General features: G+C 41.3%; 1 long non-coding RNA gene across 1 annotated transcript; it reads left to right on the forward strand.

Annotated features, from left to right (window-relative positions):
* The first annotated feature begins 17,448 nt into the window (after nucleotides 1-17,448).
* LOC306642458 lies at nucleotides 17,449-22,216 on the forward strand. Its single transcript, XR_013758537.1, has 3 exons — nucleotides 17,449-17,527; nucleotides 19,956-20,105; nucleotides 22,055-22,216. It is a non-coding gene; the product is annotated as an uncharacterized lncRNA (long non-coding RNA).
* Nucleotides 22,217-72,089: the final 49,873 nt, after the last annotated feature.

A 72,089-nucleotide genomic window follows, 5' to 3' on the forward strand; every position in this document is an offset into this window, starting at 1 on the left:
AACTTGTAAGAAGATAACAAAATGTAACCTGATGCCTGATCCCTTTTTAAGGAATTTGCATTTGATGGATACAGAGCTCTCTCTCTTTTTCTCTGTACATATATATTCATATTCACATATTCATCTGAAATATAAATTTAACTATTTATGATCCATAGTTATAAGATATAATTTTTTTCTGGTCTAAATGGTATGCATTGTTTCCATGCTTCTTTTTGAAAAATAAAATTGCAATTTTCCCACAGGATTTCTCCATTGCTTACTAGTCTTCTTTGGAGGTTTATTAACTTTGGAATACCTTCAATAATTTAGTTATGTCACTTTCAGTAGTAATTGAATGAATGCAAACCAAAACAAAAATTTGAAAGCTACAAAATTGGCAAAGCTTAAAGCAATGATGTTATATTGGCAACTATGGGAGAAATCAAGAACTTCTTTGCTGGCGGGAGTAGAAATAGATACAACTTTTTGGTACAGCAGGTTAGCACTGAGATTCAAAGGTCTTAAAAAAGTTCATTATACAAATCTAGCGATTCTACTTCTAAAAATGTATCCTCAAGAGGACGAGATGGCAGAAGGATAAATATACAGAATAAGCAATTATAATTGTGAAGTCCTAGAAACAATCTCAATGTCTAATGAAAATGCCAATAAATCCATATAAAAGGCTTCTATGCAGCTAGCAAAAATAATTTTGTGGGCGAGTATTTCTGAATGGAAGTGCTATGCTACTTAGTAAATATAGCAAATTATAATACCCTGTTTACTGTATAATTATAATTTTATGCCAGAAATGTAGAGACAAATGGAAAATACTAATTGCTTATTTCTGGTTAGGCTATCACTAGTGGCTTTTCTTCTTTTTTTAGTATTTTTATAATTTCCATGATTCCTCCAATAAGGATGTATTATTTTGGAGGAAAGTACACTTTATGAAAATTAAAGTTTGTCAGAAATTAAAATTTATTAATTTTTAAATAGGCTGTTCATTACATTGATTTTGGGGAATGCAATTAACACTCCTCATAATAATAAGAAGAAGCAGGAGGAGGAAGAAGCAGCAAGCCTTACTAAAAATATAAGCAGTTATTAATATTATGTATAAATATTATATAACTATACTTAATATCTATTTGTAATCCATTTATTTATCTATTGGTTAGATATGATGCTTTAATGCTTAATAGTTTGTAAAGGGCCTTTCTAGGGATGATTTTATTGAGATAAGCAGGTGTAAAAGGTATTTTTCCATTTTATGGAAGAAAAAAGAGAGGCTAGAAAACTTAAAAAACTGGTTCAAAGTTTCCAAACTTATCAGCCCCCTGACATCTCTACCTTGGTGGCTGTCTCTATGTTGCCCAGTCTGGTTTGCTTTATGAATCTGTGTTCATGAACACGAGGAAGCAGGCAAGATATCTGAGTCTGCCATTTGTATGCTAGAACTTCAGAACACATCATTTAAAAAAAAAATTTATTTTTACAGACAGCATTTTGATCCACTGTACAGAAATGGGGTACAACTTTTCATTTCTATGGTTGTGCACGATGTAGATTCACACCACTTGTGTAATCATACATGTACACAGGGTAATACTATCTGTCTCAGTCTACTATCTTTCCTTCTCCCACCTTCTCCTGTCCCATTTTCCTCTACACCATCCAAAGTTTCTCCATTCTTCTCTTACCCACCCCCCACCACCCCCACCACGTTATTTATTATCGTCCATCAATATTCGGCCTTTGGTTTTTTGGGCTTGGTTTATTTCACTTAGTATGATATCCTCCAACTCCATCCATTTATCAGCAAAGGCCATAATTTTATTCTTCTTTATGGCTGAGTAGTATTCCATTACTAAATACCACAGTTCTTTATCCATTCTTCAATTGAAGGGCATCTAAGTTGGTTCCACAATCTAGCTATTGTGAATTGAGCAGCTATGAACACTGATGTGGCTGTATCACTGTTGTATGCTGATTTTAAGTCCTTTGGGTATAAGCCGAGGAGTGGAATAGCTGGGTCAAATAGTGGGTCCATTCCAAGTTTTTTCAGGAATCTCCATACTGCTTTCCAGAGTGGCTGCACCAATTTGCAACTCCACCAGCAATGAATGAGTGTGACTTTCTGCCCACAACCACCAACATTTATTGCTGTGTTCTTGATAATAGCCATTCTAACTGGAGTTAGATGAAATCTTAGGGTGGTTTTAATTTGCATTTCTCTAATTACTAGAGATGATGAGCACTTTTTCATATATTTGTTGATCACCTGTATATCTTAGAACTGGCTTTTTTGAGGTAGAATGTGGAGTAGGACAGTGGTTCTCTTTGGTTGCAGTTAACTAAAGCCGGGTGTGGTGGGGCACGCCTGCAATCTCCGAGGCTTGGGAGGTTGAGGCAGGAGGATTGCAAATTCAAAGCCAGCCTCAGCAACTTAGTGAGGCCCTGGAGCAACTTAGCAAGACCCTGTCTCAAAATAAAACATAAAAAAGGACTGGGGATGTTGCTCCGTGTGGTTAAGTGTCCCTGGGTTCAATCCCTGGTACACCCTTCCCCCCAAAAAAATACTAGCTAGAGGGTCACCTGCTGTTCTGCGAACTTCACTTCTGCAGTTTGTAGCCTAGACTTCCACTTTTAAGCCTTTGCTCTCCTCTGAATTGGGAGAAGGTCTCTGGACATCGCAGCTTGGGTCAGTTAATTAATGCACATGAAGAAACACAGTCTTCCTTTGCTTTGGGTCAGCGTGCTCAAGGAAGAGCAGTCAGATAGCAGTAGCAGGGTCAGACTGATGGAATTCCAAGGGCAAGTTTAAAGTCAGGGCCAGTGGGCTTAGGGTCCTCTCATCAGCGGTATTTCCCCACCGGGGGATTTTCATTTTAGAGATAAAGTCCAAATTTTGGCATGCATTAGCATCCCTGGAGGGCTCCTCTGTACTCCACCCACCGCTCCACCCCAGCAGAGTTTCTGTGAGTCAAGTAGGTCCAGGGTGGAGCCTGAAAATGTCCCTTTCTGACAAGTTTGCAGGTGAAATAGGTAGATCAGGTGATGCTGTTGGTCCTGGGACCACAGGTGGAGGGCAGTAGTTTCAGGGGGTCTTTCTCCTACAGAGGAGGAGAAACAGTGTTGGGCATGTAAGGATGAATAGGCAGTTGTAATCGCAGAACAATGCAGCAAGCAGCGTTGAAACGTGTAATCGGAGGAGCTTGTGAGTCTTGGGGGATCCACGAACACTGTACCGAAGTAATATTCAGAGGGAGGCTCCAAGCAGAGCAACCAGGACGAGCCAATACAAAGAACTTGTAAATGCGGTACGCTTAGCATTAGGTTCTAAGCAGCTACCTATGGATTGCTTAATATTACCTGTGTGTTTGCTGAATATTTTTAGCAATATATCTTTCACCCAGAACAGTTGATCTGCTTCTCTTCACACAACAGCACCATCTCTTTTCACTCTGTTTTCGTCTGAATTTGCCTTTTCTGGAAGGCAGAAGAAAAATTATGAGCATACATGGCCTTGATCTCAAACATGGAATGATTAATTACAATCTTTAATATGCATTACACATCCCTGTGAAACTAACATATGTCTACATGCTACCCAAATACCTAATTGAAAAGTTGAGCAAATTCACTCATTTACACCATGTAATTGAAAAAAAAAAGTCTTTAATTTTCAAAATTCTTTCCTTTTTTAATGCTGAGTTTAGTCAAATTGAGACAAAACAGTGCCATTTAAAAAAAAATTTTTTTTTTTTAAAATTCCAAGTCACTGATGGTTTTAGGATGAAAATTGCCAATAGGTAAAATATATTATTGTGATGTGCATTCTGAAGCAATTTCAGAAAAAATTTCCTTATATAGCCAATTTATATTGCTCCCCATGGGTATGATATTCATACTTTTTAATAATTAAATATGCAGTAACCTATCTCTTAAATGTTCCAACTTACGTATCTGATTGAAAAAACTGATTTTGGTTGGTTTCTGGTTTAGTCAACTGATTGAAAGATAGGATGGCTTTCTTAGGAACAACACCAGGTGGAAGTCAGAGATTTTGGCACTGCTGGGAAGACGGTGAATTTCCTGCCAATAAAACCCAATATGAGTAATTCAATCTGTTCTACCTGGCTAATGAGTTTATGTGCACATTTTAAAATATGGGATTCAGGGACTGTATACTTTATTCTGAATACTCTGAGGACCCCACTTGTGAAGTATTTCCATAGCTTAGTTAGAATCGATTTTATAATTGCAAAATGGGGTTTGTAAAAGGTAGGGTATTGTCATCTGTGAAAATCACGAGGTAATTACTTTTTTAAACAAAGAGTGTATGTGATATGACATTTAATGTCCATTTCAACACTAAGATTTTTTTTTTACAATATGATTAATAAAGCATTTTAAATGTACAGATTTGTTTTAAAAAACCTAGTGATGTCAGGCTTGGTGGCACCCATCTGCAATCCCAGTGACTCTGGAGGCTGAGGCAGGAGGATCGAGAATTCAAAACCAGCCTCAGCAACTTAGCAAAGCCCTAAGCAACTTAGTAGATCCTGTCAGTGGTTAGGCACCTCTGGGTTCAATCCCTGGTATTGTATCTACCATATAATACAGTATTGTACTGCAAAATTGTAATGCAGTATTCTATCTACCCTATTGTTTAATGCCATGAATGACACATGGTAGGTGTTTCATATGTTGGCGATTGATACAGGACTTGATTTTTCTTCATACTTGCTTATGATGCTGATATTGCTGATGAAAATGAAAATTTCATTGATGTTCCTTAGGAACAAAGAACTGAATCCCTCATTCAAACAATTTGGAAAGTAAACTACTTGGTCACATTGGATTCACATATTTCAGGCCCTGAAGTGATTTTCTTTCTGAACTCTTTCTACAATTGTTTCAGTTCTTTTTGTGAAAAGGTTTCAGCCAAATAAGCCTTCTCTGTCCTTTCCAGAAGTTTCCCTTTGGAAGTGAGTGGCTCTCCATGCTTGACATAGCAGGCCTGTGTGAATTTAATGAGTGAGGAGACAGCAGGCAGGTTAACTCATTGGTTTTTGTTTCCTTTAATATTTTTTTTAGTTGTAGTTTTATATATTTATTTTTATGTGGTGCTAAAGATCAAACCCAGCGCCTCACACACACTAGGTGAACGCTCTACTGCTGAGCCATAACTCCAGCCCGCCTGTTGACTTTTGACATGACTCCTCTCTTCAAATTGAATTCCATGTTTTCTCTTGTCTCCAAAGAGAAGAAGACATCTGCTGATTCTCGCCTACAAAATTGTGTCATTGAGCCAGGCACCGTGCTGCACATCTGTAATCCCAGCAACTCAGGAGGGGAGGCTTAGGCTGGAAGATCCCAAGTTTGAGGCCAGACTGGGCAACTTAGTAAGATCCTGTCTCAAAATAAAAATGAAAGGGGCTGGAATTGGTGGTGTTCTCTGTGGCCGAGCACCTCTGGGTTCAGTCTCTAGTATCACAAGGTGTGTATGTGTATGGGAGAAATCCCAGCATTCTGAGATTTGAGGGAAATCTCTCAAACAATAGAAAATCTGTGGTGTCCGGACTGACTCAGCTAGGTATCATCCTGCCATCTGTGGGGAATGTTCCAGAACTGGAAATCATCTCACCAAAGGCCTCGATAGCATCTCTCATCAAAGATGTGAAAGATCTATGATAGTTACATAGTTTCAAAGGGTCGCGAGGAATGTCATTTGACACGATAAGTGATTCCTGTTAATGGGTCAGTCTTTGGCTGACATTTACTCTACTCAAACTCCCAAGGTTATCTTCTCACTGTAAATTTGGCACAGGGGCAACTTCCAACCATATACACACATGAAATAACTTCTGGGTTTTACAACAAGACCAAGGACTTTCCATGTTTTTTATTGGTGCATTATAATCATGCGTAATAGTGGGATTTGTTGTCACATATTCGTACAACTCATAGTGTTACTTACTGACGACCCTGAGAGAAGGGAAAGGAGACAGAAAAGGAGGAGGAGGAGGAAAGAAAGAGAGAGCAAGGGAAAGAGGAAGGGTAAGAAGGGCACCCAACTGAATGTCATCTTGTATTTCAGATCAATCATTATTTCTATGGAAAACCACTTAAAATAACAAGTCATCTTGTCCGGAAGATATGAATGAGGCTTACCATCTGACTGTCATTTCCTTTCATCTTAACAGTAGTGGCATTAAAATTCAGTTAACAAAGTAGTTACCCATATATATTTACCATCAAACCAAATATTGCACCCAATTTGTTGAAAGTGTTTATCACCTAATGAATTTATTAAAGTTATATTTAATAAAAAATTTTGATGAATATTTATTAATTTTCAATTAAAAATTTTTATTAAATGTTTATTTTTGATTGGTACTTTCTATATATGCATAAAGGTAAAATTCCCTTAGGGACACTTATATAGGTATATGACATGATTTTGCTAAATTCTCTCCATATCTCTTCCCCTTTCCCTTCCTTCCTCCCTCTCTCACTTTCTCCTTCTTCCACTCCACTGATCTTCTCTATACCCTTATGGTATCCTATCCCCTCCCCCACTGCTTTCTTTCCCTTACTTTTCTCTAGCTTCTACATGTGAAAGGAAACATTGGATCCTTGATTTTCTCTGAGTCTGGCTTATTTCACTTAGCACGATGTACTCCATTTCTGTCCAGTTACTGTCAGATGCCATTATTTCATTCATTACGGCTGTTGTGTATATATACATATTTTCTTGATCCACTTACCTATTGATTGGTGTCTGGGTTGATTTCATAATTTGGCTATTGCAAACTGTGCTGCTATAAACATGCTGATTTTAGATAAGTCCTGGGGAGTGGGATAGCTGGGTCATATGGTGGTTCCATCCCTATGTTTTTGAGGAATCTCCATACTGCTTTCCAGAGTGGTTGTACTAGTCTGCAGTCCCACCAACTGTATACAAATGTACCTTTTCCTTCACAACCTTGCCAGCATGTTATTGCTTGTATTCCTGATGATTGCCGTTCTTACTGGAGTGAGATGAAATCTTAGTGTAGTTTTGATTTGCATTTCCCTGATTGCTGGAGATGTTCAACATTTTTTCATGTATTTGTTGGCTATTTGTGTTTCTTCTTTTGAGCAATTTATGTTTAGCTCTTTTGCCCATTTATTGATTGGGTTATTTGTTTTCTTGGCATTGATTTGTGTTCTTTATATATTCTGGATATGAATCCCTTGTCAGAGGAGTAGCTGGCAAAGATTTTTTTTTACCTCATTCTGTAGGTTCTCTCTTCACACTAATGATTTCCTTTGCAGAAGCTTTTTAATTCAATGGCAGTCCACTTATTGATTCTTTTTTTTTTTTTTTTTTTTTTTTTTTTGCGGTACTGGGGATTGAACTTTAGGGGTCTCATTGGAGAGGTTGCTTATACCAGTCTGACAGAGTGTTGACCTATGTTTTCTTTTAGCAGTTATAAGGTTTCTCCTCTAATTCTCAGGTCTTTGATTCATTTCGATTTGACTTTTGTGCAGGATGAGAGATAGGGATCTAGTTTCATTCTCCTACTTATGGATATAGTTTTCCCAGCATCATTTATTAAAAGGGCCAATAGATTGTTTCCTTAATAAGATGAAACACTCAAATATATAGCAAATCACAAGCAGGACTTATTGATCAAATAATGTAAAACAAAATTGTAGCTATAACCACTTAGAATTTGCTAATTGTCCACAGTCTATAAAATGATCAACCATCTCTTTTTTTTTAATGGAAGATAGACACAATGCCTTTATTTTGCTGATTTATTTTTAATGTGGTGCTGAGAATTGAACCCAGTGCCCCACACAGGCTAGGCAAGCTTTCCACCATTGAGTCACAATCCCAACCCCAATCAACATCTCTTGACATTTAAAGAGATTCAAAGGGTTTATTTGCGTGGTGCTGTGGTACAAAGGTTTTCTGAATAGGTAGTCATCTTCATGCAATATTTTTTTCTGTCTTAGAAATGAATTGGCAAAAGCAGACTGTTTTGGTGAGTCACGTGGAATTCTCCAAACTTGACTGGAGTGGGAAACTTGTTCCCACAGTGCTGTTCCTTACATTTCCTATTTGCTTCATGCTTAGTTGTTTTCTTGTCTTCCTAATACTCTTGAAGTAAGACAACTGGCTACTCCTATCTTGGGGGACAATGTGAAATCAGAGGTTATGTCACAAGCCATTTGCAGTGGTCAGGTCTGTGTAAAGTGTGTTAATGTTATTTGAAGTTAGGAACCAGTGTTTTAATTTGTTCTTTTGGGATTAAAAAGAGCATTGGTTTCCATGGTCAAGAACAAATAGCCATACAATTCACAAAGCCCTCAAAAGAAACATTTTAAATGAAGAGTCAATTGTCCTAGAAACGTTTGGCATTTCTCTTGAATGTACTGAAGAGACATATCCTTCCACCTTTATAATCTAAATCCATGAAAATATTGCATAAATTACATATTATAAATCAACTACAACCCAAATATCTCCAGGGAAGGACTTGGCAGAGAGGACATTTGTCTTGGTCTTTCTGTACTTACGTGACACTTTGAGTATATTCTGTTCTCAATCCTTGTTGTGACCTAATCTGCTGAAATAGTGAGATTCCTGTATCAATGTGAACTGATAAAACATAAAACCAAGATGAAAGAAAATAGGTTTGAAAAACAAAAATTTAATAGAGTGGATGTATCAGTAGTTCTCAGACTTTTGGATGTCAGGACCCTTGACCTTCTTAAAAATTATGAAGACTCTCAAAGTACTTTGGTTTGTGTGTGTTTTTATCTATGATATTTATTCCATTAGAAATAAAAAATGGGAAACTTTAAAAATGTTTATTTTATTTATTTATGTTTTTGGCACTGGGCATTGAACTCAGGGGTGATTGACCACTGAGTCACATCCCAGCCGTTTTTATTTTTATTTTGTTACAGAGTCTTGCTACGTTGATTAAGCTAAGAACACTAAGTTTTTGAGACTGGCCTCAAACTTGTGATCCTTCTGCCTCAGCCTCCCCAGTCACTAGGATTACAGGTGTGCACCACCACACCCTGAAGAAAATGCTTATTTTAAAATTTATTTAAATGTCACCACAATAAATCCATTACATGTTAACAGAACTAACATTTTAAAGGGAAAATTGATAGTATTTCCCCAAGTGAAACAAGTAAGTGAGAAGAGTGGTCTCCGTTTACGATTTCAACACATCTCTTTACTCTCTGGATTAAGAGAGAATGGCAGGATTCTCATGCATGAGTTCCATCTGCTCACACTTACAAGTATTTGGAAAAAAGAAGACCTCTGACCCGGCCCCCCCCAAAAAAGATTTCAGGGATCTCCCAGAACTTGTCAGACCACTCTTCTAGAATGATTGACCTATTTAATAGCAGAATTACAGCTATGGACTCTGTTAAGCAAACCCTCAAAACTTGATCTACTTGTCCACAGGTTTGTATGACCTCCACAGGAAAATAGAATTTTGTACAATTATGTGATTCTCCTGGACAGCCTCTGGGAAGTTTTATTTTGTTTTTCATTGCATTCATTTCACAGGTTAATTTTGCTAACTGCATGTTATCCAGTTAAAGGGACAGTACGATCCTTCAAAGCTGTTACCAACTGCACTTTTTAAAAAAATTGTGTTGGCACCCTGCAATCTCCAGAAATATTTGTTAGTCTGCCATTTAAAGAAATGGCAAAACTATGTTGGCTCCCCAGGGTTTTCCTCCCCTGTAAGACTGACTCCTCTGCCATGATGAAATAGTCCTGATCTGGTCCACTCTAGTGTCACCTAGATAGAGGGACAGATACCAACAAGTGGGTTGGTAAGTAGATGAATCTGGTTATGTGATTAGCATAGTGGATTCCTGGAGGTAACTATTCTGGTTAAATAGGGAGTTTTTTTTTTTTAAATGTATTTTTTTTTATTGTAAACAAATGGGATACATGTTGTTTCTCTGTACATGGCGTAAAGGCATACCATTTGTGTAATCATAAATTTACATAGAGTAATGTTGTTTGATTCATTCAAATAGGGAGTTTTATGAAGATACTTTTCAGAATTCTGTTATTGCCTCCAACCCTTTTTTATATTTTATTTAGAGATAGGGTCTCATTAAGTTGCCCAGGTTGACCTTGAACTTTCCATCCTCCTGCCTCAGCCTCCTGAGCTGCTGGAATTACAGGCACACACCCCTCTGCCCAGTCAGGCTGGAGATCTTACAGTGATTTCTTTCAACATTCACTGATACAAATTGCCTCCAATTTTAATTTGCCTATTTCTAGACTTCTTTAAAAAAGTTTTTTTTTTTTTTTTTAATTGATGGTGGACACAGAACCTTTATTATATTTTAGGTACTGAGGATTGAACCCAGGGCCCCATGCATGCTAGGTGAGCGCTCTACCATTGAGCCACAACCCCAGCCCCAATTTCTAGACTTCTGATAGAAAAATCTTAGAGAATGTACACGTTCACACTTTTCAGTGTTGGAAATGCTAAACAATTCAGAAAATGTAAAAGCATAAAAGAAAATACAAATATTGGTCTGCATATGTCACATTTTCTATATCCATTTTCCTTTACCTCTGCTATTATGAACTAAGTTCAATTTTGGATGGCTGACATAAACAGTGACAATCTAGCTTTTGAATTCATAGAGTTGAATCTTGGGTATTCAATCCATATTTGTTGAACAAATGAATGCGCTAATGAATTAATCAGATGTAAATTGAGGTTTTCTTTTTTATTGTTTATTTATTTTTTTAATTTTTAAAGACTACATTTTGATTCATTGTACACAAATGTGGTACATCATTTCGTTTCTATGGTTGTACATAATATAGATTCATACGATTGTGTAATCATACATGTAGATAGGGTAATGATGTCTGTCTCATTCCATGATTTTTAATAACCCCCCTCCCTCTCATTTCCTTCTACATAATATAAAGTTGCTCCTAAATTGAGGTTTTCTTATCCTACAGAGACTGGGATGGTGGAAATACAATGGATCCATAACTGTTATGGGGGATTTTGTGTTCGACCTATCCTTTTAAATCAGAAAATATCATTTAGTGCAGATTCTATGGACAGCTATTTCTTTTTCTGAATGTTTCATATTGGCGATTTCTTTGTCTTTCAACTGACAAAAGTTATCGCGTGGATTTCCACTGACTATGTATCAAGTGCCAGGCTTTGCTTTAGAGCTCTCAGCGTCAACAGGAGGCCAAATCCAGTCCCTGATGATACTTGGGGTCTCAACATGGCGATGGGCTATAAAGAAGATGGGCATAAAGGCACTCTGGGAAAAGAGAAGAGACCGTGCTTGTCTTTACCTGGAAGGTCAAGGAAGGCTTTCTTGAGGAGAAACTGAGAACTGAGTCTTGACTGGGTGGAGTTCTGCTGGCAGTATGGATAGATCTGCAGGTAATCCAGACTCAGAGTGAGCAATGCATGTGGACCATCAATCAGAAGAACTTCATGGTAAGTGACAGAAACTCAGCATGATCTGGTTTAAAGCAAAAAATGACACAAACTTGGGAAGTCTGGTTTCGAGAAGAATCTTTTTTTTTTTTTTTGGCAGTGGTGGACATTGAACTCAGGACCTTGTGTCTATGAGTCAAACACTCTACCAACTGAGCTATCTCACCAGCCCAGAAACAACTTTATTTTGGGTCTCCTATATGGTCATCAGCTGGTTCTTCCTCTTTTTGGCTCTGCTTGTACTTAGAGCTGCCTCATTCCTACTGAAGATAGGTTTTGGGTTTATAATAGGGAAGAAAGCCATCAATAGTCCCTGTTCATCTCTCTCCACCTCTGAGCCCTGGAGACTTCAGTTTAAACAATCTCAGGAAGAGACTCCTGCTGTCATGGTCCATTTTTGTGGAGGGGGCGTGGGGTATCTGGGAAGTCACTTGACCAAAGTTAAATTGGAGTGGAGAAGGAGGAGTTCCCTAGGAAATAACCAGATAGTGGGTTGTTAAAAACACAAAAAGAATAGTTGTCCACAAGAGTAGGTGAATTGGAATCAATTGCCATGAATTTGACCAAAATCAGGACTGATTTTCTCCCCAAAGTTCATTTAGGTATTTACCCTAAGAAGTTTTATACCTTTCCCAGTTTTTTTTTTTTTTAATGGAATTTTGTCTTATTTCAGGAAATACAACCCTTTCAAAGAAGGCAACAGCTAAAGGCTTTCTTTAGAACTTGTACTCCCATCCTTTTTTGAAACAAGGTGTCACCATGTTGCCTAGGCTGGCCTTGAACTCCTAGGCTCAAGCGATTCTTCTGTCTCAGCCTCCCAAGTAGCTGAGACGACAGGTGTGTGGGGCGATGTCTGGCTAGATCTTTTTTATATCTTGAACTTTTTTTTTTTTTTTTCCCGGCAAAGGTTTGGTCAAGAAAAGATCCAAAAGAAATGACAGGAGGGCAGAAGAGGTGAAAGGAGAGGGTGGTATATATTAGTTCCTTGGTGGTGGTGACAAGAAGGGTCTGTGAACCTTTGATGACTGGGGACTTGTTTCACCAAAAATCCTAAAACGTGTGTCATTAATTACCCAAGTAGTGGGGATGGAGGAAGAGAGAGAGAGAGAGAGAGAGAGAGAGAGAGAGAGAGAGAGAGAGAGAGAGAGAGAGAGAGAGAGAAGCAGGCTAGGCTGGATTCAGCGAAAGAGGAAGTTAATAATCACTGGGAATTTGAAAAGATGGAGATGACTATTTTACAGATGGCATCTCAGAATGTGGTACTGGTTAGAAGATGGTTGAGGCAAGGGCCAGTCTTAGCTGGTGGCTAAACTTCCTTCCAAGTGGTGGTTCTGGTGAACCCTGTGCCTTTGCACTTGCTGAGTGGCATGTGAGTTTAGAGGCTGAAGATTCCACACTCCTCAGCTTCTCATCTAGATGAACACTGAACAAAAGTTAACAGAATATGGTTTAGGTCAGCAGATGATTGACCTTTCTGGGGTACTCACATGGCTTATGCAAACGTGCACTTCTTGTCTAGGGGCAGTTCCTTTTTGGCTGCCATTATTCAACTATCAGAACCAAGGCAATGGCTGTGACTCCCTTATTTACTGGGCACCATTCCTTTGGTAAATTCTGGGAAACAAATTGGGTCTACCCTATCAGGCATTTTCATTAAAAGTTACTGAAAGTATTCTTTGACTTGTGACTTCGGAAAACAACAGAAGTAATTACTTGCAAAGAATAAAAACAACGCAAAGGAGTAACTGTTAATTTAGGTGTATAAACACAACTAATTACATGTGACTTTTGCAAGCATGGTCTTGTTTAACTGCTGATCCTTTCTCCCTAGGTGGCACTGCTCATAGATGCCTGGTCAGAATTGCAGTCTTCCTGCTTTCCTGAAATCCTTGCAGATTGGTGGCGTTCCCTTCTTGGGTGCCCCCTGGTCCTTGTGCCTCGTTCTCAAGTGTCATACCTTCTCTAACTCACCCTGAATTTAGGTTAATTGGGGTGGAATAAAGTTTTGCCATCTTCTTCCCAGGTTCTCACCCATTATTGCTACTCCTGCTGCTTGCTGTGCATTCCAAGGCGTGGAGTTTGTGTTACCCTATATTTGACTTTGATTTTCTTTGGCTCATTTCTTGTTTTGAATTATTGTGCTGTTTTCCAGGTTGCATTTTCTTTCGGGTGACCTATGATAATGACTGTTCTTAGACTCTTTAGAAACTACTAAGTCAGTGGCTTGTCAACCTTTCTTGACCGCAACCCACAGAAAGAAATTCATTTTATGTTGTGCCCAGCACGCACACACATATATATGGGACACAGAAGTTACTTGGAATAATAACATGCTTATCGCAAAACAGATTTGAACTTTCTACTCTATTCTATTCTAATTTTTCCATTCCATTCCATTGTGTTCCATTCTATTCCTATAAACAAATTGATTTCTCAATTCACTTATAAGTAGAGATCCACAGTTTGAAAAATACTACTGTAAGACTAGTCCCTTTGCAAGGTGCTTAAAGGATAGAATTATCTCTAGTCTTCTAAAAACACATCTGGTCTTCTAAAAACACATCTCATCCAGCCCAAGGATGAATGACAAGGCTAGGTGACATCATTTCCTCTTGGTAGGCTCACAATACCTGTGATCTCAGTGAGTCAACTGACTGTTCTAATCACCAGACTGGATGCAACTATTTATATATTCATTTGGAGAAAATTATTAAATTTATCAGAGAAACTATTGGGAAGACAGTATTCACAGATAACTAGGACTCAACAGGTTATTTCCCTTATAATTTTTCTCCTGGCCATTAAACCCCTGGGTTCCCTTTTATAGTCAAATGCAATTTTTTCAATGTTATTCTGATAATATACATCTCATTATCATTAAAATTTAGTGTGTCTGATGTTTACAAAATTATTATTAAAATTGACAAAAATCTGATTCCAAGTGGGTCATCAGCAAATCATTCCCTGTCTTCTTTGCCTCTGCCCAGATTTTTAAGTCTGAGAAATTCTTGGAAGTTTGTGTGCTTTTCTTCTTCAGCTTTTTCATACTTGTCAAAGGTCAATGTTATCAGCTGTTGAGCTTCATTTTATCAAAGGCGATTAGAGACACATTCCAGACCTCTCTTGACAGAACTGCCATTGCTCACCCAAAGTGCATTCCCCCTTTTCCGTAGTAAAGGAATCTGATTTTGTTCAGAGTAGCAAGGGAATAGCAAGGAGCCGGCTCCCTTGTCTCAGGATTGGTGACATAGTTCTAGCCAATGAGAACTGAACTGAGGGTTTCTGGCTTGGCTTTTGCTTTTTGAAAACAGGAACAGCTGCTACCTGGATATTCAGCAACCATCTTACAACCACCAGGTAGCAAATGTGGGGATGAACATCGACTAGCTTAAGGTCACTGAGCAGACTTATAGAAAGTGTCTGGATTCCACTTGGCAAAACAGAGCAGCAACACCAGGGATGGCTAGTCCACTGGAGATTTCTGGTTATATGAGGAAAACATTAAGCCCCTAACTCTTGATGTTAAAATTTTCCTTGACCTGAAATCAAACACATACACAACTGATTCCCCTTCCAATTTTTGAATTCCTGTATCTGTCTTATTCTTTGATGGAACTTTGATAACTACAAATTACCACGATGATCACTCCAAGTGTCACTAATTAGAGTCAAAGCTATTTTAGAGTAATTACAAATGAAAGTGCATTGATGTTATTCCATACAACATCCAAGTGTGAGAAGCTCCTTCCCCAAACTCTCCCAACAAGTGTTTTGAGAATTACCCTCCTGTCATTTTTCCCACATGGTCCCAGGATTTCGTGTCCATGACTGTGTAGACAGCAGTGCTGATATAGAGGATGCCCTGGCCCAGGAATGACAGTTTAGCTCTTTAACGGCTCATTATAGATTGGCGCCTTACCTTAGAGTCTAGATCAGTATTGCAATGTCCTGAATCTGAGAAGACAAGCTAGAACTTTTCTAGAATCCAGGTTGTCTTGATTTGGAGGTTCCTTCTGATTGTTTTCAGGATAAGGAGAACCATTTTGACAATAGCTTTCCCTAGAACATGTAAGAAGCTGTTTCTGTTTGGGAGGAATAAAAACCATTTCAATGAGTGCAAATGTAAGGGTTCCATAGTCAGAACTTTATTTCTTCTATTTGTACTTTGGGATCTCTCAGTCAAAAGAGAATTTTCTAGAAAATTATGCCTCTCTCTTTTTTTTTTTAACCCCTCAAATGTATTTGTTTTTTGTGCATAAGAATAACACAAGTTAGATAGTCTAACAGTGCTAACCTATAGAAAAATAATGAGACTCATGTGTAATTTAAATTTTCTAATAATCACATTAAAAATGTGAAGTGAAGCAGGTGAAGTTAATTTTAATAATACATTTTATTTAAAACAACATAGTCCACATAATTTTAACACACAATGTAAAAACTATTAATTTTTTTTGATACAAAATCTGGCGTACATTTTATACTTACAGCATACCTTACTTTGATTAACCACATTTCAAATGTTCAAAATAGCCACAGATGGCCAGTGGCTGCCTTGCTGGGTAGCGCTTAACTTTCCTTCCCTATGTCTTCTCCACGGGTTGTCACCGTTCCACTCTCGTCCTGGCTGTTTCTGCTCTCCTCACCCACTCCTGCCCTGGGCTACACTCAAAGGACTGAGTCCTCTTTATCTAGAACTGGTTCCACCCACTCCTGCCCTGGGCTACACTCAAAGGACTGAGTCCTCTTTATCTAGAACTGTTCTCCCCGCAACAGCAAGACATTCTGAAAGTCTACATAGATGACCCTTCTCCTATATTACCTCCATTTTTTTGTTTATTATCTATGCCAGAGAGAGATTACAACTATGGAACCAACCTAGGTGCCCTTTAAATGGATATAAAGAAAATGTGATATATATACATGTGATATATAATATATATATATTCCATCATATATAGATATAATATATATTCCATCATATATAGGTATAATATATATTCCATCATATATATATATCATCATATATATATATCATCATATATATATTTGATGGAATACTACTCAGCTTTAAAGAAGAATGATATTATGGCATTTGCTGGTAAATGGATGAGTTGGAGAATATCATGCTAAGCAAAATAAGCCAAACCCAAATAACCAAAGGCTGAATGTTTTCTCTGAAACGTGGAAGCTAAATCACATTAAGAAGTGGGGGATAGGGTAGGAAGGATAGTAGAGAGAAAGAGACATTATTACCTCAGGTACCTATATGACTGCATGACTGATGTGATCCTACAGTATGTACAATCAGAAAAATGAGGAATGACACTCCATTTATGTATGATTTATCAAAGTGCATAAATGCATTCTAATGTCATGTACGACTAACTGGAACAAATGAAAAATTAATTAAAATAAAAAAGAATGAGAGGTGCTATGAACCAGAGGCGGAAAAAGTCCCATTGGCCAAAATCAGGAAGGGACACAAAGGTGTTATGAGTATATGCCACACTTATAAGTGCAAGAGAAAATGAAGAAAATCAAGATGCCTATAAAGTGACAGTTACACAGTTGATGAGCATGTTATTTCTCCCCAAAGATATTCTAGCTAAAGTGAAAGCAGAGACCGAGCGTGTTGGAGAGTTCCTGACTTGTGAAGACAATCGATGTACCCTTGAACTCCCTGTGGCTTGGTATTCTTCTATGACGAATTGTCATATAAAACGAACAGGAAAGGAACCTGTTCCTGTAACACTATCTTCATTTTCCTTGCAGTATAGTTAATTAAGATCGTGCCTATTAGTCTTTCTGAAATTAGTGAGATGTGTCTTCACCCCTTGGCTTATGGAAAAGCAAACCACTTTACCCTTTAAAAATAAGTCAAATAATTTTGGAGCACATCCCAATGACTATCATATTTATTTATTTTTTAAATTTTTATTTTTACAGACTGCATTTTGATTCATTGTAATTTTTTGAGAGTGAATATTTGAAGTCACAGGAAAGAGGAGATGTTTGAAAGACAGGTAAAATCCATCGCCTGTTAAATGCTACATATACAAGGCAGAAACAGTTACCTTTTTAAAACATTTTCCTCCAGTTTGCATCATATGAAAACTTGAAAGAAACTCAAAGCACTTTACACGTAAGTTATAGCTTATACTTTAGTGGGCCCGAGATCCACTTGGGGCATAAATGTGACAAATGTCTCTTGCAGAAGAAATGCAGTGCTGTCAAATCCTTATGAAGTCTCCAATTCATTTCAAGGGCTGAGGACTGGAGGAGGGACTCCACTGGGGGAGTTGGGGGAGACTCCTCCTTCCAGAAGCAGAGGCTTACAGAACAGGATGAGCAGAGATTGGAGAAGAAAGACTGCAGTTTTAACTGTAGCTCCCGCTTTCTCTAGCTGTATGGCTAGGGGCAAGTCCTTCAACCCCCTTCTCTTAAAACGGAAAGATGAGTAACTTTCTACTCACCCAAAGGCCGAGGGTGGAACTTCAGGGGATAGAGACCACCTTTTCTTTATATTTCCAGTGTCCCTCACATGAACTTGAATAGCAAGGGCCTGGCAGGTACTTACTGAATGAGTATATGTACCAAAATGATGTATGTGAAATTACTCATAAACTGCGTAACATTATACTGTTGCAAAACATTGTTCCTATTTTTAGTTTTTATTTTTTTAAAAGTTGCTCTTTTTAGCTATACCTGGCAGTAGAGTACATGTTAACATATTATACACACGTGGAGTATAACTCATTCTAATTAGGATCCCATTCTCGTGGTTGTACGTGATGTGGAGTTACACTGGTCGTGTATTCATATATGAACACAGGAAAGATATGCCTGATTCAGTCTACTGTTTTGCAAAACTTTTTTTTTAATTCTTTTTAAATTTATTTTTATTGTAAACAAATGGGATACATATTGTTTCTGTTTGTACATGGAGTAACAGCATACCATTTGCATATTCATAAATTTACATAGAGTAATGATGTTTGATTCATTAAAACTTTTTTTTATGCTGTCTATCACTAAGGTTATTCTTCTGCCAAGAGTTTACAACTCCAGTGTTTTTTTTTTTTTTTTTTTTAATATTTTTTTCTCTTAAGAACACATCTTGAAGGGAGGAATAGGGAGAAAAAATGGTTTTGAAGTTGGGGTTATTTTATTACCTAAGCCTCTGATAGCAACAGTATGGAGAGTGATTTGGGGGTAAAGAATATGGTTTGTGGTCATATTTCATTGAGTGAGGAGAAAGGGTTTTCATTTCAGTGTATGCGTGCTTTTATTTAAAAACTACACGAGAAAGAGACTTATTGGAAGAAATGCCTTTTTATTACACTTACGTAACAACCAATCTAGTAACCCAACTTAAGCTGGCAATATGGCCTATTAGAAGTCCTTGGGGGACCCACATTAATGAGCAGATAAGAGTGATTTGTTGTTAGCACATTCATTGTTTCCATTCTACACTGGACATCAGTCATTTGGTCCATTTTTCAAAGACCCATTTGAATTGTCTGAACCTATGAACTTCCTGAAAGTCTAGCCACCAAACTCCATTAGGAAAGTCAATGACTGCTCAAGTAAAGGACATTTATTTTATTCCCTACATCAGTGCAAGAGTCTCCCCAAACCAAGGCTGGCAGTTGGTTGTATTTCCCTCCCAGAGGCCATAAACAAGAAAATTCATCCCGTCCTGAGATAATGTTTCTAATTGGTTAAAAATCACTTTGGAATTTGTTTGTCTTATTAGTACAGAGACCAGAGTAGGGCTTTATTAAGAAAAATGTGTTAAAAATAAAAAAAGGTAACTATGTGAGGAGATGACTATATCCATTGGCTCGACCGTGATCATCATTTCACCAAGTATATGTGTATCAAAACATCACATTGTATGCATGGAATATATACGATTCAATTGTCAAATCATACCTTATAGAGCTGGGGTAAAAAAGAATAAGAAAAAAAAGGAAGAAAAAATGTGTTAGAATTCAGATAGGAACCTGGGTGAAATGTGCCTTTGCCTAGCAAACCCTGCATGGATCAGCAAATCTACAATGTGAACGTGAAGACAGGCTTGTTTCCCGTACTAAAAGCACCATGAACGTGAACCCAGAGAGTGAGGAGCAATGGGCAGACTAACTGTGAATCTCTCCATTTGTCGGTTGAAACAGGCTTCCCCTAAGGACTGGTAGCAGACGTCATCCCAGCTTAGTCTGATTGCCTTATGAACTTGAAATAAAACAAGAATGCACTTCAAAAAATTACTCATAGAAGATATCCATGATTTATGATTATTTCTTGATATACTACAGAATTTGTCCAAATGAAAGCTTTATTGCTATGTTTTAAATGCAAGATGCTGGAGAGAGAGGTCAGAGATAAAGACTCTTTCTCCCTTCCTCTATCTCTGTTTTTTTTTTTTTTTTTTTTTTTTTTTCTCCTTAGAAGAGGCAGGGTCTCACTATGTTTCCAAGCCTGACCCTGAACTTCTGGACTCCAGCCATCACCCCATCTCATCCTCCTGGGTATTTGGGTCTTCAAATGCACACCGCTATGGGTGCGTACCACTGTACCTGGCAAGAAGACCAGCCTAAGGTATCGGTGTATGTAGATCTACTCTACACAGATTGCCAACATGGGCTTCTCGTTGTGTAGGCAGAAGAGCAACAGTTGCGAGTTCATGGCTATCTTCTGCCTGCTGGTGATTTATTTGCGCAATGGGTGATGGTTACCATCTATTGAGTGTACAGCAGGTATCACTCTCTCCCTAAATATGGCATTAACCATTTAAGGCAGCAGTAATCATTACCATTTTGCAGATGAAGGGAGACTTGGAAGGTCATTCACTGTCCAAAATCAGCATCTGGCAAATGATGGAATTCATGAATGTTAATTTCAAGACTTTAGTAATATTCTGCAGAGACATCACAGAGGTAGGGTTCATTCTTTCCTTGAACTTAAGTTTGGTAGATATGATTCAGATGTAACCCACAGTTCTTCATCTCCTCACCCTCATTTTGAAATGATCTTCAGTTCAACTTGAAACCAATTCTGTGTTTACTGCAGTATTCAGAGCATGAAAAAATACCTGGCCCATGTTGCACAAAAAATCCTTGTAATTGGGTATTTTGCACCCCCCTCTCTTTTTCTGGTAGTGGTTGAGGCTTGCTGGAAAGAATGTGGGTTGGAGACTGCCAGGAACGTGTATCAAAATTTAAAGTAAACTTTTTCCATTATTTTAAATAATCCATGGCATTTCCTGAGGAAGGCCCGCTTAAGAAAAGGGCAAATTGAAAATATCATTAGGAAAGTGTTGATAGTAAGCAAAAGAATATATTCATGAAATGAGTAAGGCTGTGTGTTTTCCCATTTGGCGATAGACAAAAATCAGTATTTAGGCTTCTCATTTAGAATTCACTGAAATGAAAACATAATCCAAGTTAATTACTGTTCCCTAAGGTATCTGGTTGCACAATGTTTTATAAAATTAAAACCTATTAAGCGCCCATGAAAAAAAAAAAAACTTACTTTAGATGCAAAACACTTAAAAAAAAGAAAAAAAAAATGGAGAAAGGAAAAGAAAATAATTGAAACCTAGTTAGCACCTTGAATTCTCGTCATTGTACCTGAATAACTGGGGTCAATTGATCTGATGAGAGTTGGGGGCTATTAGAAAATTTCTCGGGAATAATTTCCACCAAGCGTTTGAAGAGAATATGAGGACCCAAAGGACAAGGCTCTGGGGGGCGAGCTCAGTGTTGATCTGTCGATGCACTCGGGAAGTGCCACCCAATGGAGACACGGTTGTAACGTCAATCTGATCAGACAAGGCTTCTTCCAAGTCTTCTTATTTCAGAGTTATTCCTTTGAAGAAGGAAACTATGGATTATAGATATATTATATATTAGCGTTAGGTTAACCATCCTAACAAGAATGACTTCATAACCCTGGGGAAGCCAAACATTAGTTCAGCTTTTCTGAACAATGTGTGTGTCTGCACCAATCTTTCTCCTTTTAGTGTTCTAAGTCAAGATGTACTCACAGAAGATGGAACTGGGATTTGGATGAGTATGTCCCATCTAGGCTTTGTCTGAATATTCAGAAGTTGCCTACTTAACCTAGTCAAGCACCAACTCAACTCAGTGCCAGAAAGATCAGTGCCAAGGAACAGGGCTGAATTTTTCCTACATCCAATTGAATGTGCTGGCATTTTGAGGATGTGGTTTTAGGTAGCAGATAGTAGGTGAGTTCAAAAGCCTCATTTGAGCTTTAGTTTTGCACATGGCTTGCTGGCTTTGTGATGATGGCTAAGTCAGTCTCTCTAATTCCAGTCTCCTCTTTGTAGATGCTTGGGACCGAACAAGCTCTAGGGTCATTTCCAAACTCTAACATGTGATGGCTGTAGCTTGCAGAAAAAATTGGGAAGGTTGCTAAGATACATGGTGGCCCATAAAACAAATTGAAAAATAAAAGACATGAAAGCTACAAAATTCTCTAAATGACCTCCTTTGGGACTAATATTATTTGTATATTTTTACTTGTAGGAGTGTGACAAGAGAAGGAGCCATTTGTTGACTGAAGAAACAAAGACTTGGGTATATGTTTTTGCCCAGAATTCGTAATGATGAGGAATTTTTACTTACATGGACTTTATATATGTGTGAACTTAATAAGATCTAAACACTGAATCCCTGCAACTGTTCTACAGCTCTAGCATATTCTGTGGTAACGAAGCAGAGGTGTCTCTGTGGTCATCATCATGGCATTTGAAGACTACCACTGTCCCTCTTTCCAAGACACAGAGAGGGGAGGTCCAAAGCTGTATAACCAGAATGGAACTCTGGCTTTTGTTTTCACCTATTGCTAACTTAGTCTTCCCATCGACTCCTGCGCCACATCTTAAATGTGTATACTGATGTTCAATTATTTGGTTGTGGGATTAAATGAAACAATTACCATAAGAAACCATAAAAAAAATCGCATGGAAGATGGCCATCATACTTTAGTTCTTACCTCCACCTCTTCCCTTGGAATTCTTTCTCTCACAACTTCCGACTTTTCACCAACTTTCAGGGAGATACTGTGTTCTGGTTAACAATTTGGTTTGTGATCTCTGGATAGTGCATACTATGCACACTTCCCTTCAAAAAATGCTTTTCAGGGCTGGGGTTGTGACTCAGTGGTAGAATGCTTGCCTAGCATGTGTGAGGCACTGGGTTCGATTCTCAGCACCACATACAAATAAATAAATAAAATAAAGATCCATCAACACCTAAAAAATACTTTAAAAAAATGCTTTTCACATTCTTCTCTGTGAATCTCAGAGGGTATATATGGTTGAAACCGTTCTAGAAAGACTTCTCTGGTTTGCATCCTCTGTGATGCACTTGATCCAGTACTTGCAGATTTTGTCACTTTGATTTGATTAAACATCACTTTGCAATGTTTCCCAAGAACTTTTTTTTAACTCCGTGTGTTCTGTATTCCTGACTACTTTGCAAGAAAAAGCTCTGCTTGTTGTAGGCAGGTTAAATAGGGAATGTTGAATTAGTTCAGGGCACTTTAACTGATAGGAATATATACATTAGAGTGCACACAAGGGGACCTGTTAACATCGTGAGGGGATGGGGAATGATTTCCATATAAGAAACAGTTGAAGAGATGGGGTCGTTTTATCTTGGAGAAGAACAAAATTGGCATGAGTATAATAAACTTTATCTACAAACAGTTGAAGAGCTACTGTGTGGAAGAGGTATTGAAATTTTTCCAACTTAAGGTCAACAACTCAAAACAATAAAAGGAACTCTCTAATAGACACAATTGTCCAAATATGAATTCTCTGGCTTTGAAAATTCTTGGACATGGGCTGAAAAGTCATTTATTTGGAAAATGGCATTAAACACTGAAGCATCAGATGGGTGACGTGATTGGAGGGTGCCAGGGTTCCTCTCAACTCTGATACTGGTTTTATGTTCCAGGCAAAACAGTGCTTCTCAACTGTGTTGTTACTTCTTGCATCGGTGAATGGGTGTTCTTCACGCAGTAAGCCCTTGGCTGGTGTTAGCCAACTAGCATGTTCTAGAAGCCTTTCATAAGTACTCAGTGCTGTTGAATGTATTTTTAAAAATGAAAATTATTTTCAAAGACATGTAATAAGCCACAGTTTGTTGCCTTGTAAACATGGTCCTCAGTAGATACTTACAGATATACCCAGTTGACACTATTTGTCTTCCTGAGCATATATGAAATAAAAATTAAACCAAAACTTGGCTTTGACATTCTTGGCAGAGTAAAAACAAAGACTAGATTACATAGGGAAGTGAAGCATAAAAAAAAGAGTTGGTTGTGCTCAAATCCTTGTTTCCTCATAAGATCTGCATGACTCTCAAGAAGCTATTTAGCCAGGTGTAGTGGCCCACATCTATAAACCCAGAGGCTCAGGAGGTTGAGGCAGGAGGATCATGAGTTCAAAGCCAGCCTCAGCAACTTAGCAAGGCCCTAAGTAACTCAGTGAGACCCTATCTCTAAATAAAATACAAAAAAAGACTGGGAATATGGTCAGTGGTCAAGTGCCCCTGGATTCACTCCTCAGTACCAAAAAAAAAAAAAAAAAAGTTATTTATTTCAGGAACTTCAGTTTCTTCATTTGGAAAAACTGAGATAATAACAACAGTACTCACAATGGATCATTCAAAGCAAAGATCATTCTGACCAACTATACTGGACATCAGTCTGCTTTTTGAACCACAGAGGGCCAGCTGAATGTCAGCTCTGATTGTATGGATTAAACACTAGTAGAAATGCCTTGCACAGTGTCTAGCACATAGAAAATTATGGATAAATGTTCATCCTCTCCCATCATTGAGAAGCTGAGGTTGCTGTGCTATGTCATGGGAATCACCCACAACTTCCCATGGGACTCAGAATCAGTTTGAATAGCTATGACAATATCATTCCTAGTCCTATTAGTTGAGGTTCATTAGTTGTTATTTTGAAACATATTAATTTCCTGTGGTGCTCGTTTGGCTGGACATATAGGCCACAAAAGAATACACAAGTCTGAGACTATCCTTCTGATAAGGGGCAAATGTTTCTCTTTATATTCTTGATTCTCCAGATTAACCTGCTGAGATAATGAAGGTAAAATAGTTTGACTTGGGGTGGGAATTGAGCCACATTCATAAAGAAGGTCACCAAGAAGAGGTCACTTTATTACCACTGTTTCCTGGATTCCGTTTGTCTGTTTCATTGTTGAGCGTGGCTCCTTCAACTCTGCGTGGATCAGGACTGGGGGCATCCCTGCCTTCCACAGGATACCTGATGAGAATCAGGGCCTATCTTAGAACTCGTCCAGGGTATTAGTCTCCCCAGGGCGCAGTTACATCTTATTTGGGATCTAAGTAGCTTCTTTTCTTTAATCAAAGAAAACTAACCAATGTGAAGTCAAAACATGTTCAATGTTCTGGAGGGCTGCTATCAGCCAGGTCATCATTTCTTTCAGGAATCAAGTCCATGATTTGCTTTCCTGGGATGGACAGTGAGCAGGGAAAACCTCAGGACATGCAAAGGGCAGTCATCTCTCTCTTTCTCACCCAAGGATTCATTTTCTGCCTTCGAATAGCCCCGTGAAATCCTGGCATTCTCAAATGTTCTCTCCTCTCCTCTCCTCTCCTCTTCCTCTCCTCTCCTCTCCTCTCCTCTCCTCTCCTCTCCTCTCCTCTCCTCTCCTCTCCTCTCGTCTCCTCTCGTCTCCTCCTTCCTTCCCTCCCTCCCTCCCTCCCTCCCTCCCTCCCTCCCTCCCTCCCTCCCTTCCTTCCTTCCTTCCTTCCTTCCTTCCTTCCTTCCTTCCTTCCTTCCTTCCTTCCTTCCTCTCTCTCTCTCTGTCTCTCTCCTTCTTTTCTCACAGTACTGGGGATCAAACCCAGAGCCTTGTACGTGCTAGGCAAGGGCCCTACCTGAGCTACATTCCCAGCCCTCAGCCTTTCCCTACAAGTTGTATCTATCTTGGAAAAACAACAACAACAACAACTTAAACTTGGGTAATTTGTAAGAATTTGTGAGAAATTAAGGTCTTTTCTCAACAAATGCAATAATATTTAAGTTAGAGTAAGCATGGACAAGAACCAGAAAGTAGCTGTCTTCATAAGTAGATAAAGTACAGTCCCTGCTTGCTTTGTTGTGGCCTACCTGAAAACATTACCCAGCTAGCACAATTAAGGAAATGATTATTATTATTTTTTTGCACACCTTTCTCCTTTAAAAGAACAGGGGGAAAATGGTTCCCAATGATGTCTTAATCCCTAGTGACACACCAGTTTAGAGAGGTCCTCAGTCTTTCCATGTTAGGCCACCTTTCAGTGGCCTGGGAGCCAGGACCCCAGAGCTCTTTTGGGGACCTATAATGCTTTGCAGAATTCATCTTTGAGGACTTGCATAGGCCGTCTTTTAAATGTTTTCAAAAACTCTAATGGAACTGCTGAGAGATATAATCAGTTACCTTTCTCTCATGACCCTGAAATCCATGTGATTGGTTCCTCTGATTTTTGTAGGCCCATTGCCCAACTCCTTCTGTGTATGAAATCATGGATCCTGGCAGAAGAACCATTGGGAAAGTTACATCTGTTCCAGAGCTGTTAGTGATAAATTTGCCTGCAGGAAAGAGTATTAACAGGTTAGTGCTAACACTTTCACTAACATCACACACACACACACATACATACATACACACCCACCCACCCTCCTCTCTTTCTCGCTTTCCAAATACTGCATGGAGAGAACATTTAATAAAACAATGTATTAGGATCAAATTCCTCAAAGACTTTTATAAGCGCTTTGACCCTGTTGTTGGGATGGTGTGTGAACAGCCTGGATAGAATCAATGATATCTTGCAAGTCATGCCATGCCACAAGGGTTTGATGGCTTAAGACAAAGGAATTGGCTTTTCTGTCATTTGTGCTCATTGACCTTCTCATATAAAACTGAGAAAGGTGATAAGCAAGTGAGCAGACACTCTCTCTGCCAGTCCTAGAGGGCTTTCTCTGTGCAGTGGGGTTAAGCCATGATAGGAGGGCACAGGCTTTCCCTGGAGCAGGCAGAATTTAGACAAGATCTGCAGAGCTTTCTCAGTTTGTTAGATGCTGGGGTGAGGAAGGAACAGGCCTCAGGAGCCCCTCCTCCTGTGTGGAGGACACACCTGTTGGGCCAACTCTAAGGCAGTATCAAATGCAGGTGGGACTCTGGGGTCCTGCTCAGGCCTTGCTAGTCCTTGGGTTTGGTGGTCCACTCTCCCTTGCTCTGGTGGTGGAGCAGCTGGTGACTGGGGGGAGGACAGGGGATCACTGGAGATCAGAGTTGTGGCTCTTCCTGTGAATTCCTCTGGGAAGACTTAAGACAAGTCTGGCCTGGGCTTCATAAAGTGGAGGACGCTGACCTCGCAGGATGCTCTCCAAGCCAGTTTCCTTGGGTTCCTGCTTTTCTGAGTCAGTTGTGGACCTGCTGTTCTAACTCCCAAGTGTCTGAAGGTCTTTTGGGTCCCCTCTGGAGTGGCCCACGGTGCTGTCGATGAGTCATCTGGGCCCAACACAGTGCTGACTCCCTTCTAAGAGTTTTCTCTTATGAAATGTCTGCGATGACAAACTGTTTACTGTATCCTATTTTCCATCACCTTGAGTTCCTGCAAGATCATTTGCCTATTAATATGATGTATCTGTCTATTTATCACTTATCCATCCGGCTATCTATCTGTTTCCAAAGGGCCCATCAGATAGGCCCTGAGCACTCTGAACTTGTGCCCAACAGGCATGCCAGAACTTGTACTGGGCTGAGAGTCCTAGTTCTTGATCTGGTTTTATTGAGAGCAATTAGCATAAAGGGAACAGGTTTATAGGCAGCACTCATACTTTAAAATGTTTCATATGTATCGTAATCAAGCTCTTAAAAAAACAGCTCTGGAAGAAGCTGATTAATCGTCCCTTCCTCTCTTTCTCGGCCTACCTATGTTTGCAGTGGAGGAGACTCTTTCTCTGGGAACCTAAGCTCGCTGTCTAATGGGAGATGGACCCCTGCCCATTTAACCTTTCTCTTTTTTTTTTTTTCCCCTGGAAAAATGGACCAGAGCAACAATGCATTTGCAGCAGGCACGTTCCTAGGGCCAGTCCAATCCCACACGTTGCTTCCTTCTTGTCTGCTGAAGTCAGTGGGCAGCAGAAGAGAGAGCAGAATGAAGGGGAGTCTGGGATGGAACATGCACCATGGAGAGGGACTACGTTTCCTAGCAAGACGGAGCACGCTTGCTGATGAAAGCACAGAAATTAATCCCACTCATTGTCACCTATGCTTGGCCCTGTAGAAGATGTCTCATCACTGAATGGGGCAACGCCATCGAGAACAGCCTACTGGCACTTGAGACAGTGATTCTGTAATATCTGAAGTTTGTCTGCAGCTTAAGTACAATCAGATCGGAAGCAGAACAATGCCACTGGTTTGCCTTGCTTGATTTCAAGGAAAGGGGAGCATCATGTGCCTCTTTCTCTTTCCGGAGGCCCCTGTCCCTGTATCTGGATCACTTACCCACTTACAGGGTGTATTATTCCAATTTCTGGCACTATAACAAATACCTAAAATAATCAATGCACAAGAAGAAAAGGTCACAGTTTTAGAGACTTCAGTCCATGATCTGGTGGTCCATTGCTTTTAGGTCTTCAGCTGGGGGTGCTGGGTGGCCATGGTGGGGAGCAAAACAGGTCACCTCATGGACAGAGAATGAAAAAGAGCATGCCCTCAGCAACCTAAAGACCTCCCATTAGACCCCGCCTCTTCAAGTTTCTTCCACCAATAGCACCAAGCTGGGGACACATGAGCCACTGGAGGTCATTGAAGATCCAAACTACAGAAAAGGGCATTATGGGTCCCTGCCTCCTTTACTCCTCTTAGTTTTATTCTTTATTGGTGGTCCCAATAAGAACCTGCACCTACCAAGACTTCGTCCCAGAGATCTCCACCTTCCTCTGAATTTCCCTGACCTTAGCATAGACCTGTTCAGTCATTTCCCCTTCTTTTATTCCTTCATCTACACATAACTTTCTTATATATGACTTTCAGATCAGTCTTAAGTTGCCTCGTGAAATTTTTGATCTAGTCCCTCAAATACCTGATACCTCATTGCAAGCAGAAGCCCACACGTTCTAGTTCTTCTTGGCTTTAGCACAGTGTTTTACTCTCATAGAAGCTTAAGAACTATGGTTGATTTTAATTTTACCTTCATTTTCTAAAGACTGATGGCAATGGCAATTCATTTTGTGGCTCTTGTCTTCTGCTTGAACTTGACGCCTGAGTGTCCATTAATTACTAAATAAGGATGAGCCCAAGGTTTGTTGGGAAAGAGAAAAAGTTCATCAAGGGATGTAGAAAACAGCATTTTATTTTCTGCTTTGTGTGCTAGTGTTGAAGGTTAAAAGAAATACGTATGTATAGATTTTTTTTTTCTTCTTCCATGTTAGATTTTTCTCACTCTAAGCAAGACCTTAAAATCATTTAGAATCTCTTTCCCAGTTTTGGAATCTTTAGGTTATTCTTCCAAGACATAAATAAAAAGAGTGGTCACATTCCAGTGTTCAAACCCTTGAACGTGAAATTGACACACAACCTTGTCTTACTATAGCATTTGGGTAATAGGCCCTTCTGTTACATTAATGGAATTATAATAACTAAGGGAAATTGAGGCAGGCATGAGAGGTGCTGCTTTATAAGGCCATAAATCACAGGTTAGGCCTGGTCATATTGGTTAAACTTCTGCCACTGAAATAAAATTATTACTTTAGTTCAGGAAATTGCTGCTGTAGTTCTGGCAGAGGGATGAACAAGACAGCACAGGTGAGCAGTAATTTTTTGACACATAGGTTAATTTTATTATGTGCTTTATGTATTTTCAATAAAATATATAGGTAATTAAAAATTGAACTGTGGTGTTTTTTTGGATTTATAATAATTAGCACATGCATTGCACTTTATATTTTCAAAAGCTTTATACATTGTTAATTAACCGTAGTGAGGCAGTGGGTATGATTATACCCATTTTACAGATGAACGAGCTGAACCATGGCGTGCTTAAATAAATTGCCCCGGGGAGCCCAGCAAACTAGGGCAGAAGACAGGTTGAACTGCAGAGGCTGTGGCTCCGGCTCTGTTTCACCTCTCCAACCAGTAATCATCCTGCTGTACCTTTTCTCAGGAGTAGACCTAGGCAAATGGAGCAACAAACACTGATCTTTTTTTTTTTTTTTTTTTCTTTCTTTCTTTCTTTTCTTTTCTTTTTTCTTTTTTTTCTTTTTTCTTTTCTTTCTTTTTTTTGTGGTGCTGGGGATTGAACCCAGGGCCTTGTGCTTGATAGGCAAGCACTCTACCAATGGAGCTATATCCCCAGCCCTTTTTTCTTTCTTATTTGGGGGAGTGGGGTTCAGTAATACTCAATTTTAATACAAGGACCACAAAATTCTTACTCCATTATATTGGGTAGCCATATCCCTTAGAGAAGAGTAAATGTGCATTATTCTTTGTTCTTCACAGGTGGGTAAATGGAGACACAATGGCAGCCCAAGAGGCCAATGAATCAGTGGCAGATCCTTAAAGACGATACCGAAGGTGCTGCATGCTACGCCTGGCCTCTGCCTCCATCCTTCCCCTCTCAGATCTCTGTGGGTCTTGGGAGAGATTGAAATTGCGTATAATGACCCAGTCAGCATTTACTTCTTTGACTACCCTGCAAGCTGCCATTATGAAACCTTCCAAAGTACAAAAGCCATCCCAATTCTATTCATTATTCTTATTTTGCCAAGAAGAATGAAGAAATATTCTTTTCTCTCAAATAATAAAGTTTAGTCATTACCTCCTGTTCCATCCCCAAATATAGCAGTCACTGAATGTACTAGTTTTATTCTCTTTTTCAATGTAACATCTCCAGAAAGGGTTACTCTTCTCCTTTGCTTCTAGTGCTCAACAAAGATCAAGGATTATATTTTCTATAAAACAGAAATCTCATTTTCCTATGCTTACTGCTCTACATATAAGTACAAAATAGGAGAATTAAATGCTGGATAACTAACCATTCCATAAGCCAATAGTCTCAACTTCCCTTCTTCTGGGAAATGGATTTGGTTGTTTGCAAGCAGAATTCTAGATAGAGCCAAGTTTCCAGAATGAAGATGCATACCTTACTTGGGGCGGCCAGTCTTCTGTCCCCTGGAATATGGGGTCACCCACATCTTAGAGGAATCAGGGATTACAGCCCAAGGTTGATATTTGCATTGACAGTAGGCTTAGGGCCCCCGTTGCATTTTAATTTTTAAACATAGCTCCTTATATGCTGGTTTCTTATTGCAGAGAGAGTCATCTGTTGGATTTTAAGGTGAAATTGGAATGGGAATAGAGCAAGGCCTTTCTGGCTCAAAGGTAGCTGTGCGGGAACATTCCAGAAGGTCACAATGGACAAGAGATTGCAATATGAATAATCACGTCACGAGGACAGGAAGACTTCTTGCCCCCATGCTCTGTGAGAAAGCTATTGGGATAGAAATCCATGTATTAGCAGAGTTTGGGGCAGTTGAGCTAAAGACTGAATGATAGCACAGAGCACTGTGGGATGCAGAGAGTTGAAGCAGCAGCTTCGACGAGCTGAACTTGAACTTGCAAGTTCCTAGTCTTTCCTTTTGCTTTCCAGACTGCTGTACTGGAAAGCACAGGGGGCAAAAGGGTGGCTGTCACCAACTTGGAAAGCTTCTCAGATGAAGAATTAAATAGTAGGGGTCACATTGAAGTGATGAAGGAGGAGGAGGAGGCCTCTGGAACCAGGCTGAGGACTGAGCTCTACTCTGACCATTGATGACAAGCATACTTGTATTTTCAATTTTCATGTTTGATATTATGTGTGATATTTTTGATATCATGTGATATTATGTTAATGTATTTTCAAAGCACACATCAAAGTAAAATTACTTAAAGTAAAATCAAAGCAAATGGTACTTATAATCTGCCAAGGCTCTATATACATTAGTTTATTCAATCCTTATGAGAACTCCATGCACCAGAATTGTCACATTTTTCAGATGAGGAAACTGAGCTTTAGAGAGGTTAGCTGCTCAACAGCTCACGGCTCCTCAGGGAAGGTCTTCAACTGGACCCCAGTCCCTTTGATTCTGGTTCTTATTACTTCGCTTATGAAGCTTTGGGGGAAGGATAGAATCAGGCAAGCTGGATTAACACCACAGTGTCTGGAATTTAGTGAATTCTCAATCACAGTTATAACTTGTAGTAATTGTTAACTAGTGTCCTATAACAACCAGCTCCTATTGATCTTGCTGCATTGATTAAATCCAATAACAGGATCAAACCATCCCAGATTTCCTAGTTTGGATGAGTTGCTCTGGGTATTTCCTGTTCATGGGTGCTGATTTACCCTTCGCTAATGATTTCTGTCACATACAGAGGTGGTGATTTCCATACACTGACAGGTTTGTTTAACACCCCGCCCCTGCCATGCCTACCGTCTATCTGGGATCAGCAAGGTGGGAAGGAAGGAAGTAGGCCATCCTGTCTTATCTTCTCCACTAAAATTTCAGTTGGCTTCTCTTGGATGGTTTGGTTGGTGCAGGTGACACGTGTGATATTTGCCACTTAAGATGCCTGTGTTCTTTGTGCCCAAAGGCAGACTGTAGCAAATGATATAAACAATGTAATCTTAAATTACTCATTTTGGAAATGCATATGCAAACAAACACAGATTTTAGCCTCATCTGGGAGACAAGAACATTGAGATTCATGTTCCTTTGATTTTATCAGTAATTTATCAGATTGAGGAAATTAGTGGGACTTATTTAGCAATGGAAAGCTGCAGCTCTCATTTTTTTCTGGCCTCTGCTGAATAAATCATTTCACATCTTTCCACCTAATTCTTTATATCTGTAAAGCTAGCCTGCCTCAGGACATAATTCACAGACTTAGTTTTTGGTACTTTGCGGGTACAATACAGGAGGATTATGAGAACCCTGGCTTAGGAATAAGGAAAAATTACTGTCAAACTTTTGGGTTAGTCTTGCTCAAGTTCCTCAGTCAGTGGATAAGGCTGTCTCCACTGCTGTTGAACCAGTAGTTAGGAAGCTATAGAAAAAAAAAAAATAGTTCTGTGCATCCTATAGTATTTTTGTGCCCACAGTATATTACCTATCAATATTGACTCCCCAAACACACATTAGGGTAGCAGCATAGGAAAGAGTGACTAACTGAATGGTCTGTATGTAGCTCTTGGGATTTTTATTATCCCCCAAAACATATCCTGATGTTCTAGCCAGTTCCCTTGCATCAATCCTGCATCTGGAGGTGGTCTCAGTGGACTGGGAATTACCTAGGGAAGCATTTTCAGATGTGGTTGCAAGAAGACTTCTTTAAAATCAAAGGGACTTCTGAAGCCATGTCATCTCTGCTGGAAGGTGGAGGCCTCATTTGCATCCTGGGGGTGACTATGTTTCAATGACAGAAAGGCATTTATTTAAGTAAAGGATTTTATAAATGTGAAGTAATGCTCATTCTACTGCAGTGCAGGTTCTAGTTTTTGATGTGCAAACCTATAAGGTAAGGTTAAATTCCTTTGCATAGCCCCCAAATCCAGATCTCAAGTTACTATTTGGAAACTGGCTGATCATTATCTGGAATCCTAGCTCCTATGATACAAATTGAGAAGAATACAAAGGGAAAAAGGAAAGAGGGCTAAGAAGAAAATATGGGTGGGGTGACAGCATGATGTACCTTTTCGCGTATAGTGCAGGTGGGTTGCTTCTTTGTGCTAGAAAGTCGCAATTTGTGCTGTGCTTTTGAGCAAATAAGTCATCCACCCTATGGAGATGAGTTGGTTGTGGATGTTGCTCTGTTTGGTTGTGGAATCATGTCACCAGCAGAGGCAAAGACGCTTCATCCATGTAAGAAATGAAACCTCACTTCAGATTCTCATCATTTACCTTGACCTGTGACTAAACCAAACTCTTAGGGGCTTAATAACCACTGGAAGAAAGTGATTGCAGCCTAAGAATAATGAAAAGACAACCACACAGTCTCAGAACTGAGAAATACAGGCCCCGTGTTTCTGGCTGAGCTTCTGAACTCTCTCTCTTTTGAGCCAAACATTGCAACACTTAGCGTAGCGTAGCTTTGCTTTTTTGCTGTATTTGAAGGCATGAGAGCGGCTGGGAGGCCGTTGAAGATTGTAGACAGAAACGCCTCTCTGCAGCTCCGGTTGGAGGAGACCATAAAAGAAGTGAGAAGCTAATTGTACTCATTGCAAAGATTGTGCCATGTCAGCACCAGCATTGTCTGTTTTAATGCAGGCCTTGGCCAGGGTCCTGTGAACCATTAATTAATATCCTGGGTTAGCTGTCAGCAGATAGACAGGTGTGCTGAACTTCACCCTTCCTCGGTGACGTTCAGCTATGGATTTAGAATCATGTTCCTAATGAAGAGCAGGACCGAGGTTCTTTCCTTTGGGGACACACAGCCCTGTGGATTACATTGATGTCTAGACTGTTTTCCTGACCTTTACAACCACTCTAAGTCCCTATCGAAACGTGTCCTGGGTTTTGCTCTCTCCTGAAACTGTTAACCTGCTGGGTATTTGACTGAGCTTCTGCAAGGCGCCTGTCCTTCAGTTTCTGGTGTCCGATGTTAAACTATCTTCTGCTTTAAGGCCTGTTTGGATCATCTGTGCCAAGCTTATTGGGAAATCGGTTTCTTTTCGTAAAGTCCATATGAGATGCTTCAAATCATCCAGCACTGGAGAGTGTAAAGACTTCATGATTTACTTCCCCCTAGGGAATTCAAAGTCGATGCACTGAAATGACTCTGAAGGCTGAATCTACCTCCTAAATTCCCTCAGAGATCCTTTTAACTGCCTGGTGCAGAAAATGGAGGTAATTTCAGATTTTTGGGACAAGAAGGGTCTACCTCATTAAATTTTACCACTGAAATCTCTATTGTTTCTTCCAGCTCTTGGGTTTATGGGGCTGACATCACCCAGAGATGAGAGAGAAGTTTTCGTGGCAGTGTTTCAAAAGCCAAACACCTCTCAGTTAGTCACTAAGTTAATAACAACACAAGAACTGTTAAAGATGTACCAAGCTCGCTAGAACTGGAATTACAACAACAACTTCTTGCTGTGCCCAGGGGGAAAAGCTGAGAAAACAGGCACTTCCAGCCAGATCAGAAGCAGGCAGGACCGACACCCGAGAGCCGAGATGGCTTGGTGGAGACCCGCACCTGAGTTGGCCAGGGTGGGATGGCAAAGGTTGGGTTCTCTTTACTGCCTAGCAAATTGCTTCTCTACCCAATGCTGGCTCCGTTCAATGTCAGTGTGGCAGGGGACATTCTCCTTACACCTGGCTTTGGACTGGTCACAGCTTCTTTTCAATTTCCTCCCTCACTTGCAAATGGCAAAGCTTTTGCCTGGAGTCAAGCTGGATACTAAGCAATAAACATTTCAACTGATTTTCAAACCACCCCGTCTCCACCCCATCCCTGATCAGCAACTCCTCCTGTTCCCTGCCTATGTAACTTCATAATATTCACACCTAGTAGGTGTCAATGTAGCAAAAGAAGGAAAAGACATCAAACAAAACCATAAAGACGATCTCAGTTTTACTGTTCACCTTTCATACAGTTCTTCTATTTTGAATCTGTCTACCAGGTTTTTTTTTTTTTTTCCAAAGGAGTTGCTCTAAAAATCTGAGAGATATTTTATGTTTTTGCAGCTGTAATGGCTTTAAGACAAGCTCAGAATCATTTATTGGCATTTCTGACTGAACTTTCTGTTTTTATAGGTGTCTAAATGTGTTATCGAAGATATTTTGGCATTTCCAAAGACTCAAGTTTGTAGGCTTTAGTTAAGGACACGGACTACTTTTTTCTTTCCTTCTGTCTTCTTGAAAAAGAAGAAGTGGTTCAGTTGACAGGTGCTCTGGATTTTTGCACCAGGTCTTTAACAAAATTTATTTTGCTTGAAGTTGTTTGCACTAAAAAGCTAAAATTCCAGCACTCATGACAAGATTTTTTGTTCCTTTCCCCTCCCCTCTGGCCAAGGCATGTCTCGTGTTTTATGTGAATGTCACTATTTCTTTTCCATTTCTCCTGAAGCATCATTTACACATTGGTTCAAATTTCTCTGACCCAACATAAGCAATGATCTCCAAACTTGGTTATGTATCAGAGTTATGTGAGGGAGGATTTTTTCAGATCTCTGACAGGGGGCTTAGATACCTGTGCTTTCAAATCTCACCAGCTGGTCCTGGTTCTGAGCTGCTTGGGGAAGCACAGATGTCAAGAAGGTCAGAATGAAAGAAGGTAGATGGGTAGGCAGAGCCCGGCTTGGTGTGCGCGTCTCGCTAAAAGGCAAGGCTGATCTGTGGTTCACCGGTGCGCAGGTTAAACAAACCCTGATTGAATACCCACTGTGTGCTGGCTCCATGCCAAAATGAATGCTGTCCAGTTCTGCCCTTGATGTTCTCATAGTCTAGAGAGACAGACGTGTAGACAGATGCTTCCATTTCCTGGGGTCCTGCGGTGCTGAGCTAAGTGCTGCGCACACGGCTTCAGAGGAGACTTCCCCATGATGAAGATAGTTTCCGTGAACCTGAGGAACAGCAGGAGTTTGTGAGCGGGAGAGTCTGAGGGACAGCTTGAGCCAGCAGGTCGCATGCAGGCCAGGTGGGAACGACAGGCGGCCAGGCTGGTGGGCACGGCTCACCAGGGGTATTTACATTTGAAGTTCATGATGTGCACCATCAGGGCAGACCTGGCTACAGTCTGTTGGGGATGGCCACCTCCCTGCCTCCCACGTTCCCAGAGCATTAGGCATGTCAGTGTAGGACAAGAAGCCGAAGAAGTTGGGTGCTGTGTGCAGAGGGGCTTTTTGGTTTTTGTCCCAAAGCATGAGTCTCCCGTTGTATTTTTTTATACCAGGGATTAAACCCAGGGGTGTTTAACCACTGAACCACCCAGCCTCTTTAGTTTTGAGACAGGTTCTTGCTAAGTTGCTTAGGGCCTTGCTAAGTTGCTGAGGCTGGCCTTGATCCTCCTGCCTCAGCCTCCTGAGTTGCTGGGATACAGGTGTGCACCACTGCACCTGGCTTCTCTTGGATCCTGGGCAAGACCCCCGGAGGTTCTATAAAGACAGATGGATAAGCCTGGTATGAGGTGATCAGCCCCAATCTTGGAGCTCAGCCCCTGGGTCTCTTCTCTAGCTGTTGAAGTGATTTTGTAGACACCCGATTTCCTGCATTTCAGCTCGTTCTGCTTAACACGGTCTACTTTTTCCGCTTGTTGCAGTGACTCCCTACCAGCATAACCATCTAGGAAAGGCCTTCATATACATATTTCATCTCATCTGCTTAACAGTGTTGGAAAACTTACTATGTAGAGGTCTCTGTGCTGGGCCCAAAGATAGGAAGAGGAATAGGTAGGGAGCTCAGAATCTGGTTGGAGAGGGTCAAGCAAAGAGAGAGCAGCCATTAGTGCCTGTGGGGTCTTATGGTGCCATAGGAATGTCAACCCTGGTGGTGGGCAGGGTGCAGATGGGGACACTGACAGGGTAGAACATAACAGATGTAAATTATAGCAGCAATACCCTAATTGTATAAAAAAGGATCACTTAGCAATAACCGAGTTACAAGGCTAATACCTTCATAACCACACTGATTGAGAAAGAAATCCCAGTCACCCCAGAAGCTTCCCATATCACACAAGCAACCATTATTCTATCTTATATTTATCTCCATGCTTTTCTTTAAAGTTTTATCCCCCAAGTATGTTTCTCTAATTGCCAAACTGACATCTTACTTTGCCTTTTTAAAACAATTTTTATTGTCTTTTAAAGTTGTGTGGGGTTTTCAGAGTCCACTGAGATGACTTGATGAACTCACAGGGACAGTGACGCTGGCGGAAAGACCCAAGAGTGGCATCAGTGTGTGAGGAAAGCCTAGGCTGGGTTGGGGTCTCCTGCCAGGTGGGAGTGGTCCCCTCTCCCCCTACCCATCCTCAGTGGTCAATTGAAAAAAGAGGAGATGTCCTGGCCGCGCTTACTGCAGGGATGGCCCCTGGAAGCCCCATAAGATATTTGCCGCTGGCTCAGAAGGCCCTGTGGACTTCTGTGACATGCTGACGTGCCACTTTGGTCTTTCAGTCTGTCTCATCCCTGTAAATACCAACCACAGAACCTTTAGGGTGAGGGTGGGGGCACTTGGGTCAGCCCTCACCTTTCCTGTGGAAGATTTGAAAACAGAAGAGAGGAGGAGAGAAAATGCAGCAAAATACAAGAAAAACCAAAGCCAAAGCCAAAGCAGCCCCCGCCCCTAAACCCAAGTGAATTTTCTGGTGGGGTTGGTGTCTCTCTACAAAGCTCAGGGCAAGGGAAGTGAGGCCCGATTTGTAGAAGGTCATGGAGACCAAGCTGTGCTTGCTCTTCTGTCTCAGCCTGCAATGTTCCAATGCTCATTTTTTTTCTTTTTTTCTTTCTTTTTTTTTTTTTTTTTTTAAGTTTCTGGCGATGACTGAGCTCCGTGGCTCTGAAAGGGAGCGAGTTCCAGCCCGAGAGGGAAAAAGAACAGCACCCCTCCAAGAAGCAGGCTTGTGTTCTCTCTGTGTGGGCAGAAGCTTTTATTATTATTATTTTTTATTTCATACATCATTAAAATGCTTTGGCATCTTCCCTCAAGTCAGAGCGCTTTAAAAAAATTAATGAGGAAGGAAAACACTAAAAAATAAAATATGATTCTGATTATTTGCAGGGAGGTGCTATGAAAGGCAGGAGGCAGGGACGTGCTCCATCACTGCTGTTTTTGGGGGCGTCTCCTGCAAGAGGACTTCACTTCCCCCCCAGGAGTGAGAGCTTTGGAGTGCGTCCGTGGAAGTCAGAGAGCCTTCGTGATTCTGAGAACACATCCTTTCTGTGGCCTTGGGCAAGGTGCTTCACCTCTGGGTGCCTCAGTTTCCCCCTCTGCAAAATGGGGATAATGATACTTAATGACTTCACCGTGCTGAGGTAAGGATTAATTAGTTGATGTTTGTAAATGGCTTTGAAGCCTGAAAATGCTACAACAGAGCGAAGCATTATTATTAATAATACATTTCAACTGAGTTAATAATTGCATGTGCTGTCTCAAATTTCCCTGGCAGTTTCAGCGGGTGAATGTATTTTTCAGCTTCCCTCATTAAAAAGAAATAAAAGTAGCCCTGCTGGCAGAGAAGAGCTCTGGTCTGCACTGCGGGTGCGACTCTGTCTCTGCCCCAGGTGGAAGGATCTCTGCTCCGTGGACATTCCGTAGGAGCTTCTGTCACATGTCAAATGTCACAGACGGTGCCGTTCCTGCTCAGTAACCCTAAAAATGAAGAAAATGCTGGTCACAAAACACAATGAGAACCGAGCAGATCTGGGAGGTAACCACTTTCCAGAGTTGATTCGATTCCTAGGGTCTGGACCTAACCACAGAGTAGTTTATCTGTTGTCTGCCTGGGTTGTTTTTTTCTCTTAGGTCCCTTTTTTGGGCCTCCACCCTTTCCTGTGCTAGGTCACTTCAGGGTGTGTTGGCATGTGTGTGTGTGTGTATGTGTGGTGTGTGTGTGTGTGTGTGTTTAAAATCTCTTTGAGATCCACGTTCATCTCTTCCCTTCCTTTAGTTCAGCTCATTTTGGCATCTTTTAACATTGGCCCATCAAAATGAGAAGAAAATTTCAGTATGATATCACGGTAAAGCCCCTGGCACATGGCAGAAGTTCAAGACGTCTTTATCTATTTGAGCTGGGTCTTGGGAGACTTCCTGAGTTCCTGATGTTGAACACCTAGAAAAATGATATAATAACTAATAGGTTTGTGATCTACAGCTTCACTGAAAGCTGATGCTCCTGGCGGTCTTTGGTTGGGTGTGCGTGCTGCGTGATTGTATTAGTCCATTGTCCGTTACTGTGTCAAAACGCCTGAGGCTGGGTGTTTTTTTTTTCCTAAAGAAAAAGGTTTATTTAGCTCAGAGTTTTGCAAGTTCAAGGATATTGGGCTCTGGGGAAGGTCTCATTGGCAGAAATGCTACATTGAGAGACAGGAGGCCAGAGCAAGGCAAGGGGATAAGCGTCCCTCTCTTTATAACAATCCCTTTGCAAGAACTAACTTGGGGTCCTGTGAGAACTACTTTAATCCCTTCTGAGATCATTACCCTCAGTGACCCCGTGACCTCCCACTAAGCCCCGCCTCTTAAAGGTCCGACCACCTCTTAACATCACACAGAAGACAAATCTCCCAACATGTGAACCTCTGGGGAGACACACTCAGACTCCACCTAAACTACAGTCATAATTTTCCCTAAAGGGGTGTTGGATTTTCTAATTATCTAACCACACCACTGACATCCCCCAGGAACTGGTTAGAAATGCAGAATCTCAGGCCTCAGATTTCGGAACCACGGTTCCTGGTGAGTGACGCATTCTGTAGTCAACAGTCATGCATTGGGAACAAGAGAACCCAATCCAGAACGCAGAGTCCTTATCTTGTGGTAAAATAGTGCCTGGGAAATCTGAAGGGTCTTACGGTTGGTCGGGAGTTGAGAAGGAAGGCTTGGGGGGTCTTCTCCAGGTTTCCCGGAACTTCTACCTATGTTTCTTGCCCATCCCCTTTCAAGTCCTTCCTCTTTGTCAACCATGCCACTTAGGTCAGCACTTACACAAGTCCAGCATTGTGAGGTGGCTGCCGTTTGACTTCTCAAGTCAGTTGGGTGGCCCCTGAGGACAGACACCAGGTCTTCCTATTGCTGGCTTCTCACTGCAGCTCTCCTGGTAGAGTGTGCTCAGGGGACCTTTGCAAGTTGATCCCCTGTGAGCCCCAGCGTGTGAGCCACAGGCCTGTGAGCCCCAGCGTGCCATCATTTCTGAACAGAAGGGTCAGGACGTGGTGATGAGGGTGGAGATATTTGTGGAGGCTCATCTTTACTATAGACGAGTATGTTTGGATGTCGAATCTAAGATCATCACCTGCTCAGTCAGAACTATCATTTTTTGGGGGGATACTGGGGATTGAACTCAGGGGCACTCGACCACTGAGCCACATCCCCAGCTGTATTTTGTATTTTATTTAGAGACAGGGTCTCACTGAGTTGCTTAGTGCCTTGCTTTTGCTGAGGCTGGCTTTGAGTTTGCAATCCTCCTGCCTCAGCCTCCCAAGCCACTGGGATTATAGGTGTGCGCCACTATGCCTGGCTGGAACTATACATATTTTTTAATGGTCAGTGATTGCTAAGTGGAAGGCACTGAAAAAGTTTTTTTTCTTGGGAGGGAGAGGGGAGGACAGGGGATTAAACCTAGGGGCACTTAACCACTGAGCCACATTCCTATTTTTTATTTTGAGACAGGGTCTTGATAAATTACTGAGGGCCTTGCTAAGTTTCTGAGGCTGACCTTGAACTCTCAATCTTCCTGCCTCAGCCTCCTGAATTGCTGGGATTTCAGGCATAGGCCACTGTGCCTGGCAAAAATTTCTTGATGTACTGCATTCTCCTGACAACCTGAAATTGAGGTATCCCCAGTTTTATTTAAATTTTACCTGAATTATGCATAAAGCAGTCATCAGCCCTGGTTTGTCGGATGCTGGCTACCTGCTAAGATGTTCTGAATCTTACTCGCTGGCCGCTAGAAGCTCTCAGCTAAAGGCGTATGTCCCTGACTTTGGGAAAGGCTGGGGTTTAATTGTGAGAACCTTCGGTTTCCTTCAGCAGATTCTAGACTCGATTTGAGTAATTCAAGCCTAAGGGCTTGATACTGCCCTTGGAGAATGATAAATAGCAACCACCACGACAAGACTGGCTCCTTGAACTCAGTATCTCATCGTCTGCAGGACTCTTGGGTGCCCTGCAATCTTGAACTGATATCCTGGGGATAACAGTAATTAGACTCTTCAAAGTGCTTGGCAAACATTCATTAGCAGCGCTCAGGGAGGAAGAGAGAGAAAAGAGGAAGAAATGACAGGGGAATGCTCCCATTTTGCAGACATGGAAAATCAAGGCAAAAAATTAGATGCCTCGCCTAAAACGGCATTCTAAAAACTGAATTTAAAATGGAGGTGGCTTATTTTCCCCTAAAATTGGAAAGTCCCTAGAAAGATCTGTAACTTCCCATTGTGCATTAGGGTTTCTCAACCTTTGTACCTTTAATACTTTGGGACAGAATATTCTTTGTTGAACGCGTGTGTGCGCCCGTGCGCGCGCGCGCGCGTGTGTGTGTGTGTGTGAAAAATGTATTGGGGGACCACCCTGTGCACTATAGCAGCATCTCTGGTCTTGATCCAGTAGATACCAGAAGTGTCCTCTACTCTAGTTGTGATAAGCAAAAAATGTTCCAGACATTGCCAAATATTTCCCTGTGGTGATAGGAGGACACAGTGGCTCAGACTGTGAACCACCCTTTTATACTCAATATGTGAAATTAACCTTTGATATGGTAAGCTGCCTATGGTCCCTATAATTTCCTGAGCTTCGGCATTGACTGAGCAAGTATCAGAATTACTTTTCTGGAGGGCTTACTTCCTCAGTGAGATGCTCAAGCACATTCAAGACAGATCAGAGAAATTACCAAAGAGCCAAATCTATAATCTCCCATGGTTGTGCTTGAATTTAGGACTGAGAATCAGACCTCTCCTGCCCCACTAAAAGATCGATCCACAATTTTAGAGGACTCAAGACATATGAAAAGTGTCATGACTTCGTCCTTTGGCAGGAATCCACATTGTCCACATTTGGGCTTGATTTGGAAACTTGAGTTGCAAGAAAGTCTAACATCCTGAATGGCAAACTGGCTTCCTTCATCTGGAATAAACCTGATTCAAAATGTCTCATCGCCTTCTGATAGCTGAGGTTCATCTGGGGGTACCCTGGGTTGGGAGTGGTAGAATGTCAAGAGTTGAAAGGAGGTTATCGCGGTGACCCCGAGGGGCCAGAAGGGCCATCTGCAATAGTTAATGTTAATGCAGATGCTTGTGAGAAGGCATGGGGCTTCTTGTTGCTGGCAAACCCCAAGGTTAAGTGCATAAATCAAATGCCTGTAGCTAACCCGCTGCTTGGCACAGACTGGCATTTTCCTGGGGAACCCTTCTTGAGTAAGAGATAGCTTGGTGAGCAGGGGGCTTTCCTATGAGGTTACAAGGACAAATATCCCCAGGATGGACCCTCGATGCGGGGGCACATCTGTCCAGATGTCCCTCCCTCCTCTCACTAGATTGGCCCCTCCTCTGCAGCCTAGGCTAAACCCACTCAGAAAGTCTATTACTCAGTTCGGGTAAATTCCTGCTGAAGACTGGTTTCTGTGGTGTGCATGGGGTTGTGAGCAGTTTTGCATCTTGGTGTCATCCATTGGGTTTGTCCCCTTCTTTGTCCTTGCAGGAAGGAAAGAAACATTTGCCTGGAGAGAAGTTGTCATAGGAGGCTGAACCTCAGAAGCTAAAAATATAGGTGATCCATTCTCCTGCTGTTCAACTGGACTTGGGGATGGGATAAGAAACACAGAGTGAGAGAGACCCAAATTTCCCAGCATAAAACAAGTCAGAATTCTAGAAGGGACATGGAACCTGACTTTCCAGTGAATGTATTGCTATGGTTAGTTTGCAGATTTTGTCTCTCCAATTCAAGGAGGGAAACGCTCACACCTTTAATAAGAGTTATAACTGACATGCAATAAATTGTACATGTTTAGATGTGCAATTTGAAGTTTTGACAAATCTGGTCACTTGTGAAACCATCGCTGCCATCAAGACGGTGAGTTTCCCCATCCCAAAGTTTCCTCATACCTTTGTAATTCCTCTTCCTTCTGCCCCTCCCTTCTCCTCCCACCCATACCCAGGTAACCAGGGATCTGTTTTCTGTCACTATAGATTAGTTTCTAGAGTTTTGTGAACAGCTTTGTGTTCTTTTCTCTGGTTTTGCTCACTCAGTGGGATTTTTCTGAGATATATCAGTGTAATAATGCATTTGTTCAATAATTCAATAATTCATTCCTCTATATTGCTGAGTGATGCTTCATTAGAAGGAATATATCATGATTTTTAATTCATTCACCTGTTGATAGACATTTGAGTCATTTCTGGGTTTTGGCTGTTATAAACAAAGTTGTTACAAACATCCACATTCAAGTCTTTATGCATTCATGTGCTTTCATCTGGGAAAATATTTTTTTTGGGTGAATACATGGAAGTGGAATAGATGGTTCAGAAGGTGGGTGTATATTTAACCTCTGGCAAGAAACTGCCAAACCATTTCCAAAGTATCTCTACTGTTTTATATACAGGGATGACTTTTTAATCTTTTTGTTTTTGTTTTTTTTGGAAAGGAAAGCACAAGAGAATCTAAGACCGTTGCCTCTCCACCAGATAATCAAAAGCACTGGTTGAACTGGAGTGTAGGTGCACTACCAACAACCATTGCAAGTTCTGCCATGATGTCTATTGGCAGTATATAGGTCACTAGCCAAGTTTCCTGTTTATTTCTCATTTGGGGTCAGTGTAACTTATGGTATCAATTTTTGTCAGAAGAAGTGGTCACCATAATCAGCAAATACCCCTAAGCTTCACTAGACTGAACCATCCCTCTGAGGAGGTGAAGTTGTTTGAGTCGGGGATAGAGACACTCGCTTCCTTATTTGACACATAGAAGTTGACCTGATTGAACCATTCAAACCCAGGTTAGTATATTAGTTATCACCCCCAATTTCATACAGAACATTAGAACTCTGATACCAAAGAGTCATGGAAAAAATGCATTTTCCTAAGTGACAGTATGACTCTTTTCACATTCCCAAGTGAGCCAACAATTGCAAGCCCTTGCTTTGCCTTTGTATTGTAGCCATTAGGGCTCAGGGAAATGAGACCATGCTGTTGGGTGTGTTCTCTGAAGTCTAGCAAAGTCTGACCAAAGCTCAGTGTCCTTGAATGTTGAGGAAGGGCACCAGGGTTGGGTCTGGACACACAACGTGATCTTACCCCTCCTAGGTCAGAGTTGGTGGTAGAGATTCCAGGAGACTCATAGGCCAAGCAAGGTCAGCTAGGAGGTCAGCTTGGAATGAGGCAAGGGTTTTCCAGGCAGTAATGGAAGGCTGACTGCTTGTCTGCTGGGTATTCTTTTCTCTGGTTTTTCTCACTCAGTGGGATTTTTCTGAGATATATCGGTGCAATAATTCATTTGTTCAATAACTCAGCTGCAGGGCTGCATTTTTCCAGGAAAAGAAGAAGGAAATCTAATGATTCTGCCAGTCCTGAACCAATATTTTGGCTCAGCTTTGGTTCTGAGTGGTGTAGGAACTGGATTTTAGATAAAGAAGAGAAGTTTCTGCTACCTTGCAAGGCAGGAAATGGTTTTTGGTCCAGGGATTCCTCTTCTGAGTGTGTAGGTGTCATGACTTCCTGTTTCTTTGTTTCTTTCTTCTTTCTTTGAGCTTTTTACACTTAGAAAACATAGTCAATGCCCTGAAATTATTTTGGTAAATTCCAATATATAAATCAAAATCAGACTCATTCTCTGGGTCTTGGAGTGATCACTTGAATCTGCTTTTTGTTTGGCACGCCATGTGAACAATGCAAAGTGCTTTTTCCTTGAAGGAGATTAGCATTGTCAGGCTGTTTAATTTAGAGGATGGTTCTAACTGGCTGCTAAAGTAAACATGGAGTTTGACAGCTCTGGTTTGCTTTTTACTAATTCCACAAAAAGAAATAAGTGATAGAGATCAAACCATTATATTATTATTATCATTATTATTTAATATCTATTTTCTCTTTTTTATTCTCTAGGAATCACCAAATTATACCCTTTAAAATGGCTTTCTGTAAACACTACTTTGATTTGTCTCTTTTAAATTGTTTAAAGAGTAAAATTATTCTTACCTAATTTCTGTGTAATAAATGAATGTAATGCAATAGCAAGATTCCCATCAGTGTACGGAGGACTTATTAAAACTCACATCTTGGGCTGGGGATGTGGTTCAGTGATAGATACTTGCCTAATCTGTGTAAGCCCCTAGGTTCCATCCTCAGCACTGAAGAAAACCCCCAAAACAGAAAACGAAAAACACAACAAAAAAAATCCTACTTCAGCTCTCTGATCTCACTCAATAATTTCTGATTCAGTGGATCTGGAGTGGGAGCTGATGATTTGCTTTTTTTCACATTTCTTATGGGTGTATTCTACTTGTACATAATGGTGGGATTTGCTGTTAAGTATTTATACATGCACCCAATGTCATATAATTTGGCCAATATAGTGATATCAATGATTATCAAACTGATAATTTCTAACAAGTTCCCAGTGATGCTGATGCTGCTGGTTCAAGGCTCAGCCTTGGAGAAACACTGGTCCAACCCAGAGACAACCAGACTGGATGTCAGGGGTTTAAGGTTCTAGACTCCCAGGGTTGTAAAAATTTTTAAAAAATTATTTTTAAATGTTTTGACTTATTATAACTAAATACATTAGTGTGATTCATTATAGCATATCCAAACATGCAGGATTGTGCACATTTAAAACCTGATGGTTCCTTGGAGATTACTGAGTCCTGGGGTTGGCAGGCAAACTCCCGTCAGGAGCCAGATAGTAAATATTATAAGATTTTCTGACCACACAGTTTCTGTTGCAACTACTCACCTCCTATTCCACTCTGCAATTGCAGTTTGAAAGCAGTCAGAGATATATGCAGAGTCCTGGCAGTATTCCAATAAAATGTTATCTGGAGAGACTGCAGTCGCCAGACAAGGTCTCTCTGGCTTGCCACCCCTGATCCCGTATAAGCTTTCATTTTACAGGTGAGGAGAGTGAGTTCCAGAAAGGGTAGTTGACCATGATGATCATGTAGGTAGTTAAATGCATGCTGTTTGACTACCCACTGGTTAGTCGTCTTGAGGTAAAATGCTCTACCACACCATCCTTAAGGTAAGAAGGTTTGTAGTTGTTGGCATCAGTTGGTTAGGGCTGCTGTAACAGGATACCGTAAGCTGGCTACTTCAACAATAGAAATTTATTCTCTCACAGTGAGGAGTGATATTGGCCAAATTATATTGTGTGCGTGTCCGAATATGTAACAACAATTCTGGAGGCTGGAAGTCCAAGATCAAGGTCGCAGCAGGGCTGTTTTCTCTCCTTGGCTCGCAGATGGCGGCCTTCTTGTGTCTTCTCGTGACATTTTCCTCTATGTGCACACATCCTGGGGTCTCTGCCTCTTATAAGGACACCAGTCAGATAAGAGTAGAGCTCTTTCTAGAGGCTTCATTTTATCCTAATTGCCCCTTTAAAGGCTTTATCTCCAAATACTGTTATGTTGTGAAGCGTACCGGGGGTTAGGCATGCATCTTAGGAATCTTGGGTGAGAAGAGGGCATAATTCAGTCCATAATATACCTATTGTTATATAACAAATTATTCCAAAACTTAGTGGCTTAAAATAATAAAAACCCTCATTAACTCACAGCTCGTTTCTGTGGTCCTAAATCCAGGAGAAGCTGATGACTCTGGCCCACGTCCTCTCGTGTGTCTGCAGTAAAGCTGTCAATCAAGGCTGCGGTGTCATCTAACAGTTCAACAGGGCAAGGGTCTGAGTTTATTCGTAGGGTTCTTGGGAGAATTCTGTTCTTTGGGGGGGGGGGGGCCCTCTTCCTAGGGCAGTTCCGTGTGGCCACTGTGCTTCAGGCAGAGGAAGAGAGGGAGGTGGGGGAGCAAGCATGTTAGTAACCTAAGCTTGGGTGTGACATTCCGTCAGTTTTGTTTGTTGGAAGGAAGCCACACATCCAAGCTTCTGTCCATGGAAGTCGATGACACAGGGTGTTTACAGTTTGGATCTGGTATGTTCCCCAAAGGCCAGTGTTAAAGGCTTGGTCTCAACTCAAGGTGTTTTTGATCTTCAGGAGGTAAGGCCTAGTGGAAGGTGGTCATGGGGGTTGTGCCCTCGAAGAGGGCTCTGTGACCTGGTCTGTTCCTCTCTATCACATTCTGGACTGGAGGTGAACCTTTTGCTCCTCCTTCCACCATGACGTGCTGCCTCACCACAGGCTCCAGAGCGACAGGGTCAACTGGCCATGGACTGAAACATCCAGAACTGTGAGCCAAAATAATCCTTTTCATTTTATAAGTTGATTCTCTCAGGTATTTGTGACCAGTAGTGGATAATGACTAACGCAGGTGTGAATATCAAATGACCAGAGGAAGCCAGCCTTGTGATCTAATGCCTCCTGGTCTGAAAATGGAAAAGGTTTTCTGGTGTGGTGTGGCATGTCTGTTATCCCAGCGAGGCAGGAGGCCGAGGCAGGAGGATCACAAGGTGAAGGCCAGCCTGGTAGAGCACTTGCCTAGTATTCATTAAGCCCTGAGTTCTAGGGCTGGGGAGACAGCTCAGTTGGTAGAGTGCTCGCCTCGCAAGCACAAGGCCCTGGGTTCGATCCCCAGCACCTCAAAGAAAAAAAAAAAAAGCCCTGAGTTGAATCTCCTGTATTGAAAAACAAATGAACAAACAAGAAACGCTTTCTTTCAAGCCCTGTGATGTCTTGCTTTTCCATTTATTGGTCTTTTTGGTTATTTTGTTTAAGTTTGGAGAACTTCATTGCCTTTGCAGTTACCTAATGAGTCTGTGGAACATAGAGAATATCTGTAGTAGTTCTGAAGATTTGACAGTTAGGGATTTGTGGCTTTCACCAATTTAGATATGAATTTGAAGGAACTTACATCTCTCAGTACAACAGAGGGTATTCCAGAGATGGATCACACCAATATATAAACTTTAAACTTAAACTTTTTAAACTTTTATACTCATTAAACTTTTTTTTTTTTTTCTTAACAAAGTAACATCGATACTCTTCCATTGAGAAATGTGTGCTTCTTCCCCTTGCATCTTGGTTGGCCAGGGGCTGCGCTGGGAGTGCTCCAGTGTGACTTAGGGGGTTAGGTAGTGCATGCCTGGTACTCCCAGTGACGAGGGAGGCTGAAGGAGAATCACAAGTTCAAAGCCAGCCTCAGCATCTTCGCGAGGCCATCTTTAAAACAAAACAAAACGAAACAAAACGGAATTTCAGAGAATGCTCGTCAGCTGCTTCTTGGCTTTCTATCTCTTCGGATGTTTACCCTTCAATACAGACTGTGCTGAGAGGAAGCCCAAATTAACCTGGAAAGGAAGACTGTGTGGAAAGATCCACACGGAAGGAAACGGAGTCTCCCAGTCCAAAGACAGCCTCAACTGTCAGATCAGTGTTTGAGTAGGCCTTCAGACAATTCCAAGTCCCACCTTGGAGCTGTCCCTGTTGACGTCAAGTGGATGCCCTTCCCCTGAAGTCTTGTCCAAATTTTGTATTCATTGGCAAAATAAATGTGCCTTTGTGTGGGGTCTTGCTTGTTTGGAGAAGTTTGCTATGCCATATTAGATACCTGGAACTCAGAACTCACACACTCTTAAGTTTTTATACAATTGCATCGGGAAGGTTTTTCCATGATGTTACGTGTCTTTCAAATCTTGATTTTTAATCATAGTGTCACTTTCCCCCCTGTTTGCTTCAGTTAGTGTTGTGAACCTATAATAGGTACTTAAAAGGCCACATCAGGGACAATCCAGGATCATAGAGCAATCGATGACAGCAGCGTGTATTGTCCTTATCTGCTTCAAGGACTCCCTTGGACGGTTGGGTCTACTTTACAGTGGGGAGCTGTGCTTCCCAAGCCTGCTGACATTGAGTTTGGTGTTAAATTTGGTCAAACTCACAAAGTTCTCTGAGCAGTGTTGCTTAAATCCTGAAAGTATAAATGAGCACCAACATTTATTTGCCATTGATCACTTTGACGTTTTCACGGTCATTTCAGAAAAGATGAACACTGAGCTGGAAGTGCAAGTCACGCGCTCATGGAACTGAGTTATGTCAGTGGTGGGCAAATGTGAATTTTAAAGCAGATCCGAAAGAGAGAGAGACATTTCTTGGCCCTGCCTAAGACATTCTATTTCTTTCCCAAGAAGGCCAGCCAGCTTCCAAATCACTGAGGTGTGGTGAAGTGTATTCCAGGCACAGAGCTGGCAGGGTCTCTTCATTTCTGTGAATACTGCCACCTTCCAGAAGGTGCTGTGCTCAGTGTGACACATTCATGTGATTATTACTCTCGTTCAGTGTTGTTTTGAGACTTGTCTACATACAGCCACACATTCAGCACACAAAGCTTTATTGACCGTCTATTGTCAGGCCTTCCTAAGCACTGTGGATAAAAATTAATCACACATAATTCCTGTTCATCTTCAAGGAGTTCAGGCTTTTTAGGGGATTATGTTTCTCTCAGGGATCTTACATATTTCTCACTGTGTGACCATTCCTGATCGCCACAGATCAGCTCCAATATTCCCAATCTCTTTCAGAAGACTGTTTTTCTTTTCCATATGAAATGTTATCTGTTGATATAAGAACAATCCAGTTGTAAACTGGCTCTGGGTGTTAGATCGGGGTGTTTGTTAATGGCTCTCCTCAGGAGGTTAGCCTCTTGAATGTCCACTTAGAGGTCTGATAGACTTGAAAGAATAAGGAAATGGAGAATTCAGTCTGGCTTCACCATTTCCTAGCTCTGTCACTTTGGGCAAGTTACGGTGGCATCTGATTCCTCATCAGTATAATCGGCCTGTTTGAGACAACATTTCCACATCAAGGTTTTATGTTTCTTGATTTGATATCTGTGCATCAGATCCACGGCTCTAGAAGTATGTGGATAGGTGAGCAAGCACTGTCCCCTGTCACACGCAGCAGCCCGCTACTGAGGGTGGTCCCTGCTGGCTTACGATGTCCCCTTGGGGATGTCATGTGGTACGCCAGAGGAGAACAGTTTTCGGCTGGGCCTCAAATCACTTTAAAAGTGAAGATCTGCCTCTCATAAGAGCTGACCCCAGATGCGGCTGGGGAAGGTCCTGTGGTCTGCAGACTGTGAAGGGTCCATCAGGGAGAGAAGTCGTGCAAGTCTTCAGTAGGTTGCAGTGCTCAGCGAGGGGGGGTGCGATCGCCAGCTCTGATACCATAGCATTCTTAGTTCAAAGTCGTTGAGATAAAAACATAGTTTATTGGTATTCGACTTGAGATGCCACCCGCGGAAATACTTCATTGTGGGTGATACTTCATTATCGGTACTACAGTCAATACCCTTTCCTTGCTCGTGCGTGCTCATCAGCTGATCACGGTAATGACTGGAGTACCACTGGATATCCTTCGTGACAGTATGTGAGGTGTGATCTCTGGGATGATGAGGGAGTAGGACCACTTAGGAAAAGGCGATCCTCTTTGCTTCGGTACCTCTGAGTCGACTACCCTAGTCTTCCCCGGGTGGCATCGCTCACATTGGTATTTTAAATTTTTTTAGATTTTTTACAGACTGCATTTCGATCCATTGTACACATGGGTACATCATTTCATTTCTATGGTTGTGCATGATGTAGATTCACACCATTCCTGTAATCATACATGTACACAGGGTCATGATGTCTGTCTCATTCCACCATTTTTCCTACCCCACTCTCTCTCATTCCCCTCTATGTAATCGAAAGTTCCTCCATTCTTCTCTCACCCCAACCCCCACTCCCATTATATATCATCATCCACTTACTACAGAAAAGATTTGGCCTTTGGTTTTTTGGGATTGGCTTATCTCATTTAGCATGATATTCTCCAATTCCATCCATTTATCTGCAAATGCCATAATAGTATTCTTCTTTATGACTGAATAATATTCCATATTGTGTGTGTGTGTGTGTGTGTGTGTGTGTGTGTGTGTATAAATATATATATATATCACAGTTTCTTTGTCCATTCATCTGTTGGAGGGCATCTAGGTTGGTTCCACAATCTGGCTATTGTGAATTGAGTAGCTATGAACATTGATGTGGCTGCATCACTGTAGTATGCTGATTTTAAGTCCTTTGGGTATAAACTGAGGAGTGGGATAACTGGGTCAAAAGGTGGGTCCATTCCAAATTTTCTGAGGATTCTCCACACTGCTTTCCAGAGGGGCTGCACCAATTTGCCACTCCACCAGCAATGTACAAGTGTGCCTTAATTTGGTGTTGGTCTGTCTTTTTATCATGTACTGGACTCTGTATTTTTTTGTCTAGGATTGATTTTGTCGTCCCATTTGCATTCCTATTGGAGTTTGGTACATAATAAGTGCTCAGCCATATATGCATGTATATATGTATATACGTGTGTGTATATATATGTATACATATATGTGTTTTGAGTGATTATTGAAAGAACTTACTTCTTAAATAACGTCGTACAGAGGGTTACTTTAGTGACCACCCACCGTATTGAGAAGACTGCTGAAAGTCCATAATCTGCAGTAAATGATGACGCTGTATAATTTCATCTGAAGTCAATGTCACAACATCGTCAACTGAAAGATCATAAATACTTATTCCCCTGTATTAAAAGAGTCAAATGAACTTGCAGCTTACATGGGTGTGGTGGAGCTTTCTGGTGGCAGTGTGCTATTTTGTCCCAAAGCCAGGTCGCTTTCCTGACAGCCTGGAGTGCCCATGATATACGCTCTGCTTTCTTCCTGGGTCTCCATGGAGCCCCGAGTGATGAACTGGCTGGCACTTTTTGAGTCATTGACATTTTCTTGATTTCAGTATAAGAAATTGGGTGGGACGTGGGGGAAGGTGTTGCTTTTCAGGTACCAGGAGTTTAGTTGGTTATTTATTTTTTTCATTGTAGCACTGAAGAAGTGCTATTGATTTGGGGAACAGTTTTGGCCTTAGTGTCTTTGGCATTTAAAAAATACTCTTAAATGATATGACAGTATTTTCAAGATGGCAGCAGGTAGAATAAGGCTCCTAGGGGTAACTTAAGTCATGTCTATTTTATTTTCTCCAAAATTTTATGAAATAGAGATGAAGAAAGATAATTATAAATATACTTATAGGGAAAACTGGTACAAGGAATTAAAAAAATATTATTAGTGTAGGGTCTTTTATCTGCAATGGTCAATTTTATGCATCAACTAGGTTGACAAGGTGTCCAGATATTTTGGTCAAACGTTTTTCTGGGTATTTCTGTGAGAGTGTTTTTGGATGAGATTAACCTTTAAATTGGTCAATTTCAGTGAAAGAGATTGACCCCCTTTATGTGGGTGAGCCTCATCCAATCAGCAGGTACTCTCATTAGAACAAAAACACCGGTTTTCTCCCCAAGTAAGAGAGGATTCTTGCTGAGCATGGTGACGCACACCTGTAATCCCAGCAACTTGGAGGCTGAGACAAGATTGCTAGTTTGAGGCCAGCCTCAGCAATTTAGTGAGGCCCTAAAAAAACTTAGTGAGACTCTGTCTCAAAATTTAAAAAAAGAAAACGGGCTGGGGTTGAGCTCAGTCGTAAGTCCCCCTGGTTAAATTCCCAGTATCAAAAACACAAAACAAAACAAGAAAGAGAGAGAAAGAGAGAGAAAGAGTGGATTTTCTAGCTGACTGCCTTTGGTCTGCATCTGGTCTTCCTGGTCTCGGCTCCCTTGGGTCTCCAGCCTGCCAGCCTTTGGACTGGAACTGCACACTGACTTTCCTGGGTCAGTCTGTTGGCTCACCTCGCAGACTTCAGACTTGCCAACCTCTAGTCCTGGGATCCAAATCCTTATAAAGAACCTCTTCATATACCTATAGTATTTTCTACACAAACTATTGGGATTTGTTTTTGCAGAGACTTTTACATCACCTGATCTTGTCTGAATTCAACACTCAAGGGATCATGCCCACGAGTTCCAACACGTGTTATGTGGAAAGGAAGATGTCAACGGGCAGAGCAAGAGGCCAAGGAGATTCTGTGTTGGAGGTTAGGGGTAGGTAACAGGTCCCGAAGCATCCAGCACAGGAAGAACGACGAAGATCAGACAGCATGGGAACTTCATTTCATTTAACCCTTTTCCTCTTATACCCCTTAGTTGAGTTTATAAATTTCCAACCAAGAATATCTCCATCATACAAGATTCAAGACGTTCTGTTCCTATCCCTCCTATCGTGCAAATAATTGGTCCATCTTCACCATTTCCCTGTTCACTTTCTCATATCCCCCAAGATGGACAGGGGAGGTACTGGGCATTGAACCCAGGGGTGCTTAACTGCTGAGCTACGTCCTCGACCCTTGTTTTTTTTTTTTTTTTTTTTTTAATTTTGAGACAGGGTCTTGCTAAGTTGCGTAGGCCCTGCTAAGTTGCTGAGGCTGGCCTCAAACTTTCAATCCTCTTGCCCCAGCCTCCCGAGCTGCTGGAATTATAGGCGTGTGCTACTACACATGGATCCCCCCAGGGTTCTTGAAATGTGGGTCAAACTCCATGCTTGTCACTTAGAGAGAACTCAATAAATTTGTACTAAATAAATAAATAAATAGATGAATGAAGGTTTTGGCCTTAGCAAACTATCTTTCAGCTTGAGGACATTAAGAAGGACATTCTGTAAACTAGTTCTTAACGATCACATCGGAAGACCTTTACGAATATGATAGTGCTATCTTTTTACCCAGGATGAATGGCATTTGGGGAGCTTAAAACAAATTACTGGTTGCGTTTAGTGACTCTTTGCAAACTAACTGTAGGAAAGACAATGGTAATTAGTAAAGGTTTTGAGTAATTATTTTAAGAACTTAACTGTGCTACTTCCCTGATCTCAGAAGAATCATTACATCTGTTTGGTTCCACTGAGTTCCAGGATCTTTCTGGCCTTGGGTAGACAACAGGGGAAAGAGATGCCTGGCTGGTGGGCTGGGTGGTGAGGAGGAGAAGCTAAGTCCCTCAGGAGGAGCTGGGTGGGAAGTAGTTCTTTGCCTAGGTGGCTTCTCCTTTCTGAAGATTTTAATTACAGTACACTTTTTATTATTTTGTTCTCAATTTTAACTGTTGAGGCTATTGCCTTCATTTGCTCACGCAAGGTTTACACACACACATGGAGGGAGACAAAGAGGGAGACCAAGTGACCACATGGGTGGACCAGCATAGGTCACAGAAGAAACTTGCTCTTCCTAACTTAATATTTCTCTCGTCACAGTGGAGGAGTCAGCCAAATATTCTGACATGGAGTCACACCTCATAGTAATAATTTCCACCTGCCGTCGTGCAGGCTTGGATTATGCATACAGGTGGTGGTTTTATTTTTTCCATCCAAGAATCTTAAGGTACCTCAGAAACATTAATTAGGCCCTGGACCTCTTTGAAGTTGATCCTATCCCATATACACATGATGAAATGCAGAAGGGAAGAGGTTAATTGAGTAAGACCAGGACCACACAGAAATTCCATGAGAGAGCCAGGGAGAGATGGCTTCCCAGTCTGGGGCCAGAACAAGGAAACACTGAGAAGAGATGACTGCTGGCCAGGTGCTTGAAGCTCACCTGGAATTTCCATCCCCGATTTCCTTTACAAGTCAGCTCCCCTCTCCCCTCCAACACCCTGCACAAAGAAACCCTAAATAACTCCGGGGTAATTATCATCACCCTCAGGGTGTGTTACCCTGTAGCCTACAGAACCGCGCAGTGCCCTGGGAACAGGAGCCAGAGATACACCAGCCCTTCAGTTCTCAGTGAGAGTACATGTTCTTGTTTAGGACTGTGTGCACGTACACACACACACACACACACACACACATACACACACAGTTGTTTTTTTTTTTTCTTAAATTGAGATCTTCCAGTTACCTTCCCACAATTAAATCTATGTGTGGAATATAAAGTTCCCCAAAATGATCCGAGGCAAGGGTTGCTCCTTCCTCCCACTTAAATTGTGCAGAGATTAGTCACTGAGTCTCTGAGAAGGCAAAACCAGCAGGTACCCAGATGAAGAAAGGAAGGAATAGAAAGGATTAGAAGATCTAAGAGTAAGAAACTTCACTGAGCATGAGGAAAGAGGATCTCAATGAAAATGCTACCTTTTATGTTCTTGTATTTCTTCCTTCCTCCCTTTTTTTTGAATGTTTTGCATTTCTGTTAAACTTCTCAGTTGTCTCTCTTTTCACCAAACCATTCTGATAGGCCCTTGAAGGAGGAGCTTGGGCAGGAAGTCTCTGCATCAGCCTGGCCACCTCATGGCCAGTCACCTTTTGGTGGTGGTGGTGTGGTGTGTGTGTGTGTGTGTGTGTGAGTGTGTGTGTGTGTAGGGGGGGGCTTTCTTATTTTAAAATCTCTTAACCAGAACTGCTCAAGGCAGGTTCTTGTGGGTGAGCAAAAAGGAACACTGATTTCTCAGAGGGACAAGACTCTCCACGGATGGTAGGAAACTCAGTAAGCACTTGATAGGGCTCTTTAGTCAAAGGCATGCTCTCCTGGATGTCTGCAAGGAAGCGGGATGGTCTTGTGTGCGAGAGAGGACCAGGAGCTCAGACAAGTAGCTCAGGGATGTTACAGGAGCCGGGCAGCTGAGAATATGGCGAAAAATGTAAAACCCAGGTCTCAGCGAATTGTTTTGAGAGTGAGGAAGGGTTCACACAGATCAAGAACGGGAAGGGAAAATGGAAGAAAGGAGGCCAGAGGGAGAACAAAGACACAAATGGCAATAAAAAAAAAAAAAAAAAAAAAGGAACAGGATAAAAAGGTACCATAAGTAGAGGAAAACCTTTCCTTCTTAAAGAACAGCCCTCAAGAAAGAGAGGTTCCAGAATCCCAGGCAAGGGCCTGGCAAATATTATGTTTATTTGTAGGCTAATTTTGATAAGAGGAACCAGCCAAGGCCCTAAAATATGGCAGGCTTAGAAGTGGGAGATTGTTCCTTTTGCTCTGAGCCGAAATTGCCCTTCCTCCTGGGGTTTACTGCCACCACCCACAGCCTCTCCTGTCTCCATACCCCCAGCCCTTCTTTGCTCAGAGAAAGGCAGGCCGCTGCCCGGCAGTCACACAAACACACTGCAACTTCAGGGAGGGACAGAATTCCATTTTGGCATTTGGAGCTGGACAAACTCTCTGCCAATTTCCTCTAAGTTTGCCCTCTCTTTCAAAATTCCGAATAACAGCACACAGACATCTCAGCTCCTCCTGGCTGCCGTCCCCTCCTGGAGCAATTAGCCGAAATGCACATTATGTTCTCACCTCCTCCTGAGTTTCCATGGAGGTACTGCTGCCTCCCTTAACCAGAACCAGAACAAGGCCCGGGGCTCCTCCTTCCCGGAGGGAGGTGTTCGGCTTCTCCGGGAGCAAATGAAATTGGAATGGCCCTTTGTTTCCAGTTTGGATCTGCCAAAGGTTTTGACCTGACCAACTGGCTCTGGGTATTCTCAGCCTTCCTGGTTATAAAATAAGGAAATCTTTGATTTCTCTGCTCCTTTTCAGAGGGATCGTCAGAGGGGCAATGGTGTGTGGTGAAGAGGGAAGGCAAACGGGGAGAGCCGGGAGTTCTGCAGAGGCCCTGGACTCACTTTAATCAACAATGGGGGCGATCATGGTTTTGAAGCAGAAATATGACGTAATGACAGCAAAATGCATTTGTTCAGATGGTGGCTGGGGGTGTCAGGATTGGAGGCAAGGTAGCCAGCTAAGGAGCTGCCACGATATTCCAGGTATGCGGTCATGTGGGTGGACTTTGGTTGTGGATCTGGAAATGGAAGAAAGATTGGTCCGATGACATTCTCAAAGTGTCCCCTAACCCCACGAACCTCCTGGCTCAGACACTCTCGGGTAGGGCCCAGCCATCAGGGTCTTAAGAAGCCCTCCTGGTGATTCTGATAGAAGCTGGTTTGAGAACCACGGCTGCGTTCTAGTGGGCGGATGGTGCACACAGGGTTAGGACCCGAGCGTTCTACTTCAGATTTCAGATAAATAGTTGGGTGGGATTAGACACATCCCTTAACCTTTAGGGGCTCTCAGTTTCTCATCTCTAAAATGTGGTGCAACAATTAGGAGTGGTGTTTTTGTTCATATACAAGAAAAATCCAAATAACAGTGGCACAAAAACTGAAGGCTTTATCTTTTCACCTGAAAGATGTCTAGAGGGAAGTCATCCAGGGCTGGTGGGGCAGCTCCACAGTCATCAGGGACCTGGGCTCCCTTCATCTTTCAGCTTTGCTATCTTCAGCAAAATACCTCACTGGTGTATTGGTTTTGTATTGTTGCTATAACAAGTGGCCACAAACTCAGAGCAGCATGCATTTATTATCCTACAGTGTGAGGTCAAGGGTCCAAAATGGGTTATAATCAAGGGGTGAGCAGTTTTGCTTTCCTGCTGGGGTCCCTAAGAGGCCATCTGTTCCTTTGCCTTTCGTAGCTTCTAGAGGCCGCCAATGTTGCTTGGCCTATGGCCCCTCACCCATCTTTACAGCTAGCCCCTTTGGCTCATCTCACAGTCTGCCATCTCTCTGGTTTTCTTCTGTCTCCTTCTTTCACTTTTTTTTTTTTTTTTTTTTTTTGCGGTACTGGGGATCGAACCCAGGGCCTTGTGCTTGCAAGGCAAGCACTCTACCAACTGAGCTATATCCCCAGCCCCTCCTTCTTCCACTTTTAAGAACTCTTGTGATTAATTGAACCCAACTGGGTAATCCAGATGGTGATGATCTCCCCATTGTATAGTCAGTTCATGAGTAATGTTTATTCCAAACGGGGCGCAGTGGCACAGACCTATAATACTAGTGACTCAGGAGGCTGAGGAAGGAGGATTGTAAATTTGAGGCCAGCCTCAGCAAGTTAGCAAAACCTGTCTCAAAATAAAAAGGAAAAAGGACTGGGGATGCAACTCATTGGTAAAACCCCTCTGGGTTCAATCTGTAGTGCAGGGGGGGAGAAAAAAGGAAAGTTTAGTTCATCCGTGACCTTCATTTCCCTTTGTCAGGTAATGTGGCTTATCCATGGGTTGCAGAGTGGACATCTTTGCAGAAGGTGGGGGTGGCATGATTCTGCCTTCCGTCCCGAAGGCTGACTCATGGTCCTTAATAGCTACAATTCTGGCTGTCGTGTCAGATTGCCAGGCAGCAAGAAAGCGGAAGTGGGAATGATGAAGGTGACACCTACCAGCTAAGTTGGAGCCAACACATTTCTGCCAACCTCTCCTGGAACAGAACTTAGTCACCTGGCCACACCTGGCTGCAAAGGAGGCTGGGAAGTGTGTTCTTTTCTTCCTGGTGGGAAAGCGCTCAGCTGAAGTTAAGATTCTGTGGCTATGTGGGAAGGGGGAGTGGCCATGGGAGACGGGTCTTGATTTCTCCTGGTTTTTCTATCCTCTGAAGAGTCCCCCACCCTCTGGATCTAAGTGTAGAAGGTGATGGCGGTTTTAGGCTGAGAAAAAAGGTAGAAATGAGACGTTGGCACAGAGGGGAAAAGAACATCCTGGTTTTCCACTTTTTTCTTCTTTTCTTCCAGGGTGATTGGGTTCATTTTTGTAGAACTGAGCATCTTACGGAACCAGACAGGTTACACACATTTATCATCACTCACAGCACGCAAAAGGGGCCTTTTTGGTGGCGTAATCCTCTTTGAGCCCTATTAAAAGTGTTTTATTATTGAACAAATAAGTTGTCATTTCTACTTGCAATTAAAAATTGAGGAGACACTCATCCCTACCTCCCGAGGTACAGCTGCCCTTGTAACTGTATTCAGTCTTCCTGACCAAGTCACACGGAGGGGCTTAAAACGCTGCCTTCCAAGAACCATCTTCTCTATGAACAGGGAGCCTGTCTCGTCCTGTCTTGTTCAACAAACATTGCTTGGTATAGGCCTAAGGACAGAGGAGATCAAGTTTGCAACTTTACTTTTATGTGCCTTTGATTTGAAAGGATTCAAAGCTCAATGATGTCTTTTTTTTATATACTTTTCTTTTTTTATTATTATTTTTATTGATTCATTTATTTTTATTTTCACAGACTGCATTTTGATTCATCGTACACAAATGGGGAACATCATTGTGTTTCTATGGTTGTGCACGATGTAGATGCACACCATTTGTGTAACCATACATGTACACGGGTCATGATGTGTGTCTCATCCACCCTCTTTCATACCCCCTCCCTCTCGTTTCCTTCTAGATAATCTAAAGTTCCTCCATTCTTCTCTCACCCCAATCCCCACTATACGTCTTGTTTAAAAATCAGCTACCCACATCTGGGCATTGTGTCCATGATTCTGTCTGCAGACACTGAATTCAGGAAGACACTTAAAAACACTGTCAACATGTTTTCCAGTGGACATTCTCCTTATGTCCTTGAGGTGCAGCTGAGAGAACAGAGAGCCTCGTGGCTGAGAGGAACCTGGGCTGCTGGGGACAGCGGTCCTGTCTGCTCCCTCTGCCATTTTCTTTCTTAAAGCGGGGAACCCCTGCCTGATGCAAGGGCTCCAAGCCAGGGGTCTGTTCATTGGAGAGGTGGCCGTACTCCCTGAGGGGAACGTGGAGGACGAGCAGCAAAGGACTCCCTTCCACAGGATTGGTCTAATATCGACGATAATAACCGTAATAATAATCCAGGCCTTCATGGGCGCTTTCACGGAGGAACCAAAAACACATTGCCAGCATTAACTCATTAATCTTCACAACACCCCTGTGAGGGAGAATTAAGTATAAGTAATCATAATTATTACTGTCATTATCCTTCAAACAATTCCCAGATGTTCTGTGGCTGAACTGGCATACTTTGGGAATATTTTTTTTTTTTATAGAGACCCTACACTTTTGGCAGGAGTTCATATTTTTTTTCCTTGCTCACTCTTGGCTTATTGGACAAATATGGAATTTTTCCATGTGTGGGGTCCCTGGAAGGAATGGGTGGGGAATCATTTCTAGGATATGGCGGCCTCCTTGTCCTCTCTCTGGGCTGTTGGAAGCTTGGGTGTCTAGAGTGGATCCAGACTCAGGTTCCTGGAACTGTTTACAGATACCATTTTCAAACTATGTACGAGGCCTATGATTTCAGCCTTATCTCTTCAGGTAAGGACTTGAGAAGTTTCATCCTACATGCAGCATCCTGTTTACTCTGATACCATTTAAATGAGAACGATGTCCCGAGCGTGAAGCCTCAGAGGCTTCCGCACAACTGGCAGCATCCTCTGCGTGTGGCTACAAGTCCCCTGGGAGACACAGACGTGTCTTAGCCATGGGTGCAATCCTCCCGTCGCACCTGTGCAACCACCTCGTGCCCTGTTCTTGGGAAAACAGGTCATCTCAGAGTTTCAGGATAACCCCAAGGAAAAGAGAAGCCCTCAGAGAAAGTACACCGGAATATTCCACGGGGGCAATGGACAGGTCAGCGTCTGTGAAATGCCAAATGGGTGCAAGGTTGCCAGGATGGTTTATCACTTCTGAATCTTCTGAATTTTATTTTAGTATCATACGAATAGTGTCATTGATAGAGAATTTGGAAAGTGTTGGGAAGGATAAAGAAAAAAAATGAGTCACCTATAAATCCGGTACTGAGTTAAGATTCTGATGAATTTCCTCCAACACCCTTAGCGTTGATGTTCAAGTTGATATTACAAGATGTAGACATTCTATGAATTTTTATGTTGTTTGAAAATAGATTAGGACATACACATCTGGAAAAGACAATAAAAACAGACTGTGAAGCTGGTAGGGAAGGAGTCAAAGGAAGAATCATTCAGAAGCTCTGTGTCCTGGGGCACAGGGTCAGAAGGACCAGGAGGAGTCCAGTCCAGTGCCTGGCAGAGAGGTGAGGCTCCAGAAAGATTCGCTTCAGACGTGGTGAGAGAAGTCAGTCCCTTGGCACAGGTGGAAAGAAGAGCTTCTGTAGCAATGGCAGTAGCTCCTGTGGATTCAGCCAGGTACTTTCCATGAATGATTTCTCATCTTCATGACAACCTTACCAGGTGACGCAGCCGTGAAGGATGAGAAGTCAGGAAGGGCTGGAGGACTTTTTATGAGGTGGTTACTGCGGGGGACACGTCAGCTCCAGCGAGGGCGGCTGCAGAGGGACGTGGGGTTTCTCAGAGGGCAGGAAATGGAGAGTGGTCCAACAGGATGGTTATCCAAAGACGGTGCGTGTCGCAGAGTCCTGGGCTGACGACTGTTGAAGGAGAAGATGACTTCGATGGTAGAAAGAAGCTTGTGTACAGTTGTAAGCTTACCACTTACAAGCCAGAAGGACATTGATGTTTTGCAGTTGTGGTTGGCCAATGTCAGCAAAAAGGCCTTCTTCTTTGATTTCTGGAATGGATAAACCATGAATGTGTTTGGAAACACTCAGCCTTGAAACCTGGGTGACACCATGGGAGGACTGAGCTCAATAGACTCACTTCACCTTCAGTGCTTCCTGTCCCCCTGTGGGGACTCCTATGCTCCTTAAATACTCTAAACTTGTTCCTGCCACAAGAATTTGGAATTTTCCATTCTCATCTTCTGGAAGACTCTTCATTTGGGTCTTCTCAGGGCTTTCTGTTCATATGAGTAACTTCTTCCCATTATTCAGGTCTGGGCTTAAATTGTCACTTCCTCAGATAAGTCACCACAGTACACTCTATCTGAAGCAGGTATCGTTCTCTCTGGTCAATGTCTATTACTTTGCCCAGTTTGATTTTCTTCTCAGAATATGTAATACTCTACGTATTTTGCTAGTCAGCTGTCTCTGTAACAAATGCCTGAGATAATAAACTTCTAAGGAGGAAGGATTTATTTGGGTTTTCAGATTTCAGAGGTTTCAACTCATGGTTGTTTGGCACCATAGCTTTTGGGTGTGTGACAAGGCAGAACATAATGGTGTTAAGTGTGCGGAGAAGCAAAGCTGCTAGCCGTGTGCTGACCTGGAAGCAAAGAGTGAGAGGAAGGGCCCAGGCTTCCAATATCCTCTTCATGGACACATGCCCAGTGACCTCACTTCCTTCCACTATGCCCCTCCTCCTAAAGGTTCTGCCATCTCCCAACAGTGCCTGCAGCTGGGGACTAATGCTTTCACCATGAGACCCTGATGTACATTTACGATTCAAAGCATAACATTTATTATTATTACTGTTTTACTCACATATTTCATCTTGACTGTCCCTCCCCATTTCCAAGCTTCAGGAGGGTAGTGACCTTCGTTCTAATTTCCCTCTAATCTTCAAATCTATAACAGTGCCTGACACAAAATAGATGTTCAATAGAAATTGTTGTATTTGAATAAAAAGAAGACACGGAAAGATGAAGGCCTGGGAGAGATGTCAAAAGAGATCAACGCAACTTTGTAATAAGAAGATTGACACTGCAGGGCAGGAAAATAAAAAAGAAGTATAAATCAAGAACCCGATTACCAAATAGTCATTTTGGCATTGGGAGGTAGGAGTCACATTTAATTTTAAGAAAGAAAAAGGAAAGAAGTGAAGGTACAATATATTTTAGGAGCTCATCTGTACATCTCAAAGGACGAGATGAACCATCAGCAATAAGAATTGGAGATAGGGAAGTTTAATTTAGGGTTATATTAAAAAATCCATTTCTGAAAGTCAGGAAGAGAAGCATTATACAAATAGAGCAAAAGACAGATGAGCAAAGAAAAATAACTGAATGGTCATTACTGAAGCAGGCCTTGATGAAGATAAAAGTATACATTAAGTCCTGCAGGTGTTTGGAACATCGAGGGCGATGCAGGGCTTGGACAGAGTGATGTTGGTAAGGGGGAGAAAAGGGAGGGGTGAGAATTCTCTCCATAAAGCGACAATTTTCTCTTTGAAGATATTGACAAGATCTCGGGTAAAGATGCAGAAGAAGAAAGGTGGATAAGGAAGACTTTAAAGTTCTAAAGCAGAAAGAGTCACGTTGGGTTGTAGGCGTAGGATTCAATCAGACAGGCTAGTTAGTGAGGAGAATAGCAGAATTAAAGAGAGAAATTCATTGAGGTTTAGTAATTATAGTGCACGCAGGAGAAGATAAATATCTTCTCTATATATTACATCATTGTTAAATCTCAATAATTTTAAATATAATTAACCTTTAATGATGCTTTAAATTTAATAATACAGTTATTGCATGGGAATTGTCTACAAGCCATTATAAATCTATTTGTTTAGGTTTACCAACCAGGTAATAAAGTGGATGTGAAGCTCAGGGGGTGAGTTTCAGAGTCTAGGGTTGCTTATTAAATGTCTCACTCAAGGTAATTGATTGTAAAATCCACCTCAAATCACACCAAATAAAGGGTGTTTTACAATAAATCAATTAAAATAAAAATTTCTCTTTTGGCTATTATTTCCTATTTTTTCTGTCTTCTCTCTAAATATCTACCCTGGGGGACCACTTCCCCCCTAATTTTTACTACATCAGGAATTATAAAATCTGATCTGTTTTAGCAAGCCTCCTTCTCCTTCTTCTCCTTTTGAAGGGGAAAGGGAAAAGGCTCCTTAAAAGGTTTCTCTTCTTAAATATATATTTTTGACCCAAATACCTGCAAACTCAATACCAGTAGTCCTAAATTATTCTCTGTTTCCAATTATCATATCTAAACAAAACAAAACACCTTTCCCCCTTTGTAACTGATCAAAATATTTCTACATTCACAGCACAAATAAAATGCCCAAGCATGGAAAGGTTTCTTTAAGTGACAGCAGGCTAAGTTCTCTTTAGAAGGTTTTGATATGTTATTATAAGCATTAAATTTAAAGATTGAAAAACAAAATCTACTATCCATGACTTAGAAGGAATTAATTCTTGGTTCAATGTCACATAACAGGTCTTAGTTCTGCGAAGGACAAAAACAAAGTTCACATCAATGCCCGGTTTTCTGCTCATTTCAGTAATGACTTAGGGAATGGCTTCTCTAGACACAGTATTCTAAATGAACACATTGGCGGTCCCCTTGAATTTTTGCATTATTATCAGATAATTAGTAAATTTAATTAGTAAATTGCTAATGTTGCATTACTTTACTTCTGAAAATGCTAGACAGGTAGCCAGCATGGTGCTTTGGTGGTCCTTACTAAGTTTTTTATATATTGGAGAAATTCTGGAGCAACTTAGTCCTTAGCATATGTAGTGTGAATATGAGCTCAAATGAGCGGGAGCTGTGGCCTATTCTATTCCACAGTCCCATGGTCTAGCACAATGCTTGGTATATGGTGGGTGTTCTATGAATCTTTAATGAATGAATAACAATAGACTCATGATTTGCTTTGTGACTCATAGAAACAAAGTTTAACAATCTAGTTGAGACATTCTCATCAGCCCCAAATAGGAGCTGAACAGTAAATAGTTTGTTTTCTCTTGTTCTCTCTCTTTAATCACACACAATAAAACTTCAAAGTAAACCTACAACAGCAATAACAAATGAAACTAACAAATCCAGCAAAAACAAAAGTAATTCTCAATGCTTACAATAGTCCTTGGTCCATTCACTCTCCTGCTTGACATGTGGATGGAAGTTAAGGACTCCATCAAACATGAGTCTGAGTCAAGTCTGCCCTGATGCCTGTATAAAATCACAGCTCTCCATTCTCCATGTGCCAGCTGGATAGCACACATCTTCTACAACACTTTACACTAATTTACTCACTATCTTGGTCATTTTTGTACTTGAATATGTACTCCCTGAGTTCAAATATTTAAGTTTTTAGTCCAGTGGACATCTACTAAGTACTCAAATATACACATATGTGTGGTAGTGGGATTTGAACCCAGGGGTACTTCACTGCTCAGCTACATCCCCAGCCATTTTAATTTTATTTTGAGATAGGTTCTCACTAAGTTGCCCAGGCCGACCTGCAACTTGTGATCCTCCTGCCTCAGCCTCCTGAGCTGGGATTATAGGTGTGTGCCACTATGCCCAGTGGTAAAATTGTTTTTAAAGGACAGTTTGAAAGTGGGAAATGGGTGCTGATGATATAGCCCATCTCTGAGGGTGCTTACCTAGCATGCGGAAGGACCGGGATTTGAATCCCCAGCACCCCAGGATGGGGGGCAGAAAAAAGAAAAAAAAAAAAAAAAAAAAAAAGAAAGTGGGAAATGCCTGCTTTTATTGAAAGAAAATTTGACATGGATTTGCAAATATTAAACCTACTTTATATCTAATATTAATATTTAATTTTAATATTTAATGCCAAACATGATCTACTTTAAGATTCTTGTAATTGTGTTACTTTGCGTCTTTATTAACTTGCAGATTTATTTTACCTATGTGTGCATTGTGTGTGAATGTATCATGTGGTTCCAGAAAAGATTGTATGTGCTGCACTACTCTTAAATGTTTTCTTTTAGGGCACTGGAATCTACAGTACAGTCACTGAGTTTATCCAGTATTTCTTACTGTGATTTCAGACAGTAAGAAGCACCTTCACTATGTTCTCCATTGTTACTTGTTCCTGGGATAGTAAATAGAGATTTGGAGGCTGAAATATTGCTGATTTTGTGCATTAGTCGTCTTTTCCCTGTTGAATTGCCCAAGGTGGCTTAATGCCCGAATCAGTTAACTTCCTTATTTATTCAGGCACAACTACTGGCTCTCAAACCTGTGAAAATTTAATTGAATGTATTCTTCAAAGTTACCTAAAAGTTTCTACTTACTGGTGAATTTATGCAAAACAAACAAATATGGTTTTTTTGAACCATTATCAATAGAAAAAGTAACAAAAATGGTCATTATAAGCATTCGTCTTTTTTGCTGAATGGTTTCAAGAAAAGCAGAGTGGAACTTTAAGGAAATCATGCTTATGACATGATCCTTTTTAGGCAAAGAAGTCCAACTCATTGCATTAATGTGCTTGATTCTGGATTATTATCATCACAGATTTGCCCTGTGAAAACCTATTTTAAAAGTCTGAATATTATCACCTCCTATGAATCACTTACCACCATCTCCATTTATTCTTTTCCTGCATGCAACTTCTAATGCCAGCAGGAACTGCAAAAGGAAAGTATTGTGAATTAAAGTAAATTATCACCATCCTGGTCCTTAAGGAAGAAAGTCCAAAGATGCATAACAGCAGATTTTTCTATTGAGTAAAAACTCAAATTAAACCACACAGCACAATGAGAACGCCCTGGGTTTAGAATTAGGCATCTTCCCTCCAAACAGCCCTGAGATGCTGGGCAAGGTGCCTTCTCTCTGTGGGCCTGAACCAGATGGTTCCTTAAAGTCCTGGCACCTGTATGGCTTTTCCATACCTGACCCTCCAGCGTCACCTTCTCTGTACCACAGGCGGCTCCCTTTCAGCCCCTCTGCCTGGCTCCATCTTGGAGAGTGGCCTCTGATGACATCACTATGTTTTCTTCTCGCTATCCTCATTTTGCCTCACCTCCTATTCTTCTGTTCCTCTTCCTGGAAGGACAGGGAGTTTGACGTTTGTTTTGGGTGAATTCCCAGCTTCCCTAAGCTATTCCCTTCCTTATTCTGAGATAGAGGAGAACTGACTCTCTGTGAAGAAATTCCGTTGCAGGTGGTTGTCTTCAGAGTCCTTGGTAGAAGTTACAAAATCAAAACAGGACACGAGCATGTCAGTCAGTGCACTCAGCGGCTCTCCACATCACCTCCCCAAATGCCATTGCTCACTCTCCCTGTCACCATCACCTGTAATGGCCTGGGCCTTTTCTCCATCTGCCTCACTCTTCCTCACTGTCCAAGTCTCAGTCCAGGGCGTCCTCAACACCCACACCCGCCCTTCAAGTTGGGGCTGGAAGCCCTCTTTACGGCCCCTAATGCCACTTCCAAATCCCTGTTAACTCAGCTCACCTTACCACGTTATTAGTGTCTGCTCCTATATATCTAGTTCATCTATTACCACTGCTTGGCAAAGAACTTAGCTCTTGATTCATTGTGGTCAAGTAAATATTATTTCATGCAATTTCACATTTGGTCAGTTCTCTGACATGAGCTCTTTTCTCCCAAGGAGGTTCCTTCCGCTCCAAGTTATCAAATCAGCTGTTGGGCTGAAATACCCCTTTCCACTTAGAGTTACACAGAACAAATATGGTCCCTTCTTCACATGACAGTCTGAAAGACATTTTAAAGCACTGTCACTACTGTCTAGGGTCAGGCCAAATATCATTTCCCTTTAACTGGACTCCTTTTAAACTTTAGGGTTTAAAGTCTTTTTACCTTTTAGTAACTTTCAGAAAATTAGTGTGTGGGCCCAGTGCAACTGAGGACAGGGATGGAGGGACATTTGATGAATTGCTGGATGTGAATGAATTACTGTAGTCCAACTAACTCACCAGTCCTCTAAGATGCTAGTTTTGTTGTAAGGGTTAAATGATATAATGCGTAGACCCAGCTCAAAGCGAATGGTCCATAAATGTTCATTATGATCATATTATCGTTCCTCTTCTTGGCCTGTATTTTATCATGACAATTGACAGCAGACATTGACTTCCAGTGAATGAGTAATCACAAAGTCTTCTCATTTGCTATCTTTCCAGTTTTTGAATCAATGGGGCTTTAGATAACGCGTGGTAATTGGAGATGCCATCTGCTAAAGTGATTTATTCTCTGGAATAAACTTCCTGGGTCAACTTTCACTTAGGAAAGATGCACAACACAGGACATGTGTCCTGAGGGGCTTTTTCCTCCTTTAGTGGTGATGGTTCAAAGACCTTTGGTGATCTTTTGATTCATCCTCCACTCGTAAAATTATGAACTGCATTTGTGGGTACAGAACAAAACCATTTCTGTTTAAAAAGATAAACACTCTCAGATTTCGACCTTCTTGACTCTGTGCTGTCATAAGTAAAGCCACTGGCCTAGTCCGAAGCTCTTTTGGGTATGGATTAACTTTTACCCCATAGAAATTTGGTTCTGCATTCAATTGAAAATACTCCGTATTGTTACAACCTAACAAATGCTATAAGAAAACCTTAGAAGGGAAATGAGTTCAAAAGAGACCCTGGTACAAAAAGTTGATACATCTGAGATGATGCATTGGAACCAATGCTTTTGAGCTTGAACTTGTTATCAATGAAGCGATTAAGAGCATCACAACAAAGGGAATTTCTTGAGGAAAGAATAGCAACATCTTTTAGAAACCATGAACACCTAGTGGTACGGTACATATACACAATGGAATATTACTCAGTCATAAAGAAAAATGAAATTATGGCATTTGTCAGTAAATGAATGGAACTGGACACTATCTTGCTAAGTGAAATGAGCCAAAAGTTGAAAGTTCTCTCTGATATGTGGCTGCTGGCTCATAGTGGTGGGGGAAGGGGGATGGAGTGGAGGTTCACTGAATTGTGCAGGAGGGAGTTGGGGGAAGGAAAGGGGATGGGAATAGGAAAGACAGTAGAATGAATTGGACATCACTTTCCTATGTTCACCTATGAATACATGACCAGTGTAACTCCACATTATGTACAACCACACGAATGGGAAGTTATACTCCATGTATGTATAATATGTCAAAATACATTCTACTGTCACGTATAGCTAAAAAGAACAAATTAAAACATAGAGAAAAGAAAAACAAAAAGTAAAAGAAACAGTGAAGGCCTGGACTGAATTCCAGGAGAGGCCAAAGTCTTGTGGTTCAGAGAATTTACATGCGTATAACAGGGTACAAGAGACGCAGCCCTAACACAAGGAAGGAGTAGACGGGGTTGATTTTGGTGCTTGAGGAGACCGGTAGCAAGGGAAGGATAGTAGAGCTCCTGAACTTGACTATGTTCTAGAAGCACAGAGTAAGAGACAGAGGGAAAGAACATGGTTTAGGAAGTCAAAACAGAACAGCAAAAAATAAGAGAAATAGTGAACTTCAGCTTAGTAACTTCTAGCATAAATTCATTTCTACATTTTAGAAAATGCCCTTTACTGAGAAGCTGTCAGAACTGCCCTCAATTTCCTGCAAAGTGTTGTCGCATCACTGCAGGTGAGTGTGTAGAAATGTTTGCTGAAGTGTTCAAAGCTGTGGAAGTTTGAATCCTGCATAATTCAATTAAAATGTGTATTTAAGTGATAACTGAATCAGAAACCAATACAAAGGAAACCCGAGAAAGGGTGGAGGAGAATGAAGGACTGGGTGCCCACTGGGAATGAATTCAGTGGGTAATAAATAGTGTGTCCATGAGAACAGGTTGTTTATGGTGGGCCTCTTCTGAGTCGCCATCTGTCATCAGCCCCATATTGCTAGAAAGGACCACCCATCTGGGGAAACCGGGACACGATGTTCTCTCATCACAGATCCCCGAGGAGACAGATGATGCTGGTGGATGCTTTTGTTCTAACTATTTCTGGTAAGAAAAAGGTGGCGACCTCCAGGCAGCCCCCCAATCTGCTTTCTGCTGCTCAGTGACTTCTCCCTTATTCTTAGCTTTCTCCATCTTTCCTCCTATCCTAGTATCGGGTTCCTTCACTGTAACTTTCAACTGAAAATCTTGTTTTGCTTGTTTCTAGCAGCAAAATTCATTCTACAAAGAAACACTGAGCCCCTGGGATCTGACGCATCGGATTTGAAGATCAGGGAATTTTTGTACTATAGATTGTCTTTCCCAGAAAGTAATCGATTACATAGCAAAGTAATCTGAAAAGAGCTCTTGGGTTTTATTTAGTAATTAAAATTTTAGGAGAATGTTAACACAGTGAAAAACTGTGGCATCTAGAGTCTCCCTGTGATGAGCAACTTCTATGGTCAAGTCCAATCAAATTGACCTCCTAGTTTCTTATCCATCTTTAGATTGCAGTTATAATGGCATGGGACTTATGAAGTACTGTGAGTGTCTGAAAAACCCTTTGAAGATAAGAGAATTCTTTTAATTAAAATGAAGATATTATCATCTTTAATTATGTTTCTTTGATCTCCGTGGACCACAGCATGCTGGGACTTGTAGTTTATGGCCATTCCTCTCTCAGTTTGATAAGTCGAGAGGAGCTCTTTGGCTTCCTGCAGATACTGAAGTGAATGAAATCTGCTCCAGTATATGATGGTCAACCATTGAACCATTGCTCGGGTTTGAGAAAGATACTTTTATTTATCACTTATCTCTTTTATTTAATACTATGTTGAGTGGGTGAGTGGTAAAGAAACCTGAAAATTAAGACTGTCATCAAACAAATTATTTACATTGGTGTAGGTGACAATTAGTTCCTGAATCTGGCCATCTGTTCCGCCCTCTGCCAAGGTGTGGTTTCCCAAAGGCAATCTTGTCTTGCATTAGATCCTGCATTCACAAATTCTTAAAATTCTTAAAGTCTAGAACAATGAAAACAAGAATATTTTCACAAAAAAGGAGCATCAGAAAGAAAAAAAAAAAAGAATCCATGGTAATTTACTTGTGAAAATAAAGAAAAGGAAAACCAGATCAGGTAGGGAATCTACTGAGTAGATAGGATTTTGGGGTAAGTCATTCAGCTCCCTGATTTTTTCTTCTTAACTTTTTAGGGTGGTATTTACAATTGCTTCCAGTTTAAGAATTTGATTCTTGCTGGGCATGGTGGTGCACGCCTATAATCCTAGTGGCTCAGGAGGCTGAGGCAGTTCAAAGCTGTGCTCAGCAACTTAGTAAGGTCCTAAGTAATTCAGTGAGACTCCCCTTCTAAATAAAATACCAAAAAGGGCTGGGGTGTTGCTCAGTGGTTAAGCACCTCTGAGTTCAATCCCCAGTACCAAATTAAAAAAAATTTTTTTGATTCTTACTTAAATGGTGATAAATTTGAAAACCTTGCAAAACTGAAAACAAACCCTTAACTTCCTAATAATTTCTACATCATGCATAATAAAAGATCTAATGTGGGATTCTAACATGAGTATATGAAACTCATTGAATCTGACAAGGGAGGGAAAATTCCTACCAGTGAGGGACCCTGGGAGCATAGACCTAATGGAGAAGAACTGGAACTTTGTTCCTCTTTTCTAATGCCATTTGGTGTTTGGATGCTGTGTTTTATTTCATCTCTCTCTCTATTCACCCAAAATTCTCCACCAAAAATATGGCACCAATTTGAGATTTTGTCTGAACTGACTCTTGCCGTGGAAATGGTAGGTTCTCAATGGAACCAGAAGGTCCCTTGTTCAACTCCTGTACTTTATAGAGAATGTGCTCAGACTCAGTGTTTGTGGTTGAACTTGAATTAGAAATGCAGGCCTTGTGCTTCTTAGGCCTGTCTTCCCTTTGCAGTGGGCCTCCCTTGTGCAATTGTAGACTGTCCCCATCCTGCTCTGAGTGAAGGCCATTTGGTTGTGCATGAGGCTTGAATATCCTGCTGAGATACAGGATTTTCCAGAAAATACAAGAAGTGAGGAGAAGAGTTCCTGGTTGATCAGCAGAATCCCTGGCTTCCTCTCTCCTCAAGCTTTGCTAGTTGTTAGGCAGAGAACACGGTCCCAGCAGCTTGGGAGGCTGAGGCAGGAGAATCACAAGTTCAAAGGCAGCCTCAGCAACTTAACAAGGCACTTAGCAACTCAGCAAGACCTATCTCTAAATAAAATATTAAAAATGGGGCTGGGGATGTGACTCAGTGGTGAAAAGCTCCTGGGTTTAATCCCCGGTAGCCCCCAAAAAAAAAAAAAAAATGTCAGCGGACATTTAGAACAGATACTGTTTAATTTCATGGTTTCAGCATGGAAGGAAAGTCAGTGGAGTTTGTATCACTATGTAGTAAGAAAAGGCGCAGTATAGGTGAAAACATTCTTAAAATGGATTACTCTCCAATATTTAAATTTATTATTGTGACATATTAT

The sequence above is a fragment of the Sciurus vulgaris genome (genome assembly GCF_902686455.1).
Source record: "Sciurus vulgaris genome assembly, chromosome: 12".
Taxonomy (NCBI): domain Eukaryota; kingdom Metazoa; phylum Chordata; class Mammalia; order Rodentia; family Sciuridae; genus Sciurus; species Sciurus vulgaris.